Here is a 72,089-nt window from a genome sequence, read left to right on the forward strand (position 1 = left end):
TGCATCGGGATTGATTACAACAGTCACCATGCGCACTTTCCTCCATGGGACTAATGTCTCAAACAGTCTACGCTTTGATCGTTCCCTGGAAGACCAGTAGTAGTTTCCGATGCACATCTGGAGGCATTCTGTAATCAGTGGACTATCAGAGTGTTGGTGAAACACAGCAATTGCATCGGGAATGAATACAACAGTCACCATGTGCACTTACCTCCATGGGAGTAATATCTCAAACTGTAACCGCTTTGATCGTTCCCTGCAAGATCAGTAGTAGTTTTCGATGCACATCTGGAGGCATTCTGTAATCTGTGGACCTTCAAAGTGTTGATGAAACACAGAAAATGCATCAGGATTGAATAGAACAGTCACAATGCGCACTTTCCTCCATAGGAGTAATGTCTCAAACAGTTTACGCTTTGATAGTTTCCTGGAAGACCTGTAGTAGTTTCCGATGCACATCTGGAGGCATTCTGTAATCTGTGGACTATCAGAGTGTCGATGATACACAGAAATTGCATCGGGATTGAATACAACAGTCACCATGCGCACTTTCCTCCATAGGAGTAATGTCTCAAACAGTCTACGTTATGATCGTCCCCTGCAAGACATGTATTAGTTTTCGATGCACATCTGGTGACAATCTGTAATCTGTGGACTATCAGAGAGTTGGTGAAACACAGAAATGGCATCAGGATTGAATACAACAATCACCATGCGCACTTTCGTCCATGGGAGTAATGTCTCAAACAGTCCACGATTTGATCGTTTCCTGGAGGACCAGTAGTAGCTTCGGATGCACATCTGGAGTCATTCTGTAATCTGTGGACTTTCAAAGTGTTGATGAAACACAGAAATTGCATCGGGATTCAATACAACAGTACCCATGCGCACTTTCCTCCATGGAAGTAATGTGTCAAACAGTCTACGCTTTGATCGTACCCTGGAAGACAAGTTGTAGTTTCCGACGCACATCTGGTGTCATTCTGTAATCTGTGGACTATCAGAGTGTTGATGAAACACAGTAATTGCATCGGAATTGAATACAACAGACACCATGCGCACTTTCGTCCATGGGAGTAATGTCTCAAACGGTCTACGCTTTGATCGTTCCCTGCAAGACCAGTAGTAGTTTCCGATGCACATCCTGAGGCATTCTGGAATCTGTGTACCTTTAAAGTGTTGATGAAACACAGAAATTGCCTCGGGATTGAATACAACAGTCACCATGCGCACTTCCCTCCATGGGAGTAATGTCTCAAACAGTTTACGATTTTTGTCGTTCCCTGGAGGGCCAGTATAGTTTTCGATGCACATATGGGGCATTCTGTAATCAGTGGACTATCACAGTGTAGATGAAACACAGAAATTGCATCGGGGTTGAATACAACAGTCGCCATGCGCACTTTCCTCCATGGGAGTAATGTCTCAAACAGTCTACACTTTGATCTTTCCGTGCAAGACCAGTAGTAGTTTCCGATGCATATCTGGAGGCATACTGTAATCTGTGGACGTTTAAAGTGCTGATGAAACACAGAATTGGCCTCGGGATTGAATACAACAGTCACCATGCGCACTATCCTCCATGTGAGTTATGTCTCAAACAGTCTACGCTTTAATCGTTCCACGCAAGACCAGTAGTAGTTTCCGATGCACATCTGGAGGCATTCTGTAATCTGTGGACCTTCAAAGTGTTGATGAAACACAGAAATTGCCGCGGGGTTAAATACAACAGTCACCATGCGCACTGTCCTCCATGGGAGTAATGTCTCAACCAGTCTACGATTTGATCGTTTCCTGGAGGACCAGTAGTAGTTTCCGATGCACATCTGGAGGCATTCTGTAATCTGTGGACCTTCATAATGTTGATGAGACACAGAAATTGCATCGGGATTGAATACAACAGTCATCATTCGCACTTTCCTCCATGGGAGTAATGTCTCAAACTGTCTACACTTTGATCGTTCCCTGGAAGACAAGTAGTAGTTACCGACGCACATCTGGTGTCATTGTATAATCTGTGGATTATCAGAGTGTTGATAAACACAGAAATTGCATCGGGATTGAATACAACAGTCACCATGCGCACTTTCCTCCATGTGAGTAATGTCTCAAATAGTCTACACTTTGATCGTTCCCTGCAAGACCAGTAGTAGTTTCCGAAGCACATCTGGAGGCATTCTGTATTCTGTGGACTGTCAGAGTGTTGTTGAAACACATTAATTGCATCGTGATTGAATACAACAGTCACCATGCGCATTTTCCTCCATGGGAGTAATGTCTCAAACAGTCAACGCTTTGATCTTTCCCTAGAAGACCAGTAGTAGTTTCCGATGCACATCTGGAGGCATTCTGTTGTCTGTAAACTATCAGAGTGTTGTTCAATCACAGAAATTGCATCGGGATTGAATACAACAGACACCATGCGCACTTTCCTCCATGGGAGTAATGTCTCAAACAGTCTACGGTTTGATCGTTTCCTGGCAGACCAGTAGTAGATTCCGATGCACATATGTGGGCATTCTGTAATGTGTGGACTATCAGAGTGTTGTTGAAACACAGAAATTGCATCGGGTTTGAATACAACAGTCACCATGCGCACTTTAATCAATGGGAGTAATGTCTCAAACTGTCTACGCTTTGATCGTTTCCTGGAAGGCCAGTAGTAGTTTCCGATGCACATCTGGAGGCATTCTGTAATCTGTGGACCTTCAAAGTGTTGATGGAACACAAAAATTGCATCGGGATTGAATACAACATTCACCATGCGCACTTTCCTATACGGGAGTAATGTCACAAACAGTCTACGTTTTGATCGTTCCCTGCAAGACATGTATTAGTTTCCGATGCACATCTGGTGGCATTCTGTAATGTGTGGTCTATCAGAGTGGTGATGAAACAGAAAAATTGCATCGGGATTCAATACAACAGTCATCATGCGCACTTTCCTCCATGGGAGTAATGTCTCAAACACTCTACGCTTTGATCGTCCTGGAAGACCAGTAGTAGTTTCCGATGCACATCTGGAGGCATTCTGTAATCTTTGGACCTTCAAAGTGTTGATGAAACACAGAAATTGCATCGGGATTCAATACAACAGTCACCATGCGCACTTTCCTCCATGGGAGTAATGTCTCTAACAGTCTTCACTTTGATCGTTCCCTGCAAGACCTGTAGTAGTTTCCGATGCTCATCTGGAGGCATTCTTTAATCTGTGGACCTTCAAAGTGTTGATGAAACACAGGAATTGCCGCGGGATTCAATACAACAGTCACCATGCGCACTTTCCTCCATGGGAGTAATGTCTCTAACAGTCTTCACTTTGATCGTTCCCTGCAAGACCAGTAGTAGTTTCCGATGCTCATTTGGAGGCATTCTGTAATCTGTGGACCTTCAAAGTGTTGATGAAACACAGAAATTGCATTGGGAGTGAATACAACAGTCACCATGCGCACTTTCCTCCATGGGAGTAAAGTCTCAAACAGTTTACGCTTTGATCGTTCCCTGGAAGACCTGTAGTTGTTTCCGATGAATATCTGGTGGCATTCTGTAATGTGTGGTCTATCAGAGTGTTGATGAAACAGAAAAATTGCATCGGGATTCAATACAACAGTCACCATGCGCACTTTCCTCCTTGGGAGTAATGTCTCAAACAGTCTACGTTTTGATCGTGACCTGGAAGACTAGTTGTAGTTTCCGATGCACATCTGGAGGAATTCGGTAATCTGTGGAACTTTGAAGTGTTGAAGAAACACAGAAATTGCCTCGGGATTGAATACAACAGTCACCATGCGCACTTTCCTCCATGGGAGTAATGTCTCAAACAGTCTACGCTTTGATCGTGTCCTGGAAGACCAGTTGTAGTTTCCGATGCACATCTGGAGGCATTCTGTAATCTGTGGACTATCTGAGTGTTGTTGAAACACAGAAATTGCATCGGGATTGAATACAACAGTCACCATGCGCACTTTCCTCCATGGGAGTAATGTCTCAAACTGTAACCGCTTTCATCGTTCCCTGGAAGACCAGTAGTAGATTCCGATGCACATCTGTGGACATTCTGTAATGTGTGGACTATCAGATTGTTGATGAAACACAGAAATTGCATCAGGATTGAATACAACAGTCACCATGCGCACTTTCCTCCATGGGAGTAATGTCTCAAACAGTTTACGCTTTGATCGTTCCCTAGAAGACCTGTAGTAGTTTCCGATGCACATCTGAATGCATTCTGTAATCAGTGTACTATCAGAGTGTCGATGAAACACAGAAATTGCATCGGGATTGAATACAACAGTCACCATGCGCACTTTCCTCCATGGGAGTAATGTCTCAAACAGTCTACGTTTTGATCGTTCCCTGCAAGACATGTATTAGTTTCCCATGCACATCTGGTGTCATTCTGTAATCTGTGGACTATCAGAGTGTTGATGAAACACAGAAATTGCATCGGGATTGAATACAACAGCCACCATGCGCACTTTTCTCCATGGGAGTCATGTCTCAAACAGTCTACGCTTTGATCGTTCCCTGGAAGACCAGTAGTAGTTTCCGATGCACATCAGGGGGCATTCTGTAATGTGTGGACTATCAGAGTGTTGATGAAACACAGAAATTGCATCGGGGTTCAATACAACAGTACCCATGCGCACTTTCCTCCATGGTAGTAATGTGCGAAACAGTCTACGCTTTGATCGTTCCCTGGAAGACATGTAGTAGTTTCAGACGCACATCTGGTGTCATTCTGTAATCTGTGGACTATTAGAGTGTTGATGAAACACAGTAATTGCATCGGGATTGAATACAACAGACACCATGCGCACTTTCCTCCATGGGAGTAATGTCTCAAACAGTCTACGCTTTGATCGTTCTCTGCAAGACCAGTAGTAGTTTCCGATGCACATCTGGAGGCATTCTGTAATCTGTGGACCTACAAAGAGTTGATGAAACACAGAAATTGCCTCGGGATAGAATACAACAGTCACCATGCGCATTTTCCTCCATGGGAGTAATGTCTCAAGCAGTCAACGCTTTGATCGTTCCCTAGAAGACCAGTAGTAGTTTCCGATGCACATCTGGAGGCATTCTGTTATCTGTAAACTACCAGAGTGTTGTTCAAACACAGAAATTGCATCGGGATTGAATACAACAGTCACCATGCGCACTTTCCTCCATGGGAGTAATGTCTCAAACAGTCTACGGTTTGATCGTTTCCTGGAAGACCAGTAGTAGATTCCGATGCACATCTGTGGGCATTCTGTAATGTGTGGACTATCAGAGTGTTGTTGAAACACAGAAATTGCATCGGGTTTGAATACAACAGTCACCATGCGCACTTTAATCAATGGGAGTAATGTCTCAAACTGTCTACGCTTTGATCGTTTCCTGGAAGGCCAGTAGTAGTTTCCGATGCACATCTGGAGGCATTCTGTAATCTGTGGACCTTCAAAGTGTTGATGGAACACAGAAATTGCATCGGGATTGAATACATCATTCACCATGCGCACTTTCCTATACGGGAGTAATGTCACAAACAGTCTACGTTTTGATCGTTCCCTGCAAGACATGTATTAGTTTCCGATGCACATCTGGTGGCATTCTGTAATGTGTGGTCTATCAGAGTGTTGATGAAACAGAAAAATTGCATCGGGATTCAATACAACAGTCATCATGCGCACTTTCCTCCATGGGAGTAATGTCTCAAACACTCTACGCTTTGTTCGTCCTGGAAGTCCAGTAGTAGTTTCCGATGCACATCTGGAGGCATTCTGTAATCTTTGGACCTTCAAAGTGTTGATGAAACACAGAAATTGCATCGGGATTCAATATAACAGTCACCATGCGCACTTTCCTCCATGGGAGTAATGTCTCTAACAGTCTTCACTTTGATCGTTCCCTGCAAGACCTGTAGTAGTTTTCGATGCTCATCTGGAGGCATTCTTTAATCTGTGGACCTTCAAAGTGTTGATGAAACACAGGAATTGCCACGGGATTCAATACAACAGTCACCATGCGCACTTTCCTCCATGGGAGTAATGTCTCTAACAGTCTTCACTTTGATCGTTCCCTGCAAGACCAGTAGTAGTTTCCGATGCTCATCTGGAGGCATTCTGTAATCTGTGGACCTTCAAAGTGTTGATGAAACACAGAAATTGCATCGGGAGTGAATACAACAGTCACCATGCGCACTTTCCTCCATGGGAGTAATGTCTCAAACAGTTTACGCTTTGATCGTTCCCTGGAAGACCTGTAGTTGTTTCCGATGAATATCTGGTGGCATTCTGTAATGTGTGGTCTATCAGAGTGTTGATGAAACAGAAAAATTGCATCGGGATTCAATACAACAGTCAAAATGCGCACTTTCCTCCTTGGGAGTAATGTCTCAAACAGTCTACGTTTTGATCGTGACCTGGAAGACTAGTTGTAGTTTCCGGTGCACATCAGGGGGCATTCTGTAATGTGTGGACTATCAGAGTGTTGACGAAACACAGAAATTGCATCGGGATTCAATACAACAGTACCCATTCGCACTTTCCTCCATGGAAGTAATGTGCGAAACAGTCTACGCTTTGATCGTTCCCTGGAAGACATGTAGTAGTTTCCGACGCACATCTGGTGTCATTCTGTAATCTGTGGACTATCAGAGTGTTGATGAAACACAGTAATTGCATCGGGATTGAATACAACAGACACCATGCGCACTTTCCTCCATGGGAGTAATGTCTCAAACAGTCTACGCTTTGATCGTTCTCTGCAAGACCAGTAGTAGTTTCCGATGCACATCTGGAGGCATACTGTAATCTGTGGACCTACAAAGAGTTGATGAAACACAGAAATTGCCTCGGGATAGAATACATCAGTCACCATGCGCATTTTCCTCCATGGGAGTAATGTCTCAAACAGTCAACGCTTTGATCGTTCCCTAGAAGACCAGTAGTAGTTTCCGATGCACATCTGGAGGCATTCTGTTATCTGTAAACTACCAGAGTGTTGTTCAAACACAGAAATTGCATCGAGATTGAATACAACAGTCACCATGCGCACTTTCCTCCATGGGAGAAACGTCTCAAACAGTTTACGTTTTGATCGATCCAGGGAAGACCAGTAGTAGTTTCCGATGCACATCTGGGGCATTCTGTAATGTGTGGAGTATCAGAATGTTGATGATAAACAGAAATTGCATAGGGATTGAATACAACAGTCACCATGCGAACTTTCCTGCATGGGAGTAATGTCTCAAACAATCTACGGTTTGATCGTTTCCTGGAAGACCAGTTGTAGATTCCGATTCACATCTGTGGGCATTCTGTAATGTGTTTACTATCAGAGTGTTGTTGAAACACAGAAATTGCATCGGGTTTGAATACAACAGTCACCATGCGCACTTTCCTCAATGGGAGTAATGTCTCAAACTGTCTACGCTTTGATCGTTTCCTGGAAGGCCAGTAGTAGTGTCCGATGCACATCTGGAGGCATTCTGTAATCTGTGGACCTTCAAAGTGTTGATGGAACACAGAAATTGCATCGGGATTGAATACAACATTCACCATGCGCACATTCCTACATGAGAGTAATGTCACAAACAGTCTACGTTTTGATCGTTCCCTGCAAGACATGTATTAGTTTCCGATGCACATCTGGTGTCATTCTGTAATCTGTGGACTATCAGAGTGTTGATGAAACACAGAAATTGCATCGGGATTGAGTACAACAGTCACCATGCGCACTTTCCTCCATGGGAGTAATGTCTCAAACAGTTTACGCTTTGATCGTTCCCTGCAAGACCAGTAGTAGTTTCCGATGCTTATCGGGAGGCATTCTTTAATCTGTGGACCTTCAAAGTGTTGATGAAACACAGGAATTGCCGCGGGAATGAATACAACAGTCACTTTGCGCAGTTTCCTCCGTGGGACTAATGTCTCTAACAGTCTACGCTTTGATCGATACCTGCAAGACCAGTAGTAGATTCCGATGCTCATCTGGAGGCATTCTGTAGTCTGTGGACTATCCGAGTGTCGATGAAACACAGAAATTGCATCTGGATTGAATACAACAGTCACCATGTGCACTTTCCTCCATGGGAGTAATGTCTCAAACAGTCTACGTTTTGATCGTTCCCTGCAAGACATGTATTAGTTTCCCATGCACATCTGGTGTCATTCTGTAATCTGTGGACTATCAGAGTGTTGTTGAAACACAGAAATTGCATCGGGATTGAATATAACAGCCACCATGCGCACTTTCCTCCATGGGAGTCATGTCTCAAACAGTCTACGCTTTGATCGTTCTCTGGAAGACCAGTAGTAGTTTCCGATGCACATCAGGGGCATTCTGTAATGTGTGGACTATCAGAGTGTTGATGAAACACAGAAATTGCATCGGGATTCAATACAACAGTACCCATGCGCACTTTCCTCCATGGGAGAAATGTCACAAACAGTTTACGATTTTATCGATCCCTGGAAGACCAGTATAGTTTCCGATGCACATATGGGGCATTCTGTAATTTGTGGACTATCTCAGTGTTGATGAAACACAGAAATTGCATCGGTGTTGAATACAACAGTCACCATGCGCACTTTCCTCCATGGGTGTAATGTCTCAAACAGTCTACGCTTTGATCGTTCCTTGCAAGACCAGTAGTAGTTTTCGATGCACATCTGGAGGCATACTGTAATCTGTGGACCTTTAAAGTGCTGATGAAACACAGAATTGGCCTCGGGATTGAATACAACAGTCACCATGCGCACTATCCTCCATGGGAGTAATGTCTCAAACAGTCTACGCATTGATCGTTCCCTGCAAGACCAGTAGTAGATTCCGATGCACATCTGGAGGCATTCTGTAATCTGTGGACCTTCAAAGTGTTGATGAAACACAGAAATTGCCGCGGGGTTGAATACAACAGTCACCATGCGCACTTTCCTCCATGGGAGTAGTATCTCAAACAGTTTACGCTTTTATCGTTCCCTGGAAGACCAGTAGTAGCTTCCGATGCACATCTGGGGGCATTCTGTAATGTGTGGACAATCAGAGTGTTGATGAAACACAGAAATTGCATCAGGATTTATACAACAGTCACCATGCGCACTTTCCTCCATGGGAGAAACGTCTCAAACAGTTTACGTTTTGATCGTTCCAGGGAAGACCAGTAGTAGTTTCCGATGCACATCTGGGGAATTCTGTAATGTGTGGAGTATCAGAATGTTGATGAAACACAGAAATTGCATAGGGATTGAATACAACAGACACCATGCGCACTTACCTCCATGGGAGTAATGTCTCAAACAGTCCACGGTTTGGTCGTTCCGGGCAAGACCTGTAGCAGTTTCCGATGCACATCTGGAGGCATTCAGTAATCTGTGGACCTTCAAAGTGTTGATGAAACTCAGAAATTGCCTCGGGACTCAATACAACAGTCACCATGCGCACTTTCCTCCATGGGAGTAATGTCTCAAACAATCTACGGTTTGATCGTTTCCTGGAAGACCAGTAGTAGATTCCGATGCACATCTGTGGGCATTCTGTAATGTGTTTACTATCAGAGTGTTGTTGAAACACAGAAATTGCATCGGGTTTGAATACAACAGTCACCATGCGCACTTTCCTCAATGGGAGTAATGTCTCAAACTGTCTACGCTTTGATCGTTTCCTGGAAGGCCAGTAGTAGTTTCCGATGCACATCTGGAGGCATTCTGTAATCTGTGGACCTTCAAAGTGTTGATGGAACACAGAAATTGCATCGGGATTGAATACAACATTCACCATGCGCACTTTCCTACATGAGAGTAATGTCACAAACAGTCTACGTTTTGATCGTTCCCTGCAAGACATGTATTAGTTTCCGATGCACATCTGGTGTCATTCTGTAATCTGTGGACTATCAGAGTGTTGATGAAACACAGAAATTGCATCGCGATTGAGTACAACAGTCACCATGCGCACTTTCCTCCATGGGAGTAATGTCTCAAACAGTTTACGCTTTGATCGTTCCCTGCAAGACCAGTAGTAGTTTCCGATGCTTATCTGGAGGCATCCTTTAATCTGTGGACCTACAAAGTGTTGATGAAACACAGGAATTGCCGCGGGAATGAATACAACAGTCACTTTGCGCAATTTCCTCCATGGGACTAATGTCTCTAAAAGTCTACGCTTTGATCGATACCTGCAAGGCCAGTAGTAGTTTCCGATGCTCATCTGGAGGCATTCTGTAATCTGTGGACTATCCGAGTGTCGATGAAACACAGAAATTGCATCTGGATTGAATACAACAGTCACCATGTGCACTTTCCTCCATGGGAGTAATGTCTCAAACAGTCTACGTTTTGATCGTTCCCTGCAAGACATGTATTAGTTTCCCATGCACATCTGGTGTCATTCTGTAATCTGTGGACTATCAGAGTGTTGATGAAACACAGAAATTGCATCGGGATTGAATACAACAGCCACCATGCGCACTTTCCTCCATGGGAGTCATGTCTCAAACAGTCTACGCTTTGATCGTTCTCTGGAAGACCAGTAGTAGTTTCCGATGCACATCAGGGGCATTCTGTAATGTGTGGACTATTAGAGTGTTGATGAAACACAGAAATTGCATCGGGATTCAATACAACAGTACCCATGCGCACTTTCCTCCATGGGAGAAATGTCACAAACAGTTTACGATTTTATCGATCCCTGGAAGACCAGTATAGTTTCCGATGCACATATGGGGCATTCTGTAATTTGTGGACTATCTCAGTGTTGATGAAACAAAGAAATTGCATGCGCACTTTCTTCCATGGGTGTAATGTCTCAAACAGTCTACGCTTTGATCGTTCCTTGCAAGACCAGTAGTAGTTTCCGATGCACATCTGGAGGCATACTGTAATCTGTGGACCTTTAAAGTGCTGATGAAACACAGAATTGGCCTCGGGATTGAGTACAACAGTCACCATGCGCACTATCCTCCATGGGAGTAATGTCTCAAACAGTCTACGCTTTGATCGTTCCCTGCAAGACCAGTAGTAGATTCCGATGCACATCTGGAGGCATTCTGTAATCTGTGGACCTTCAAAGTGTTGATGAAACACAGAAATTGCCGCGGGGTTGAATACAACAGTCACCATGCGCACTTTCCTCCATGGGAGTAGTATCTCAAACAGTTTAAGCTTTGATCGTTCCCTGGAAGACCAGTAGTAGTTTCCGATGCACATCTGGAGGCATTCTGTAATCTGTTTACAATCAGAGTGTTGATGAAACACAGAAGTTGCATCGGGATTGAATACAATAGTCACAATGCGCACTTTCCTCCATGGGAGTAATGTCTCAAACAGTCTACGCTTTGATCGTTCCTTGCAGGACCAGTAGTAGTTTTCGATGCACATCTGGAGGCATACTGTAATCTGTGGACCTTCAAAGTGTTGATGAAACACAGAAATTGCCGAGGGGTTGAATACAACAGTCACCATGCGCACTTTCCTCCATGGGAGTAGTATCTCAAACAGTTTACGATTTTATCGTTCCCTGGAAGACCAGTAGTAGTTTCCGATGCACATCTGGGAACATTCTGTAATGTGTGGACAATCAGAGTGTTGATGAAACACAGAAATTGCATCAGGATTTATACAACAGTCACCATGCGCACTTTCCTCCATGGGGGAAACGTCTCAAACAGTTTACGTTTTGATCGTTCCAGGGAAGACCTGTAGTAGTTTCCGATGCACATCTGGGGCATTCTGTAATGTGTGGAGTATCAGAATGTTGATGAAACACAGAAATTGCATAGGGATTGAATACAACAGACACCATGCGCACTTACCTCCATGGGAGTAATGTCTCAAACAGTCCACGGTTTGATCGTTCCGGGCAAGACCTGTAGCAGTTTCCGATGCACATCGGGAGGCATTCAGTAATCTGTGGACCTTCAAAGTGTTGATGAAACTCAGAAATTGCCTCGGGACTCAATACAACAGTCACCATGCGCACTTTCCTCCATGGGAGTAATGTCTCAAACAATCTACGGTTTGATCGTTTCCTGGAAGACCAGTAGTAGATTCCGATGCACATCTGTGGGCATTCTGTAATGTGTTTACTATCAGAGTGTTGTTGAAACACAGAAATTGCATCGGGTTTGAATACAACAGTCACCATGCGCACTTTCCTCAAAGGGAGTAATGTCTCAAACTGTCTACGCTTTGATCGTTTCCTGGAAGGCCAGTAGTAGTTTCCGATGCACATCTGGAGGCATTCTGTAATCTGTGGACCTTCAAAGTGTTGATGGAACACAGAAATTGCATCGGGATTGAATACAACATTCACCATGCGCACTTTCCTACATGGGAGTAATGTCACAAACAGTCTACGTTTTGATCGTTCCCTGCAAGACATGTATTAGTTTCCGATGCACATCTGGTGTCATTCTGTAATCTGTGGACTATCAGAGTGTTGATGAAACACAGAAATTGCATCGCGATTGAGTACAACAGTCACCATGCGCACTTTCCTCCATGGGAGTAATGTCTCAAACAGTTTACGCTTTGATCGTTCCCTGCAAGACCAGTAGTAGTTTCCGATGCTTATCTGGAGGCATCCTTTAATCTGTGGACCTACAAAGTGTTGATGAAACACAGGAATTGCTGCGGGAATGAATACAACAGTCACTTTGCGCAATTTCCTCCATGGGACTAATGTCTCTAAAAGTCTACGCTTTGATCGATACCTGCAAGACCAGTAGTAGTTTCCGATGCTCATCTGGAGGCATTCTGTAATCTGTGGACTATCCGAGTGTCGATGAAACACAGAAATTGCATCTGGATTGAATACAACAGTCACCATGTGCACTTTCCTCCATGGGAGTAATGTCTCAAACAGTCTACGTTTTGATCGTTCCCTGCAAGACATGTATTAGTTTCCCATGCACATCTGGTGTCATTCTGTAATCTGTGGACTATCAGAGTGTTGATGAAACACAGAAATTGCATCGGGATTGAATACAACAGCCACCATGCGCACTTTCCTCCATGGGAGTCATGTCTCAAACAGTCTACGCTTTGATCGTTCTCTGGAAGACCAGTAGTAGTTTCCGATGCACATCAGTGGCATTCTGTAATGTGTGGACTATCAGAGTGTTGATGAAACACAGAAATTGCATCGGGATTCAATACAACAGTACCCATGCGCACTTTCCTCCATGGGAGAAATGTCACAAACAGTTTACGATTTTATCGATCCCTGGAAGACCAGTATAGTTTCCGATGCACATATGGGGCATTCTGTAATTTGTGGACTATCTCAGTGTTGATGAAACAAAGAAATTGCATCGGGGTTGAATACAACAGTCACCATGCGCACTTTCCTCCATGGGTGTAATGTCTCCAACAGTCTACGCTTTGATCGTTCCTTGCAAGACCAGTAGTAGTTTCCGATGCACATCTGGAGGCATACTGTAATCTGTGGACCTTTAAAGTGCTGATGAAACACAGAATTGGCCTCGGGATTGAATACAACAGTCACCATGCGCACTATCCTCCATGGGAGTAATGTCTCAAACAGTCTACGCTTTGATCGTTCCCTGCAAGACCAGTAGTAGATTCCGATGTACATCTGGAGGCATTCTGTAATCTGTGGACCTTCAAAGTGTTGATGAAACACAGAAATTGCCGCGGGGTTGAATACAACAGTCACCATGCGCACTTTCCTCCATGGGAGTAGTATCTCAAACAGTTTACGCTTTGATCGTTCCCTGAAAGACCAGTAGTATTTTCCGATGCACATCTGGAGGCATTCTGTAATCTGTTTACAATCAGAGTGTTGATGAAACACAGAAGTTGCATCGGGATTGAATACAATAGTCACAATGCGCACTTTCCTCCATGGGACTAATGTCTCAAACAGTTTACGCTTTGATCGTTCCCTGGAAGACAAGTAGTAGTTTCCGATGCACATCTGGAGGCGTTCTGTAATCTGTGGACCTTCAAAGAGTTGATGAAACACAGAAATTGCATCGGGATTGAATACAACAGTCACCATGCGCACTTTCCTCCATGGGAGTAATGTCACAAACAGTCTACGCTTTGATCGTTCCCTGCAAGACCAGTAGTAGTTTCCGATGCTCATCCGGAGGCATTCTTTAATCAGTGGACCTTCAAAGTGTTGATGAAACACAGGAATTGCCGCGGGAATGAATACAACAGTCACTTTGCGCACTTTCCTCCATGGGACTAATGTCTCTAACATTCTACGCTTTGATCGATACCTGCAAGACCAGTAGTAGTTTCCGATGCTCATCTGGAGGCATTCTGTGATCTGTGGACTATCAGAGTGTCGATGAAACACAGAAAGTGCATTGGGATTGAATACAACAGTCACCATGTTCACTTTCCTCCATGGGAGTAACGTCTCAAACAGTCTACGTTTTGATCGTTCCCTGCAAGACATGTATTAGTTTCCCATGCACATCTGGTGTCATTCTGTAATGTGTGGACTATCAGAGTGTTGATGAAACACAGAAATTGCATCAGGATTGAATACAACAGTCACCATGCGCACTTTTCTCCATGGGAGTAATATGACAAACAGTCTACGCTTTGATCGTTCCCTGGAAGACCAGTAGTAGTTTCCGATGCACATCTGGAGGCATTCTGTAATCTGTGGACTATCAGAGTGTTGATGAAACACAGAAATTGCATCGGGATTAAATACAACAGTCACCAGGCGCACTTTCCTCCATGGGAGTAATGTCTCAAACAGTCTACGCCTTGATCGTTCCCAGCAAGGCCAGTAGTAGTTTCCGATGCACATCTGGAGGCATTCTGTAATCTGTGGACATTCAAAGTGTTGATGAAACACAGAAATTGCATCGGGATTGAATACAACAGTCACCATGCGCACTTTCCTCCATGGGAGTAATGTCTCAAACAGTCTACGCTCTGATCGTTTCCTGGAGGCACAGTAGTAGCTTCCGATGCACATCTGGAGGCATTCTGTAATCTGTGGACTTTCAAAGTGTTGTTAAAACACAGAAATTGCATAGGGATTGAATACAACAGTCACCATGCGCACTTTCCTCCATGGGAGTAATGTCACAAACAGTCTACGCTTAGATCGTTCCCTGGAACCCAAGTAGTAGTTTCCGATTCACATCTGGTGTCATTCTGTAATGTGTGGACTATCAGAGTGTTGATGAAGCACAGAGATTGCATTGGTATTGAATACAACAGTCTCCATGCGCACTTTCCTCCATGGGAGTAATGTCTCAAACAATCTACGCTTTGATCGTTCCCTGCAAGACCAGTAGTAGTTTCCGATGCACATCTGGAGGCATTCTGTAATCTGCGGACCTTCAAAGTGTTGATGAAACACAGAAATTGCCGCGGGATTGAATACAACAGTCACCATGCGCACTTTCCTCCATGGGAGTAATGTCTCAATCAGTCTACGATTTGATCGTTTCCTGGAGGACCAGTAGTAGTTTCCGATGCACATCTGTGGGCATTCTGTAATCTGTGGACTATCAGAGTGTTGATGAAACACAGAAATTGCATCGCGATAGAATACATCAGTCACCATGCGCACTTTCCTCCATGGGAGTAACGTCCCAAACAGTCTACGCTTTGATCGTTTCCTGGAAGACCAGTAGTAGTTTCCGATGCAAATCTGGTGACATTCTGTAATGTGTAGACTAACAGAGTGTTGATGAAACACAGAAATTGCATCAGGATTGAATACAGCAGTCACCATGCGCACTTTCTTCCATGGGAGTAATGTCTAAAACAGTTTACGCTTTGATCGTTACCTGGAAGACCAGTAGAAGTTTCCGATGCACATCTGTGGGCATTCTGTATTGTGTGGACTATAAGAGTGTTGATGAAACACAGAAATTGCATCGGGATTGAATACAACAGTCACCATGCGCACTTTTCTCCATGGGTTTAATGTCTCAAACAGTCTACGTTTTGATCGTTCCCGGCAGGACCAGTAGAAGTATCCGATGCACATCTGAAGGCATTCTGTAATCTGTGGACCTTCAAATTGTTGATGAAACACAGAAATTGCATCGGGATTGAATACAACAGTCACCATGCACACTTTCCCCCATGGGAGTAACGTCTCAAACAGTTTACTCTTTGATCGTTCAATGGAAGACCAGTAGTAGTTTCCGATGCACATCTGGAGGCATACTGTAATCTGTGGACTATCAGGATGTTGTTGAAACACAGAAATTGCATCGGGATTGAATACAACAGTCACCATGCGCACTTTCCTCCATGGGAGTAATGTCTCAAACTGTAAACGCTTTGATCGTTTGCTGGAAGGCCAGTAGTAGTTTCCGATGCACATCTGGAGGCATTCTGTAATCTGTGGACCTTCAAAGTGTTAATGAAACACAGAAATTGCATCGGGATTGAATACAACAGTTACCATGCGCACTTTCCTACATGGGAGTAATGTCACAAACAGTCTACGCTTTGATCGTTCCATGGAAGACCAGTTGTAGTTTCCGATGCACATCTCTAGTCATTCTGTAATCTGTGGACTATCAGAGTGTTGATGAAACACAGAAATTGCATCGTAATTAAATACAACAGTCACCATGCGCACATTCCTCCATATGAGTAATGTCTCAAACAGTTTACGCTTTCATCGTTCCCTGGAAGACCAGTAGTAGTTTCCGATGCACATCTGGGGACATTCTGTAATGTGTGGACTATCAGAGTGTTGATGATACACAGAAATTGCATCAGGATTGAATAGAACAGTCACCATGCGCACTTTCCTCCATGGGAGTAATGTCTCAAACAGTTTTCGCTTTGATCGTTCCCTGGAAGACTTGTAGTAGTTTCCGATGCACATCTGGAGGCATTCTGTAATCTGTGGACTATCAGAGTGTTGATGAAACACAGAAATTGCATCGGGATTCAATACAACAGACACCATGCGCACTTTCCTCCATGGGAGTAATGTCTCAAACAGTCTACGCTTTGATCGTTCCCTGCAAGACCAGTAGTAGTTTCCGATGCACATCTGGAGGCATTCTGGAATCTGTGGACCTTTAAAGTGTTGATGAAACACAGAAATTGCCTCGGGATTGAATACAACAGTCACCACGCGCACTTTCCTTCATGGGAGTAATGTCTCAAACAGTCCACGCTTTGATTGTTCCCTGCAGACCAGTAGTAGTTTCCGATGCACATCTGTTGGCATTCTGTAATCTGGGGACTATCATAGTGTTGATGAAACACAGAAATAGCATCGGGATTGAATACAACAGTCACCATGCGCACTTTCCTCCAAGGGAGTAATACCTCAAACAGTTTACGCTTTGATCGTTCCCTGGAAGACCAGTAGTAGTTTCCGCTGCACATCTGGGGGAATTCTGTAATGTGTGGACTATCAGAGTGTTGATGAAACACAGAAATTGCATCAGTATTGATTACAACAGCCACCATGCGCACTTTGCTGCATGGGAGTAATGTCTCAAACAGTTTTTGCTTTGATCGTTCCCTGGAAGACCAGTAGTAGTTTCCGATGCACATCTGGAGGCAATCTGTAATCTGTGGACTATCAGACTGTTGATGAAACACAGAAATTGCATCAGGATTGAATACAACAGTCACCATGCGCACTTTCCTCCATGGGAGTAATGTCTCAAACAGTCTACGCTTTGATCGTTTCCTGGAGGACCAGTAGTAGCTTCCGATGCACATCTGGAGGCATTCTGTAAACTTGTGGACTTTCAAAGTGTTGATAAAACACAGAAATTGCATCGGGATTGAATACAACAGTCACCATGCGCAATTTCCTCCATGGGAGTAATGTCTCAAACAGTCTACGCTTTGATCGTTCCCTGGAACCCAAGAAGTAGATTCCGATGCACATCTGGTGTCATTCTGTAATGTGTGGTCTATCAGAGTGTTGATGAAACATCGAAATTACATCAGAATTGAATACAACAGTCACCATGCACACTTTCCTCCATGGGAGTAATGTTTCAAACAGTTTACACTTTGATCGTTCCCAGGAAGACCAGTAGTAGTTTCCGATGCACATCCGGGCGCATTCTGTAATGTGTGGACTATCAGAGTGTTGATGAAGCACAGAAATTGCATTGGGATTGAATACAACAGTCACCATGCGCACTTTCCTCCATGGAAGTAATGTCTCACACAATCTACGCTTTGATCGTTCCCTGGAACCCAAGTAGTAGTTTCCGATGCACATCTGGAGGCATTCTGTAATCTGTGGACCTTAAAAGTGTTGATGAAACACAGAAATTGCCGCGGGATTGAATACAACAGTCACCATGCGCACTTTCCTCCATGGGAGTAATGTCTCAATCAGTCTACGATTTGATCGTTTCCTGGAGGACCAGTAGTAGTTTCCGATGCACATCCGGAGGCATTCTGTAATCTGTGGACCTTCAAAGTGTTGATGAAACACCGAAATTGCATCGGGATTGAATACAACAGTCATCATTCGCACTTTCCTCCATGGGAGTAATGTCTCAAACAGTCTACGCTTTGATCATTCCGGGCAAGACCAGTAGTAGTTTCCGATGCACATTTGGAGGCATTCTGTAATCTGTGGACCTTCAAAGTGTTGATGAAACACAGAAATTGCCGCGGGATTGAATACAACAGTCACCATGCGCACTTTCCTCCATGGGAGTAATGTCTCAATCAGTCTACGATTTGATCGTTTCCTGGAGGACCAGTAGTAGTTTCCGATGCACATCCGGAGGCATTCTGTAATCTGTGGACCTTGAAAGTGTTGATGAAACACAGTAATTGCATCGAGATTGAATACAACAGTCATCATTCGCACTTTCCTCCATGGGACTAATGTCTCAAACAGTGTACGCTTTGATCGTTCCGGGCAAGACCAGTAGTAGTTTCCGATGCACATCTGGGGGCATTCTGTAATGTGTGGACTATCAGAGTGTTGATGAAACACAGAAATTGCATCAGGATTGAATACAACAGTCACCATGCGCACTTCCCTCCATGGGAGTAATGTCTCATTCAGTCTACGCTTTGATCGTTCCCTGGAAGACCAGTAGTAGTTTCCGATGCACATCTGGAGGCATTCTGTAATCTGTGGAAAATCAGAGTGTTGATGAAACACAGAAATTGCATCGGGATTGAATACAACAGTCACAATGCGCACTTTCCTCCATGGGAGTAATGTCTCAAACAGTTTACGCTTTGATCGTTCCCTGGAAGACCTGTAGTAGTTTCCGATGCACATCTGTTGGCATTCTGTAATCTGTGGACTATCAGAGTGTTGATGAAACACAGAAATAGCATCGGGATTGAATACAACAGTCACCATGCGCACTTTCCTCCAAGGGAGTAATACCTCAAACAGTTTACGCTTTGATCGTTCCCTGGAACACCAGTAGTAGTTTCCGCTGCACATCTGGGGGCATTCTGTAATCTGTGGACCTTCAAAGTGTTGATGAAACACAGAAATTGCATCGGGATTCAATACAACAGTCACCATGCGCACTTTCCTCCATGTGAGTAATTTCTCAAACAGTCTACGCTTTGATCGTTCCCTGGAAGACCAGTAGTAGTTTCCGATGCACATCTGGAGGCATTCTGTAATCTGTGGAAAATCAGAGTGTTGATGAAACACAGAAATTGCATCGGGATTGAATACAACAGTCACCATGCGCACTTTCCTCCATGGGAGTAATGTCTCAAACAGTCTACGCTTTGATCGTTCCCTGCAAGATCAGTAGTAGTTTCCCATGCACATCTGGATGTATTCTGTAGTCTGTGGACCTTCAAAGTGTTGATGAAACACAGAAATTGCATCGGGATTGAATACAACAGTCACCATGCGCACATTCCTCCATGGGAGTAATGTCTCAAAAAGTCTACGATTTGATCGTTCCACGCAAGGCCAGTAGTAGTTTCCGATGCACATCTGGGGGCATTCTGTAATCTGTGGACTATCAGATTGTTGATGAAACACAGAAATTGCATCGGGATTGAATACAACAGTCACCATGCGTTCTTTCCTCCATGGGAGTAGTGTCTCAAACAGTTTACGCTTTGATCGCTCCCTGGAAGACCAGTAGTAGTTTCCGATGCACATCTGGGGGCATTCTGTAATGTGTGGACTATCAGAGTGTTGATGAAACACAAAAATTGCATCAGGATTGAATGCAACAGTCACCATGCGCACTTTCCTCCATGGGAGTAATGTTTCAAACAGTTTACACTTTGATCGTTCCCAGGAAGACCAGTAGTAGTTTCCGATGCACATCTGTGGGCATTCTGTAATCTGGGGACTATCAGAGTGTTGATGAAACACAGAAATAGCATCGGGATTGAATACAACAGTCACCATGCGCACTTTCCTCCAAGGGAGTAATACCTCAAACAGTTTACGCTTTGATCGTTCCCTGGAACACCAGTAGTAGTTTCCGCTGCACATCTGGGGGAATTCTGTAATGTGTAAACTATGAGAGTGTTGATGAAACACAGAAATTGCATCAGTATTGATTACAACAGCCACCATGCGCACTTTGCTGCATGGCAGTAACGTCTCAAACAGTTTACGCTTTGATCGTTCCCTGGAAGACCAGTAGTAGTTTCCGATGCACATCTGTAGGCAATCTGTAATCTGTGGACTATCAGAGTGTTGATGAAACACAGAAATTGCATCAGGATTGAATACAACAGTCACCATGCGCACTTTCCTCCATGGGAGTAATGTCTCAAACAGTCTACGCTTTGATCGTTTCCTGGAGGACCAGTAGTAGCTTCCGATGCACATCTGGAGGTATTCTGTAAACTTGTGGACTTTCAAAGTGTTGATAAAACACAGAAATTGCATCGGGATTGAATACAACAGTCACCATGCGCAATTTCCTCCATGGGAGTAATGTCTCAAACAGTCTACGCTTTGATCGTTCCCTGGAACCCAAGAAGTAGATTCCGATGCACATCTGGTGTCATTCTGTAATGTGTGGACTATCAGAGTGTTGATGAAGCACAGAAATTGCATTGGGATTGAATACAACAGTCACCATGCGCACTTTCCTCCATGGAAGTAATGTCTCAATCAATCTACTCTTTGATCGTTCCCTGGAACCCAAGTAGTAGTTTCCGATGCACATCTGGAGGCATTCTGTAATCTGTGGACCTTCAAAGTGTTGATGAAACACAAAAATTGCGCGGGATTGAATACAACAGTCACCATGCGCACTTTCCTCCATGGGAGTAATGTCTCAATCAGTCTACGATTTGATCGTTTCCTGGAGGACCTGTAGTAGTTTCCGATGCACATCTGTTGGCATTCTGTAATCTGTGGACTATCAGAGTGTTGATGAAACACAGAAATTGCATCAGGATTTGTACAACAGGCACCATGGGCACTTTCCTCCATGGATGTAACGTCTCAAACAGTTTACGCTATGATCGTTCCCTCTAAAATAAGTGGTAGTTTCCGATGCACATCTGGGGGCATTCTGTAGTGTGTGGACTATTAGAGTGTTGATGAAACACAGAAATTGCATCGGGATTGAATACAACAGTCACCATGTGCACTTTCCTCCATGAGAGTAATGTCTCTAACAGTCTACGGTTTGAACGTTCCCTGAAAGACCAGTAGTAGTTGCCGATGCACATCTGTAGGCATTCTGTAATCTGTGGACTATCAGAGTGTTGATGAAACACAGAAATTGCATCGGGATTGAATACAACAGTCACCATGCGGACTTTCCTCCATGGGAGTAATGTCTCAAACAGTCTACTCTTTGATCGTTCCCTGCAAGATCAGTAGTAGTTTCCGATGCACATCTGGATGTATTCTGTACTCAGTGGACCTTCAAAGTGTTGATGAAAAACAGAAATTGCATCGGGATTGAATACAACAGTCACCATGCGCACTTTCCTCCATGGGAGTAATGTCTCAAAAAGTCTACGATTTGATCGTCCCACGCAAGGCCAGTAGTAGTTTCCGATGCACATCTGGGGGCATTCTGTAATCTGTGGACTATGAGATTGTTGATGAAACACAGAAATTGCATCGGGATTGAATACAACAGTCACCATGCGTTCTTTCCTCCATGGGAGTAGTGTCTCAAACAGTTTACGCTTTGATCGCTCCCTGGAAGACCAGTAGTAGTTTCCGATGCACATCTGGGGGCATTCTGTAATGTGTGGACTATCAGAGTGTTGATGAAACACAGAAATTGCATCAGGATTTAATACAATAGTCACCATGCGCACTTCCCTCCATGGGAGTAATGTTTCATTCAGTCTACGCTTTGATCGTTCCCTGGAAGACCAGTAGTAGTTTCCGATGCACATCTGGAGGCATTCTGTAATCTGTGGAAAATCAGAGTGTTGATGAAACACAGAAATTGCATCGGGATTGAATACAACAGTCACAATGCGCACTTTCCTCCATGGGAGTAATGTCTCAAACAGTTTACGCTTTGATCGTTCCCTGGAAGACCTGTAGTAGTTTCCGACGCACATCTGTTGGCATTCTGTAATCTGTGGACTATCAGAGTGTTGATGAAACACAGAAATTGCATCAGGATTTATACAACAGTCACCATGGGCACTTTCCTCCATGGAAGTAACGTCTCAAACAGTTTACGCTATGATCGTTCCCTCTAATAAAAGTGGTAGTTTCCGATGCACATCTGGAGGCATACTGTAATCTGTGGACCTTTAAAGTGCTGATGAAACACAGAATTGGCCTCGGGATTGAATAAAACAGTCACCATGCGCACTATCCTCCATGGGAGTAATGTCTCAAACAGTCTACGCTTTGATCGCTCCCTGCAAACCAGTAGTAGATTCCGATGCACATCTGGAGGCATTCTGGAATCTGTGGACCTTTAAAGTGTTGATGAAACACAGAAATTGCCTCGGGATTGAATACAACAGTCACCATGCTCACTTTCCTCCATGGGAGTAATGTCTCAAACAGTCCACGCTTTGATTGTTCCCTTGAAGACCAGTAGTAGTTCCCGATGCACATCTGTGGGCATTCTGTAATCTGGGGACTATCAGAGTGTTGATGAAACACAGAAATAGCTTCGGGATTGAATACAACAGTCACCATGCGCACTTTCCTCCAAGGGAGTAATACCTCAAACAGTTTACGCTTTGATCGTTCCCTGGAACACCAGTAGTAGTTTCCGCTGCACATCTGGGGGAATTCTGTAATGTGTAAACTATGAGAGTGTTGATGAAACACAGAAATTGCATCAGTATTGATTACAACAGCCACCATGCGCACTTTGCTGCATGGCAGTAACGTCTCAAACAGTTTACGCTTTGATCGTTCCCTGGAAGACCAGTAGTAGTTTCCGATGCACATCTGTAGGCAATCTGTAATCTGTGGACTATCAGAGTGTTGATGAAACACAGGAATTGCATCAGGATTGAATACAACAGTCACCATGCGCACTTTCCTCCATGGGAGTAATGTCTCAAACAGTCTACGCTTTGATCATTTCCTGGAGGACCAGTAGTAGCTTCCGATGCACATCTGGAGGTATTCTGTAAACTTGTGGACTTTCAAAGTGTTGATAAAACACAGAAATTGCATCGGGATTGAATACAACAGTCACCATGCGCAATTTCCTCCATGGGAGTAATGTCTCAAACAGTCTACGCTTTGATCGTTCCCTGGAACCCAAGAAGTAGATTCCGATGCACATCTGGTGTCATTCTGTAATGTGTGGACTATCAGAGTGTTGATGAAACACAGAAATTGCATCAGGATTTATACAACAGTCACCATGGGCACTTTCCTCCATGGAAGTAACGTCTCAAACAGTTTACGCTATGATCGTTCCCTCTAATAAAAGTGGTAGTTTCCGATGCACATCTGGAGGCATACTGTAATCTGTGGACCTTTAAAGTGTTGATGAAACACAGAATTGGCCTCGGGATTGAATAAAACAGTCACCATGCGCACTATCCTCCATGGGAGTAATGTCTCAAACAGTCTACGCTTTGATCGCTCCCTGCAAACCAGTAGTAGATTCCGATGCACATCTGGAGGCATTCTGTAATCTGTGGACCTTCAAAGTGTTGATGAAACACAGAAATTGCATCGGGATTGAATACAACAGTCACCATGCGCACTTTCCTGCATGGGAGTAATGTCTCAAACAGTCCACGCTTTGATTGTTCCCTGGAAGACCAGTAGTAGTTTCCGATGCACATCTGTGGGCATTCTGTAATCTGGGGACTATAAGAGTGTTGATGAAACACAGAAATAGCATCGGGATTGAATACAACAGTCACCATGCGCACTTTCCTCCAAGGGAGTAATACCTCAAACAGTTTACGCTTTGATCGTTCCCTGGAAGACCAGTAGTAGTTTCCGCTGCACATCTTTGGGAATTCTGTAATGTGTGGACTATCAGAGTGTTGATGAAACACAGAAATTGCATCAGTATTGATTACAACAGCCACCATGCGCACTTTGCTGCATGGGAGTAATGTCTCAAACAGTTTACGCTTTGATCGTTCCCTGGAAGACCAGTAGTAGTTTCCGATGCACATCTGGAGGCAATCTGTAATCTGTGGACTATCAGAGTGTTGATGAAACACAGAAATTGCATCAGGATTGAATACAACAGTCACCATGCGCACTTTCCTCCATGGGAGTAATGTCTCAAACAGTCTACGCATTGATCGTTTCCTTGAGGACCAGTAGTAGCTTCCGATGCACATCTGGAGGCATTCTGTAAACTTGTGGACTTTCAAAGTGTTGATAAAAGACAGAAATTGCATCGGGATTGAATACAACAGTCACCATGCGCACTTTCCTCCATGGGAGTAATGTCTCAAACAGTCTACGCTTTGATCGTTCCCAGGAAGACCAGTAGTAGTTTCCGATGCACAACCGGGCGCATTCTGTAATGTGTGGACTATCAGAGTGTTGATGAAGCACAGAAATTGCATTGGGATTGAATACAACAGTCACCATGCGCACTTTCCTCCATGGGAGTAATGTCTCAAACAATCTACGCTTTGATCGTTCCCTAGAACCCAAGTAGTAGTTTCCGATGCACATCTGGAAGCATTCTGTAATCTGTGGACCTTCAAAGTGTTGATGAAACACAGAAATTGCCGCGGGATTGAATACAACAGTCACCATGCGCACTTTCCTCCATGGGAGTAATGTCTCAATCAGTCTACGATTTGATCGTTTCCTGGAGGACCAGTAGTAGTTTCCGATGCACATCCGGAGGCATTCTGTAATCTGTCTACCTTCAAAATGTTGATGAAACACAGTAATTGCATCGGGATTGAATACAACAGTCATCATTCGCACTTTCCTCCATGGGAGTAATGTCTCAAACTGTCTACGCTTTGATCGTTCCGGGCAAGACCAGTAGTAGTTTCCGATGCACATCTGGGGGCATTCTGTAATGTGTGGACTATCAGAGTGTTGATTAAACACAGAAATTGCATTAGGATTGAATGCAACAGTCACCATGCGCACTTCCCTCCATGGGAGTAATGTCTCATTCAGTCTACGCTTTGATCGCTCCCTGGAAGACCAGTAGTAGTCTCCGATGCACATCTGGAGGCATTCTGTAATCTGTGGAAAATCAGAGTGTTGATGAAACACAGAAATTGCATCGGGATTGAATACAACAGTCACAATGCGCACTTTCCTCCATGGGATTAATGTCTCAAACAGTTTACGCTTTGACCGTTCCCTGGAAGACCTGTAGTAGCTTCTGATGCACATCTGTTGGCATTCTGTAATCTGTGGACTATCAGAGTGTTGATGAAACACAGAAATTGCATCAGGATTTATACAACAGTCACCATGGGCACTTTCCTCCATGGAAGTAACGTCTCAAACAGTTTACGCTATGATCGTTCCCTCTAATAAAAGTGGTAGTTTCCGATGCACATCTGGGGGCAATCTGTAGTGTGTGGACTATCAGAGTGTTGATGAAACACAGAAATTGCATCGGGATTGAATACAACTGTCACCATGTGCACTTTCCTCCATGAGAGTAATGTCTCTAACAGTCTACGGTTTGAACGTTCCCTGCAAGACCAGTAGTAGTTGCCGATGCACATCTGTAGGCATTCTTTAATCTGTGGACCTTCAAAGTGTTGATGAAACACATGATTTGCCTCGGGATTGAATACAACAGTCACCATGCGCACTTTCCTCCATGTGAGTAAATTCTGAAACAGTCTACGCTTTGATCGTTCCCTGGAAGACCAGTAGTAGTTTCCGATGTACATCTGTAGTCATTCTGTAGTCTGTGGACTATCAGAGTGTTGATGAAACACAGAAATTGCATCAGGATTGAATACAACAGTCACCACGCGCACTTTCCTCCATGGGAGTATCGTCTCAAACAGTCTACGCTTTGATCGTTCCCTGCAAGATTAGTAGTAACTTCCGATGCACATATGTAGCCATTCTGTAATCTGTGGACAGTCAGAGTGTTGATGAAACAAAGAAATTGCATCCGGATTGAATACAACAGTCACAATGCGCACTTTACTCCATGGGAGTAATGTCTCAAACAGTTTACGCTTGGATCGTTCCCTGGAAGACCAATAGTAGTTTCCGATGCACATCTGGAGACAATCTGTAATCTGCGGACTATCAGAGTGTTGATGAAACACAGACATTGCATCGGGATTGAATACAACAGTCACCATGCGCACTTTCCTCCATGGGAGTAATGTCTCAAACAGTCTACGCTTTGATCGTTCCCTGCAAGATCAGTAGTAGTTTCCGATGCACATCTGGATGTATTCTGTAGTCTGTGGACATTCAAAGTATTGATGAAACACAGAAATTGCATCGGGATTGAATACAACAGTCACCATGCGCACTTTCCTCCATGGGAGTAATGTCTCAAAAAGTCTACGCTTTGATCGTTCCACGCAAGGCCAGTAGTAGTTTCCGATGCACATCTGGATGCATTCTGTAATCTGTGGACCTTCAAAGTGTTGATGAAACATAGATATTGCATCGGGATTGAATACAACAGTCACCATGCGCACTTTCCTCCATGGGAGTAATGTCTCAAACAGTCTACGCTTTGATCGTTCCCTGGAAGACCAGTAGTAGTTTCCGATGCACATCTGGAGGCATTCTGTAATCTGTGGATTATCGGAGTGTTGTTGAAACACAGAAATTGCATCGGGATTGAATACAACAGTCACCATGCGCATTTTCCTCCATGGGAGTAATGTCTGAAAGAGTCTACGCATTGATCGTTCCCTTGAAGACCAGTAGTAGTTTCCGATGCACATCTGGACTCATTCTGTAATCTGTAAACTATCAGAGTGTTGTTTAAACACAGAAATTTCATCGGGTTTGAATACAACAGTCACCATGCGCACTTTCCTCCATGGGATATAATGTCTCAAACAGTTTACGCTTTGATCGTTCCCTGGAAGTCCAGTAGTAGTTTCCGATGCTCATCTGGTGGCATTCTGTAATGTGTGGACTATCAGAGTGTTGATGAAACACAGAAATTGCATCGGGATTGAATACAACAGTCACCATGCGCACTTTCCTCCATGGGAGTAATGTCTCAAACAGTCTACGCTTTGATCGTTCCCTGCAACACCAGTAGTAGTTTCCGATGCACATCTGGAGGCAATCTGTAATCTATGGGCTCTCAGAGTGTTGATGAAGCACAGAAATTGCATCGGGATTGAATACAACAGTCACCATGCGCACTTTCCTCCGTGGGAGTAATGTCTCAAACTGTTTACGGTTTGATCGTTTCCTGGATTACCAGTAGTAGTTTCCGATGCACATCTGGTGGCATTCTGTAATCTGTGGTCTATAAGAGTGTTGAAGAAACACAGAAATTGCATCTTGATTGAATACAACAGTCAACATGCGCACTTTCCTAAATGGGAGTAATGTCACAAACAGTCTACGCTTTAATCGTTCCCTTTAAGACCATTAGTAGTTTCCGATGCACATCTTCTGACATTTTGTAATGTGTGGACTATCAGAGTGTTGATGACACACAGAGTTTCCATCAGGATTGAATACAACTGTCACCATGCGCACTTTCCTCCATGGGAGTAATGTCTCAAACAGTTTACTCTTTGATCGTTCCCTGGAAGACCAGTAGTAGTTTCCGATGCACATCTGGAGGCATTCTGTAATGTGTGGACTATCAGAGCCTTGATGAAACACAGAAATTGCATCGGGATTGAATACAACAGTCACTAAGCGGCCTTTCCTCCATGGGAGTAATGTCTCAAACAGTCTACGTTTTGATCGTTCCCTGCAGGACCAGTAGTAGTTTCCAAAGAACATCTGGAGGCATTCTGTAATCTGTGGACCTTCAAAGTGTTGATGAAACACAGAAATTGCATCGGGATTGAATACAACAGTCACCGTGTGAACTTTCCTCCGTGAAAGTAATGTCTCAAACAGTCTACGCTTTGATCGTTCCCTGGTAGACCTGTAGTAGTTTCTGATGCGCATCTGGAGTCATTCTGTAATCTGTGGACTATCGGAGTGTTGATGAAACAGAGAAATTGCATCCTGATTGAATACAACAGTCACCATGTGCACTTTCCTCCATGCGAGTAATGACTCAAACAGTTTACGCTTTGATCGTTCCCTGCAAGACCAGTAGTAGCTTCCGATGCATATCTGTTGGCATTCTGTAATGTGTGGACTATCAGAGTGTTGATGAAACACAGAAATTGCATTACGATTTATACAACAGTCACCATGGGCACTTTCCTCGATGGGAGTAACGTCTCAAACAGTTTACGCTTTGATCGTTCCCTCTAATACCAATGGTAGTTTCCGATATACATCTGGGGGCATTCCGTAATGTGTGGACTAACAGAGTGTTTATAAAACACAGAAATTGCATCAGGATTGAATACAACAGTCACCATGCGCACTTTCCTCCATGGGAGTAATGTCTCAAACAGTTTACGCTTTGATCGTTCCCTCGAAGACCAGTAGTAGTTTCCGATGCACATCTGGAGGAATTCTGTAATCTGTCTACTATCAGAGTGTTGATGAAACACAGAAATTGCATCAGGATTGAATACAACAGTCACCATGGGCACTTTCCTCCATGGAAGTAACGTCTGAAACAGATTACGCTATGATCGTTCCCTCAAATAATAGTGGTAGTTTCCGATGCACATCTGCGGGCATTCTGTAGTGTGTGGACTATCAGAGTGTTGATGAAACACAGAAATTGCATCGGGATTGAATACAACAGTCACCATGTGCACTTTCCTCCATGAGAGTAATGTCTCTAACAGTCTACGGTTTGAACGTTCCCTGCAACACCAGTAGTAGTTGCCGATGCACATCTGTAGGCATTCTGTAATCTGTGGACCTTCAAAGTGTTGATGAAACACATGATTTGCCTCGGGATTGAATACAACAGACACCATGCGCACTTTCCTCCATGTGAGTAATTTCTCAAAAAGTCTACGCTTTGATCGTTCCCTGGAAGACCAGTAGTAGTTTCCGATGCACATCTGTAGTCATTCTGTAGTCTGTGGACTATCAGAGTGTTGATGAAACACAGAAATTGCATCGGGATTAAATACGACAGTTACCATGCGCACTTTAATCCATGGGAGTAAGGTCACAAACAATCTACGGTTTGAACGTTCCCTGGAAGACCAGTAGTAGTTTCCGATGCATATCTGTAGTCATTCTGTAGTCTGTGGACTATCAGAGTGTTAATGAAACACAGAAATTGCATCGGGATTGCATACAACAGTCACCATGCGCACTTTCCTCCATGGGAGTAATGTCTCAAACTGTCTACGCTTTGATCGTTCACTGCAAGATCAGTAGTAGTTTCCGATGCACATCTGGATCTATTCTGTAGTCTGTGGACATTCAAAGTTTTGATGAAACACAGAAATTGCATCGGGATTGAATACAACAGTCACCATGGGCACTTTCCTCCATGGGAGTAATGTCTCAAACAGTCTACGCTTTGATCGTTCCACGCAAAGGCAGTAGTAGTTTCCGATGCACAACTGGATGCATTCTGTAATCTGTGGACCTTCAAAGTGTTGATGAAACACAGAAATTGCATCGGGATTGAATACAACAGTCACCATGAGCACTTTCCTCCATGGGAGTAATGTCTCAAACAGTCTACGCTTTGATCGTTCCCTGGGAGTCCAGTAGTAGTTTCCGATGCACATCTGGAGGCATTCTGTAATCTGTGGACTATCGGAGTGTTGTTGAAACACAGAAATTGCATCGGGATTGAATACAACAGTCACCATGCGCATTTTCCTCCATGGGAGTAATGTCTCAAACAGTCTACGTTTTGATCGTTCCCTGCAAGACCAGTAGTAGTTTCCAAAGCACATCTGGAGCCATTCTGTAATCTGTGGACCTTCAAAGTGTTGATGAAACACAGAAATTACATCGGGATTGAATACAACAGTCACCATGTGAACTTTCCTCCGTGGGAGAAATGCCTCTAACAGTCTACGCTTTGATCGTTCCCTGGTAGACCTGTAGTAGTTTCTGATGCGCATCTTGAGTCATTCTGTAATCTGTGGACTATCGGAGTGTTGATGAAACAGAGAAATTGCATCGGGATTGAATACAACAGTCACCATGTGCACTTTCCTCCATGCGAGTAATGTCTCAAACAGTTTACGCTTTGATCGTTCCCTGCAAGACCAGTAGTAGCTTCCGATGCATATCTGTTGGCATTCTGTAATGTGTGGACTATCAGAGTGTTGATGAAACACAGAAATGGCATCACGATTTATACAACAGTCACCATGGGCACTTTCCTCCATGGGAGTAACGTCTCAAACAGTTTACGCTTTGATCGTTCCCTCTAATACCAGTGGTAGTTTCCGATGCACATCTGGGGGCATTCTGTAGTGTGTGGACTATCAGAGTGTTGATGAAACACAGAAAATGCATCGGGATTGAATACAACAGTCACCATGTGCACTTTCCTCCATGGGAGTAATGTCTCTAACAGTCTACGGTTTGATCGTTCCCTGCAAGACCAGTAGTAGTTGCCGATGCACATCTGTAGACATTCTGTAATCTGTGGACCTTCGAAGTGTTGATGAAACACAGGATTTGCCGCGGGGTTGAATACAACAGTCACCATGCGCACTTTCCTCCATGGGAGTAATGTCTCAAACAGTCTACGCTTTGATCGTTCCCAGGAAGACCAGTAGTAGTTTTCGATGCACATCTGTAGTCATTCTGTAGTCTGTGGACTATCAGAGTGTTGATGAAACACAGAAATTGCATCGTGATTGAATACAAAAGTCACCATGCGCACTTTCCTCCATGGGAGTAATGTCTCAAACTGTTTACGATTTGATCGTTCCCTGCAAGACCAGTAGTAGTTTCCGATGCACATCTGGGGGCATTCTGTAATCTGTGGACTATCAGAGTGTTAATGAAACACAGAAATTGCATCAGGATTGAATACAACAGTCACCATGCGCACTTTCCTCCATGGGAGTAACGTCTCAAACAGTTTACGCTTGGATCGTTCCCTGGAAGAGCAGTAGTAGTTTCCGATGCACATCTGGGGACATTCCGTAATGTGTGGACTAACAGAGTGTTTATGAAACACAGAAATTGCATCAGGATTGAATACAACAGTCACCATGCGCACTTTCCTCCATGGGAGTATTGTCTCAAACAGTTTACGCTTTGATCGTTCCCTCGAAGTCCAGTAGTAGTTTCCGATGCACATCTGAAGGCATTCTGTAATCTGTCTACTATCAGAGTGTTGATGAAGCACAGAAATTGCATCAGGATTGAATACAACAGTCACCATGGGCACTTTCCTCCATGGAAGAAACGTCTGAAAGAGTTTACGCTATGATCGTTCCCTCTAATAAAAGTGGTAGTTTCCGATGCACATCTGGGGGCATTCTGTAGTCTGTGGACTATCAGAGTGTTGATGAAACACAGAAATTGCATCGGGATTAAATACAACAGTTACCATGCGCACTTTAATCCATGGGAGTAAGGTCACAAACAGTCTACGGTTTGAACGTTCCCTGGAAGACCAGTAGTAGTTTCCGATGCATATCTGTAGTCATTCTGTAGTCTGTGGACTATCAGAGTGTTGATGAAACACAGAAATTGCATCGGGATTGCATACAACAGTCACCATGCGCACTTTCCTCCATGGGAGTAATGTCTCAAACAGTCTACGCTTTAATCGTTCCCTGCAAGATCAGTAGTAGTTTCCGATGCACATCTGGATCTATTCTGTAGTCCGTGGACATTGAAAGTGTTGATGAAACACAGAAATTGCATCGGGATTGAATACAACAGTCACCATGCGCACTTTCCTCCATGGGAGTAATGTCTCAAACAGTCTACGCTTTGATCGTTCCACGCAAAGCCAGTAGTAGTTTCCGATGCACAACTGGATGCATTCTGTAATCTGTGGACCTTCAAAGTGTTGATGAAACACAGAAATTGCATCGGGATTGAATACAACAGTCACCATGAGCACTTTCCTCCATGGGAGTAATGTCTCAAACAGTCTACGCTTTGATCGTTCCCTGGAAGTCCAGTAGTAGTTTCCGATGCACATCTGGAGGCATTCTGTAATCTGTGGACTATCGGAGTGTTGTTGAAACACAGAAATTGCATCGGGATTGAATACAACAGTCACCATGCGCATTTTCCTCCATGGGAGTAATGTCTCAAACAGTCTACGTTTTGATCGTTCCCTGCAAGACCAGTAGTAGTTTCCAAAGCACATCTGGAGGCATTCTGTAATTTGTGGACCTTCAAAGTGTTGATGAAACACAGAAATTGCATCGGGATTGAATACAACAGTCACCATGTGAACTTTCCTCCGTGGGAGTAATGTCTCAAACAGTCTACGCTTTGATCGTTCCCTGGTAGACCTGTAGTAGTTTCTGATGCGCATCTTGAGTCATTCTGTAATCTGTGGACTATCGGAGTGTTGATGAAACAGAGAAATTGCATCGGGATTGAATACAACAGTCACCATGTGCACTTTCGTCCATGCGAGTAATGTCTCAAACAGTTTACGCTTTGATCGTTCCCTGCAAGACCAGTAGTAGCTTCCGATGCATATCTGTTGGCATTCTGTAATGTGTGGACTATCAGAGTGTTGATGAAACACAGAAATTGCATCACGATTTATACAACAGTCACCATGGGCACTTTCCTCCATGGGAGTAACGTCTCAAACAGTTTACGCTTTGATCGTTCCCTCTAATACCAGTGGTAGTTTCCGATGCACATCTGGGGGCATTCTGTAGTGTGTGGACTATCAGAGTGTTGATGAAACACAGAAATTGCATCGGGATTGAATACAACAGTCACCATGTGCACTTTCCTCCATGGGAGTAATGTCTCTAACAGTCTACGGTTTGATCGTTCCCTGCAAGACCAGTAGTAGTTGCCGATGCACATCTGTAGGCATACTGTAATCTGTGGACCTTCGAAGTGTTGATGAAACACAGGATTTGCCGCGGGGTTGAATACAACAGTCACCATGCGCACTTTCCTCCATGGGAGTAATGTCTCAAACAGTCTACGCTTTGATCGTTCCCTGGAAGACCAGTAGTAGTTTTCGATGCACATCTGTAGTCATTCTGTAGTCTGTGGACTATCAGAGTGTTGATGAAACACAGAAATTGCATCGTGATTGAATACAAAAGTCACCATGCGCACTTTCCTCCACGGGAGTAATGTCTCAAACTGTTTACGATTTGATCGTTCCCTGCAAGACCAGTAGTAGTTTCCGATGCACATCTGGGGGCATTCTGTAATCTGTGGACTATCAGAGTGTTAATGAAACACAGAAATTGCATCAGGATTGAATACAACAGTCACCATGCGCACTTTCCTCCATGGGAGTAACGTCTCAAACAGTTTACGCTTGGATCGTTCCCTGGAAGAGCAGTAGTAGTTTCCGATGCACATCTGGGGACATTCCGTAATGTGTGGACTAACAGAGTGTTTATGAAACACAGAAATTGCATCAGGATTGAATACAACAGTCACCATGCGCACTTTCCTCCATGGGAGTAATGTCTCAAACAGTTTACGCTTAGATCGTTCCCTCGAAGTCCAGTAGTAGTTTCCGATGCACATCTGAAGGCATTCTGTAATCTGTCTACTATCAGAGTGTTGATGAAGCACAGAAATTGCATCAGGATTGAATACAACAGTCACCATGGGCACTTTCCTCCATGGAAGAAACGTCTGAAACAGTTTACGCTATGATCGTTCCCTCTAATAAAAGTGGTAGTTTCCGATGCACATCTGGGGGCATTCTGTAGTCTGTGGACTATCAGAGTGTTGATGAAACACAGAAATTGCATCGGGATTAAATACAACAGTTACCATGCGCACTTTAATCCATGGGAGTAAGGTCACAAACAGTCTACGGTTTGAACGTTCCCTGGAAGACCAGTAGTAGTTTCCGATGCATATCTGTAGTCATTCTGTAGTCTGTGGACTATCAGAGTGTTGATGAAACACAGAAATTGCATCGGGATTGCATACAACAGTCACCATGCGCACTTTCCTCCATGGGAGTAATGTCTCAAACAGTCTACGCTTTGATCGTTCCCTGCAAGATCAGTAGTAGTTTCCGATGCACATCTGGATCTATTCTGTAGTCCGTGGACATTGAAAGTGTTGATGAAACACAGAAATTGCATCGGGATTGAATACAACAGTCACCATGCGCACTTTCCTCCATGGGAGTAATGTCTCAAACAGTCTACGCTTTGATCGTTCCACGCAAAGCCAGTAGTAGTTTCCGATGCACAACTGGATGCATTCTGTAATCTGTGGACCTTCAAAGTGTTGATGAAACACAGAAATTGCATCGGGATTGAATACAACAGTCACCATGAGCACTTTCCTCCATGGGAGTAATGTCTCAAACAGTCTACGCTTTGATCGTTCCCTGGAAGTCCAGTAGTAGTTTCCGATGCACATCTGGAGGCATTCTGTAATCTGTGGACTATCGGAGTGTTGTTGAAACACAGAAATTGCATCGGGATTGAATACAACAGTCACCATGCGCATTTTCCTCCATGGGAGTAATGTCTCAAACAGTCTACGTTTTGATCGTTCCCTGCAAGACCAGTAGTAGTTTCCAAAGCACATCTGGAGGCATTCTGTAATTTGTGGACCTTCAAAGTGTTGATGAAACACAGAAATTGCATCGGGATTGAATACAACAGTCACCATGTGAACTTTCCTCCGTGGGAGTAATGTCTCAAACAGTCTACGCTTTGATCGTTCCCTGGTAGACCTGTAGTAGTTTCTGATGCGCATCTTGAGTCATTCTGTAGTCTGTGGACTATCGGAGTGTTGATGAAACAGAGAAATTGCATCGGGATTGAATACAACAGTCACCATGTGCACTTTCGTCCATGCGAGTAATGTCTCAAACAGTTTACGCTTTGATCGTTCCCTGCAAGACCAGTAGTAGCTTCCGATGCATATCTGTTGGCATTCTGTAATGTGTGGACTATCAGAGTGTTGATGAAACACAGAAATTGCATCACGATTTATACAACAGTCACCATGGGCACTTTCCTCCATGGGAGTAACGTCTCAAACAGTTTACGCTTTGATCGTTCCCTCTAATACCAGTGGTAGTTTCCGATGCACATCTGGGGGCATTCTGTAGTGTGTGGACTATCAGAGTGTTGATGAAACACAGAAATTGCATCGGGATTGAATACAACAATCACCATGTGCACTTTCCTCCATGGGAGTAATGTCTCTAACAGTCTACGGTTTGATCGTTCCCTGCAAGACCAGTAGTAGTTGCCGATGCACATCTGTAGGCATTCTGTAATCCGTGGACCTTCGAAGTGTTGATGAAACACAGGATTTGCCGCGGGGTTGAATACAACAGTCACCATGCGCACTTTCCTCCATGGGAGTAATGTCTCAAACAGTCTACGCTTTGATCGTTCCCTGGAAGACCAGTAGTAGTTTTCGATGCACATCTGTAGTCATTCTGTAGTCTGTGGACTATCAGAGTGTTGATGAAACACAGAAATTGCATCGTGATTGAATACAAAAGTCACCATGCGCACTTTCCTCCATGGGAGTAATGTCTCAAACTGTTTACGATTTGATCGTTCCCTGCAAGACCAGTAGTAGTTTCCGATGCACATCTGGGGGCATTCTGTAATCTGTGGACTATCAGAGTGTTAATGAAACACAGAAATTGCATCAGGATTGAGTACAACAGTCACCATGCGCACTTTCCTCCATGGGAATATCGTCTCAAACAGTCAACGCTTTGATCGTTCCCTGCAAGACCAGTAGTAGTTTCCGATGCACATATGGAGGCATTCTGTAATCTGTGGACAATCAGAGTGTTGATAAAACACAGAAATTGCATCCGGATTGAATACAACAGTCACAATGCGCACTTTCCTTCATGGCAGTAATGTCTCAAACAGTTTACGCTTGGATCGTTCCCTGGAAGACCAGTAGTAGTTTCCGATGCACATCTGGGGACATTCCGTAATGTGTGGACTAACAGAGTGTTTATGAAACACAGAAATTGCATCAGGATTGAATACAACAGTCACCATGCGCACTTTCCTCCATGGGAGTAATGTCTCAAACAGTTTACGCTTTGATCGTTCCCTCGAAGTCCAGTAGTAGTTTCCGATGCACATCTGGAGGCATTCTGTAATCTGTCTACTATCAGAGTGTTGATGAAGCACAGAAATTGCATCAGGATTGAATACAACAGTCACCATGGGCACTTTCCTCCATGGAAGTAACGTCTGAAACAGTTTACGCTATGATCGTTCCCTCTAATAAAAGTGGTAGTTTCCGATGCACATCTGGGGGCATTCTGTAGTGTGTGGACTATCAGAGTGTTGATGAAACACAGAAATTGCATCGGGATTGAATACAACAGTCACCATGTGCACTTTCCTCCATGAGAGTAATGTCTTTAACTGTCTACGGTTTGAAAGTTCCCTGCAAGACCAGTAGTAGTTGCCGATGCACATCTGTAGGCATTCTGTAATCTGTGGACCTTCAAAGTGTTGATGAAACACATGATTTGCCTCGGGATTGAATACAACAGACACGATGCGCACTTTCCTCCATGTGAGTAATTTCTCAAATTGTCTACGCTTTGATCGTTCCCTGGAAGACCAGTAGTATTTTCCGATGCACATCTGTAGTCATTCTGTAGTCTGTGGACTATCAGAGTGTTGATGAAACACAGAAATTGCATCGGGATTAAATACAACAGTCACCATGCGCACTTTCCTCCATGGGAGTATCGTCTCAAACAGTCTACGCTTTGATCGTTCCTGCAAGACCAGTAGTAGTTTCCGATGCACATCTGGAGGCATTCTGTAATCTGTCTACTATCAGAGTGTTGATGAAGCACAGAAATTGCATCAGGATTGAATACAACAGTCACCATGGGCACTTTCCTCCATGGAAGTAACGTCTGAAACAGTTTACGCTATGATCGTTCCCTCTAATAAAAGTGGTAGTTTCCGATGCACATCTGGGGGCATTCTGTAGTGTGTGGACTATCAGAGTGTTGATGAAACACAGAAATTGCATCGGGATTGAATACAACAATCACCATGTGCACTTTCCTCCATGGGAGTAATGTCTCAAACAGTTTACGCTTGGATCGTTCCCTGGAAGACCAATAGTAGTTTCCGATGCTTATCTGGAGACAATCTGTAATCTGTGGACTATCGGAGTGTTGTTGAAACAGAGAAATTGCATCGGGATTGAATACAACAGTCACCATGCGCACTTTCCTCCATGGGAGTAATGTCTCAAACAGTTTACGCTTTGATCGTTCCCTGGAAGACCAGTAGTAGTTTCCGATGCTCATCTGGTGGCATTCTGTAATGTGTGGACTATCAGAGTGTTGATGAAACACAGAAATTGCATCGGGATTGAATACAACAGTCACCATGCGCACTTTCCTCCATGAGAGTAATGTCTCAAACAGTCTACGCTTTGATCGTTCCACGCAAAGCCAGTAGTAGTTTCCGATGCACAACTGGATGCATTCTGTAATCTGTGGACCTTCAAAGTGTTGATGAAACACAGAAATTGCATCGGGATTGAATACAACAGTCACCATGAGCACTTTCCTCCATGGGAGTAATGTCTCAAACAGTCTACGCTTTGATCGTTCCCTGGAAGTCCAGTAGTAGTTTCCGATGCACATCTGGAGGCATTCTGTAATCTGTGGACTATCGGAGTGTTGTTGAAACACAGAAATTGCATCGGGATTGAATACAACAGTCACCATGCGCATTTTCCTCCATGGGAGTAATGTCTCAAACAGTCTACGTTTTGATCGTTCCCTGCAAGAACAGTAGTAGTTTCCAAAGCACATCTGGAGGCATTCTGTAATCTGTGGACCTTCAAAGTGTTGATGAAACACAGAAATTGCATCGGGATTGAATACAACGGTCACCATGTGAACTTTCCTCCGTGGGAGTAATGTCTCAAACAGTCTACGCTTTGATCGTTCCCTGGTAGACCTGTAGTAGTTTCTGATGCGCATCTTTAGTCATTCTGTAATCTGTGGACTATCGGAGTGTTGATGAAACAGAGAAATTGCATCGGGATTGAATACAACAGTCACCATGTGCACTTTCCTCCATGCGAGTAATGTCTCAAACAGTTTACGCTTTGATCGTTCTCTGCAAGACCAGTAGTAGCTTCCGATGCATATCTGTTGGCATTCTGTAATGTGTGGACTATCAGGGTGTTGATGAAACACAGAAATTGCATCACGATTTATACAACAGTCACCATGGGCACTTTCCTCCATGGGAGTAACGTCTCAAACAGTTTACGCTTTGATCGTTCCCTCTAATACCAGTGGTAGTTTCCGATGCACATCTGGGGGCATTCTGTAGTGTGTGGACTATCAGAGTGTTGATGAAACACAGAAATTGCATCGGGATTGAATACAACAGTCACCATGTGCACTTTCCTCCATGGGAGTAATGTCTCTAACAGTCTACGGTTTGATCGTTCCATGCAAAACCAGTAGTAGTTGCCGATGCACATCTGTAGGCATTCTGTAATCTGTGGACCTTCGAAGTGTTGATGAAACACAGGATTTGCCGCGGGGTTGAATACAACAGTCACCATGCGCACTTTCCTCCATGGGAGTAATGTCTCAAACAGTCTACGGTTTGATCGTTCCCTGGAAGACCAGTAGTAGTTTTCGATGCACATCTGTAGTCATTCTGTAGTCTGTGGACTATCAGAGTGTTGATGAAACACAGAAATTGCATCGTGATTGAATACAAAAGTCACCATGCGCACTTTCCTCCATGGGAGTAATGTCTCAAACTGTTTACGATTTGATCGTTCCCTGCAAGACCAGTAGTAGTTTCCGATGCACATCTGGGGGCATTCTGTAATCTGTGGACTATCAGAGTGTTAATGAAACACAGAAATTGCATCAGGATTGAATACAACAGTCACCATGCGCACTTTCCTCCATGAGAGTAACGTCTCAAACAGTCAACGCTTTGATCGTTCCCTGCAAGACCAGTAGTAGTTTCCGATGCACATATGGAGGCATTCTGTAATCTGTGGACAATCAGAGTGTTGATAAAACACAGAAATTGCATCCGGATTGAATACAACAGTCACAATGCGCACTTTCCTCCATGGCAGTAATGTCTCAAACAGTTTACGCTTGGATCGTTCCCTGGAAGACCAGTAGTAGTTTCCGATGCACAGCTGGGGACATTCCGTAATGTGTGGACTAACAGAGTGTTTATGAAACACAGAAATTGCATCAGGATTGAATACAACAGTCACCATGCGCACTTTCCTCCATGGGAGTAATGTCTCAAACAGTTTACGCTTTGATCGTTCCCTCGAAGACCAGTAGTAGTTTCCGATGCACATCTGGAGGCATTCTGTAATCTGTCTACTATCAGAGTGTTGATGAAGCACAGAAATTGCATCAGGATTGAATACAACAGTCACCATGGGCACTTTCCTCCATGGAAGTAACGTCTGAAACAGTTTACGCTATGATCGTTCCCTCTAATAAAAGTGGTAGTTTCCGATAGACATCTGGGGGCATTCTGTAGTGTGTGGACTATCAGAGTGTTGATGAAACACAGAAATTGCATCGGGATTGAATACAACAGTCACCATGTGCACTTTCCTCCATGAGAGTAATGTCTCTAACAGTCTACGGTTTGAACGTTCCCTGCAAGACCAGTAGTAATTTCCGATGCACATATGTAGGCATTCTGTAATCTGTGGACAATCAGAGTGTTGATGAAACAAAGAAATGGCATCCGGATTGAATACAACAGTCACAATGCCCACTTCCCTCCATGGGAGTAATGTCTCAAACAGTTTACGCTTGGATCGTTCCCTGGAAGACCAATAGTAGTTTCCGATGCTTATCTGGAGACAATCTGTAATCTGTGGACTATCGGAGTGTTGTTGAAACAGAGAAATTGCATCGGGATTGAATACAACAGTCACCATGCGCACTTTCCTCCATGAGAGTAATGTCTCAAACAGTCTACGCTTTGATCGTTCCACGCAAAGCCAGTAGTAGTTTCCGATGCACAACTGGATGCATTCTGTAATCTGTGGACCTTCAAAGTGTTGATGAAACACAGAAATTGCATCGGGATTGAATACAACAGTCACCATGCGCACTTTCCTCCATGGGAGTAATGTCTCAAACAGTCTACGCTTTGATCGTTCCCTGGAAGACCAGTAGTAGTTTTCGATGCACATCTGTAGTCATTCTGTAGTCTGTGGACTATCAGAGTGTTGATGAAACACAGAAATTGCATCGTGATTGAATACAAAAGTCACCATGCGCACTTTCCTCCATGGGAGTAATGTCTCAAACTGTTTACGATTTGATCGTTCCCTGCAAGACCAGTAGTAGTTTCCGATGCACATCTGGGGGCATTCTGTAATCTGTGGACTATCAGAGTGTTAATGAAACACAGAAATTGCATCAGGATTGAATACAACAGTCACCATGCGCACTTTCCTCCATGGGAGTAACGTCTCAAACAGTTTACGCTTGGATCGTTCCCTGGAAGAGCAGTAGTAGTTTCCGATGCACATCTGGGGACATTCCGTAATGTGTGGACTAACAGAGTGTTTATGAAACACAGAAATTGCATCAGGATTGAATACAACAGTCACCATGCGCACTTTCCTCCATGGGAGTAATGTCTCAAACAGTTTACGCTTTGATCGTTCCCTCGAAGTCCAGTAGTAGTTTCCGATGCACATCTGAAGGCATTCTGTAATCTGTCTACTATCAGAGTGTTGATGAAGCACAGAAATTGCATCAGGATTGAATACAACAGTCACCATGGGCACTTTCCTCCATGGAAGAAACGTCTGAAACAGTTTACGCTATGATCGTTCCCTCTAATAAAAGTGGTAGTTTCCGATGCACATCTGGGGGCATTCTGTAGTCTGTGGACTATCAGAGTGTTGATGAAACACAGAAATTGCATCGGGATTAAATACAACAGTTACCATGCGCACTTTAATCCATGGGAGTAAGGTCACAAACAGTCTACGGTTTGAACGTTCCCTGGAAGACCAGTAGTAGTTTCCGATGCATATCTGTAGTCATTCTGTAGTCTGTGGACTATCAGAGTGTTGATGAAACACAGAAATTGCATCGGGATTGCATACAACAGTCACCATGCGCACTTTCCTCCATGGGAGTAATGTCTCAAACAGTCTACGCTTTGATCGTTCCCTGCAAGATCAGTAGTAGTTTCCGATGCACATCTGGATCTATTCTGTAGTCCGTGGACATCCAAAGTGTTGATGAAACACAGAAATTGCATCGGGATTGAATACAACAGTCACCATGCGCACTTTCCTCCATGGGAGTAATGTCTCAAACAGTCTACGCTTTGATCGTTCCACGCAAAGCCAGTAGTAGTTTCCGATGCACAACTGGATGCATTCTGTAATCTGTGGACCTTCAAAGTGTTGATGAAACACAGAAATTGCATCGGGATTGAATACAACAGTCACCATGAGCACTTTCCTCCATGGGAGTAATGTCTCAAACAGTCTACGCTTTGATCGTTCCCTGGAAGTCCAGTAGTAGTTTCCGATGCACATCTGGAGGCATTCTGTAATCTGTGGACTATCGGAGTGTTGTTGAAACACAGAAATTGCATCGGGATTGAATACAACAGTCACCATGCGCATTTTCCTCCATGGGAGTAATGTCTCAAACAGTCTACGTTTTGATCGTTCCCTGCAAGACCAGTAGTAGTTTCCAAAGCACATCTGGAGGCATTCTGTAATTTGTGGACCTTCAAAGTGTTGATGAAACACAGAAATTGCATCGGGATTGAATACAACAGTCACCATGTGAACTTTCCTCCGTGGGAGTAATGTCTCAAACAGTCTACGCTTTGATCGTTCCCTGGTAGACCTGTAGTAGTTTCTGATGCGCATCTTGAGTCATTCTGTAGTCTGTGGACTATCGGAGTGTTGATGAAACAGAGAAATTGCATCGGGATTGAATACAACAGTCACCATGTGCACTTTCGTCCATGCGAGTAATGTCTCAAACAGTTTACGCTTTGATCGTTCCCTGCAAGACCAGTAGTAGCTTCCGATGCATATCTGTTGGCATTCTGTAATGTGTGGACTATCAGAGTGTTGATGAAACACAGAAATTGCATCACGATTTATACAACAGTCACCATGGGCACTTTCCTCCATGGGAGTAACGTCTCAAACAGTTTACGCTTTGATCGTTCCCTCTAATACCAGTGGTAGTTTCCGATGCACATCTGGGGGCATTCTGTAGTGTGTGGACTATCAGAGTGTTGATGAAACACAGAAATTGCATCGGGATTGAATACAACAATCACCATGTGCACTTTCCTCCATGGGAGTAATGTCTCTAACAGTCTACGGTTTGATCGTTCCCTGCAAGACCAGTAGTAGTTGCCGATGCACATCTGTAGGCATTCTGTAATCCGTGGACCTTAGAAGTGTTGATGAAACACAGGATTTGCCGCGGGGTTGAATACAACAGTCACCATGCGCACTTTCCTCCATGGGAGTAATGTCTCAAACAGTCTACGCTTTGATCGTTCCCTGGAAGACCAGTAGTAGTTTTCGATGCACATCTGTAGTCATTCTGTAGTCTGTGGACTATCAGAGTGTTGATGAAACACAGAAATTGCATCGTGATTGAATACAAAAGTCACCATGCGCACTTTCCTCCATGGGAGTAATGTCTCAAACTGTTTACGATTTGATCGTTCCCTGCAAGACCAGTAGTAGTTTCCGATGCACATCTGGGGGCATTCTGTAATCTGTGGACTATCAGAGTGTTAATGAAACACAGAAATTGCATCAGGATTGAGTACAACAGTCACCATGCGCACTTTCCTCCATGGGAATATCGTCTCAAACAGTCAACGCTTTGATCGTTCCCTGCAAGACCAGTAGTAGTTTCCGATGCACATATGGAGGCATTCTGTAATCTGTGGACAATCAGAGTGTTGATAAAACACAGAAATTGCATCCGGATTGAATACAACAGTCACAATGCGCACTTTCCTCCATGGCAGTAATGTCTCAAACAGTTTACGCTTGGATCGTTCCCTGGAAGACCAGTAGTAGTTTCCGATGCACATCTGGGGACATTCCGTAATGTGTGGACTAACAGAGTGTTTATGAAACACAGAAATTGCATCAGGATTGAATACAACAGTCACCATGCGCACTTTCCTCCATGGGAGTAATGTCTCAAACAGTTTACGCTTTGATCGTTCCCTCGAAGTCCAGTAGTAGTTTCCGATGCACATCTGGAGGCATTCTGTAATCTGTCTACTATCAGAGTGTTGATGAAGCACAGAAATTGCATCAGGATTGAATACAACAGTCACCATGGGCACTTTCCTCCATGGAAGTAACGTCTGAAACAGTTTACGCTATGATCGTTCCCTCTAATAAAAGTGGTAGTTTCCGATGCACATCTGGGGGCATTCTGTAGTGTGTGGACTATCAGAGTGTTGATGAAACACAGAAATTGCATCGGGATTGAATACAACAGTCACCATGTGCACTTTCCTCCATGAGAGTAATGTCTTTAACAGTCTACGGTTTGAAAGTTCCCTGCAAGACCAGTAGTAGTTGCCGATGCACATCTGTAGGCATTCTGTAATCTGTGGACCTTCAAAGTGTTGATGAAACACATGATTTGCCTCGGGATTGAATACAACAGACACGATGCGCACTTTCCTCCATGTGAGTAATTTCTCAAATTGTCTACGATTTGATCGTTCCCTGGAAGACCAGTAGTATTTTCCGATGCACATCTGTAGTCATTCTGTAGTCTGTGGACTATCAGAGTGTTGATGAAACACAGAAATTGCATCGGGATTAAATACAACAGTCACCATGCGCACTTTCCTCCATGGGAGTATCGTCTCAAACAGTCTACGCTTTGATCGTTCCTGCAAGACCAGTAGTAGTTTCCGATGCACATCTGGAGGCATTCTGTAATCTGTCTACTATCAGAGTGTTGATGAAGCACAGAAATTGCATCAGGATTGAATACAACAGTCACCATGGGCACTTTCCTCCATGGAAGTAACGTCTGAAACAGTTTACGCTATGATCGTTCCCTCTAATAAAAGTGGTAGTTTCCGATGCACATCTGGGGGCATTCTGTAGTGTGTGGACTATCAGAGTGTTGATGAAACACAGAAATTGCATCGGGATTGAATACAACAATCACCATGTGCACTTTCCTCCATGGGAGTAATGTCTCAAACAGTTTACGCTTGGATCGTTCCCTGGAAGACCAATAGTAGTTTCCGATGCTTATCTGGAGACAATCTGTAATCTGTGGACTATCGGAGTGTTGTTGAAACAGAGAAATTGCATCGGGATTGAATACAACAGTCACCATGCGCACTTTCCTCCATGGGAGTAATGTCTCAAACAGTTTACGCTTTGATCGTTCCCTGGAAGACCAGTAGTAGTTTCCGATGCTCATCTGGTGGCATTCTGTAATGTGTGGACTATCAGAGTGTTGATGAAACACAGAAATTGCATCGGGATTGAATACAACAGTCACCATGCGCACTTTCCTCCATGAGAGTAATGTCTCAAACAGTCTACGCTTTGATCGTTCCACGCAAAGCCAGTAGTAGTTTCCGATGCACAACTGGATGCATTCTGTAATCTGTGGACCTTCAAAGTGTTGATGAAACACAGAAATTGCATCGGGATTGAATACAACAGTCACCATGAGCACTTTCCTCCATGGGAGTAATGTCTCAAACAGTCTACGCTTTGATCGTTCCCTGGAAGTCCAGTAGTAGTTTCCGATGCACATCTGGAGGCATTCTGTAATCTGTGGACTATCGGAGTGTTGTTGAAACACAGAAATTGCATCGGGATTGAATACAACAGTCACCATGCGCATTTTCCTCCATGGGAGTAATGTCTCAAACAGTCTACGTTTTGATCGTTCCCTGCAAGAACAGTAGTAGTTTCCAAAGCACATCTGGAGGCATTCTGTAATCTGTGGACCTTCAAAGTGTTGATGAAACACAGAAATTGCATCGGGATTGAATACAACAGTCACCATGTGAACTTTCCTCCGTGGGAGTAATGTCTCAAACAGTCTACGCTTTGATCGTTCCCTGGTAGACCTGTAGTAGTTTCTGATGCGCATCTTTAGTCATTCTGTAATCTGTGGACTATCGGAGTGTTGATGAAACAGAGAAATTGCATCGGGATTGAATACAACAGTCACCATGTGCACTTTCCTCCATGCGAGTAATGTCTCAAACAGTTTACGCTTTGATCGTTCTCTGCAAGACCAGTAGTAGCTTCCGATGCATATCTGTTGGCATTCTGTAATGTGTGGACTATCAGGGTGTTGATGAAACACAGAAATTGCATCACGATTTATACAACAGTCACCATGGGCACTTTCCTCCATGGGAGTAACGTCTCAAACAGTTTACGCTTTGATCGTTCCCTCTAATACCAGTGGTAGTTTCCGATGCACATCTGGGGGCATTCTGTAGTGTGTGTACTATCAGAGTGTTGATGAAACACAGAAATTGCATCGGGATTGAATACAACAGTCACCATGTGCACTTTCCTCCATGGGAGTAATGTCTCTAACAGTCTACGGTTTGATCGTTCCATGCAAAACCAGTAGTAGTTGCCGATGCACATCTGTAGGCATTCTGTAATCTGTGGACCTTCGAAGTGTTGATGAAACACAGGATTTGCCGCGGGGTTGAATACAACAGTCACCATGCGCACTTTCCTCCATGGGAGTAATGTCTCAAACAGTCTACGGTTTGATCGTTCCCTGGAAGACCAGTAGTAGTTTTCGATGCACATCTGTAGTCATTCTGTAGTCTGTGGACTATCAGAGTGTTGATGAAACACAGAAATTGCATCGTGATTGAATACAAAAGTCACCATGCGCACTTTCCTCCATGGGAGTAATGTCTCAAACTGTTTACGATTTGATCGTTCCCTGCAAGACCAGTAGTAGTTTCCGATGCACATCTGGGGGCATTCTGTAATCTGTGGACTATCAGAGTGTTAATGAAACACAGAAATTGCATCAGGATTGAATACAACAGTCACCATGCGCACTTTCCTCCATGAGAGTAACGTCTCAAACAGTCAACGCTTTGATCGTTCCCTGCAAGACCAGTAGTAGTTTCCGATGCACATATGGAGGCATTCTGTAATCTGTGGACAATCAGAGTGTTGATAAAACACAGAAATTGCATCCGGATTGAATACAACAGTCACAATGCGCACTTTCCTCCATGGCAGTAATGTCTCAAACAGTTTACGCTTGGATCGTTCCCTGGAAGACCAGTAGTAGTTTCCGATGCACAGCTGGGGACATTCCGTAATGTGTGGACTAACAGAGTGTTTATGAAACACAGAAATTGCATCAGGACTGAATACAACAGTCACCATGCGCACTTTCCTCCATGGGAGTAATGTCTCAAACAGTTTACGCTTTGATCGTTCCCTCGAAGACCAGTAGTAGTTTCCGATGCACATCTGGAGGCATTCTGTAATCTGTCTACTATCAGAGTGTTGATGAAGCACAGAAATTGCATCAGGATTGAATACAACAGTCACCATGGGCACTTTCCTCCATGGAAGTAACGTCTGAAACAGTTTACGCTATGATCGTTCCCTCTAATAAAAGTGGTAGTTTCCGATAGACATCTGGGGGCATTCTGTAGTGTGTGGACTATCAGAGTGTTGATGAAACACAGAAATTGCATCGGGATTGAATACAACAGTCACCATGTGCACTTTCCTCCATGAGAGTAATGTCTCTAACAGTCTACGGTTTGAACGTTCCCTGCAAGACCAGTAGTAATTTCCGATGCACATATGTAGGCATTCTGTAATCTGTGGACAATCAGAGTGTTGATGAAACAAAGAAATGGCATCCGGATTGAATACAACAGTCACAATGCCCACTTCCCTCCATGGGAGTAATGTCTCAAACAGTTTACGCTTGGATCGTTCCCTGGAAGACCAATAGTAGTTTCCGATGCTTATCTGGAGACAATCTGTAATCTGTGGACTATCGGAGTGTTGTTGAAACAGAGAAATTGCATCGGGATTGAATACAACAGTCACCATGCGCACTTTCCTCCATGAGAGTAATGTCTCAAACAGTCTACGCTTTGATCGTTCCACGCAAAGCCAGTAGTAGTTTCCGATGCACAACTGGATGCATTCTGTAATCTGTGGACCTTCAAAGTGTTGATGAAACACAGAAATTGCATCGGGATTGAATACAACAGTCACCATGAGCACTTTCCTCCATGGGAGTAATGTCTCAAACAGTCTACGCTTTGATCGTTCCCTGGAAGCCCAGTAGTAGTTTCCGATGCACATCTGGAGGCATTCTGTAATCTGTGGACTATCGGAGTGTTGTTGAAACACAGAAATTGCATCGGGATTGAATACAACAGTCACCATGCGCATTTTCCTCCATGGGAGTAATGTCTCTAACAGTCTACGTTTTGATCGTTCCCTGCAAGAACAGTAGTAGTTTCCAAAGCACATCTGGAGGCATTCTGTAATCTGTGGACCTTCAAAGTGTTGATGAAACACAGAAATTGCATCGGGATTGAATACAACAGTCACCATGTGAACTTTCCTCCGTGGGAGTAATGTCTCAAACAGTCTACGCTTTGATCGTTCCCTGGTAGACCTGTAGTAGTTTCAGATGCGCATCTTGAGTCATTCTGTAATCTGTGGACTATCGGAGTGTTGATGAAACAGAGAAATTGCATCGGGATTGAATACAACAGTCACCATGTGCACTTTCCTCCATGCGAGTAATGTCTCAAACAGTTTACGCTTTGATCTTTCCCTGCAAGACCAGTAGTAGCTTCCGATGCATATCTGTTGGCATTCTGTAATGTGTGGACTATCAGGGTGTTGATGAAACACAGAAATTGCATCACGATTTATACAACAGTCACCATGGGCACTTTCCTCCATGGGAGTAACGTCTCAAACAGTTTACGCTTTGATCGTTCCCTCTAATACCAGTGGTAGTTTCCGATGCACATCTGGGGGCATTCTGTAGTGTGTGGACTATCAGAGTGTTGATGAAACACAGAAATTGCATCGGGATTGAATACAACAGTCACCATGTGCACTTTCCTCCATGGGAGTAATGTCTCTAACAGTCTACGGTTTGATCGTTCCCTGCAAGACCAGTAGTAGTTGCCGATGCACATCTGTAGGCATTCTGTAATCTGTGGACCTTCGAAGTGTTGATGAAACACAGGATTTGCCGCGGGGTTGGATACAACAGTCACCATGCGCACTTTCCTCCATGGGAGTAATGTCTCAAACAGTCTACGCTTTGATCGTTCCCTGGAAGACCAGTAGTAGTTTTCGATGCACATCTGTAGTCATTCTGTAGTCTGTGGACTATCAGAGTGTTGATGAAACACAAAAATTGCATCGTGATTGAATACAAAAGTCACCATGCGCACTTTCCTCCATGGGAGTAATGTCTCAAACAGTCTACGCTTTGATCGTTCCCTGGAAGACCAGTAGTAGTTTTCGATGCACATCTGTAGTCATTCTGTAATCTGTGGACTATCAGAGTGTTAATGAAACACAGAAATTGCATCAGGATTGAATACAACAGTCACCATGCGCACTTTCCTCCATGAGAGTAACGTCTCAAACAGTCAACGATTTGATCGTTCCCTGCAAGACCAGTAGTAGTTTCCGATGCACATATGGAGGCATTCTGTAATCTGTGGACAATCAGAGTGTTGATAAAACACAGAAATTGCATCCGGATTGAATACAACAGTCACAATGCGCACTTTCCTCCATGGCAGTAATGTCTCAAACAGTTTACGCTTGGATCGTTCCCTGGAAGACCAGTAGTAGTTTCCGATGCACAGCTGGGGACATTCCGTAATGTGTGGACTAACAGAGTGTTTATGAAACACAGAAATTGCATCAGGACTGAATACAACAGTCACCATGCGCACTTTCCTCCATGGGAGTAATGTCTCAAACAGTTTACGCTTTGATCGTTCCCTCGAAGACCAGTAGTAGTTTCCGATGCACATCTGGAGGCATTCTGTAATCTGTCTACTATCAGAGTGTTGATGAAGCACAGAAATTGCATCAGGATTGAATACAACAGTCACCATGGGCACTTTCCTCCATGGAAGTAACGTCTGAAACAGTTTACGCTATGATCGTTCCCTCTAATAAAAGTGGTAGTTTCCGATAGACATCTGGGGGCATTCTGTAGTGTGTGGACTATCAGAGTGTTGATGAAACACAGAAATTGCATCGGGATTGAATACAACAGTCACCATGTGCACTTTCCTCCATGAGAGTAATGTCTCTAACAGTCTACGGTTTGAACGTTCCCTGCAAGACCAGTAGTAATTTCCGATGCACATATGTAGGCATTCTGTAATCTGTGGACAATCAGAGTGTTGATGAAACAAAGAAATGGCATCCGGATTGAATACAACAGTCACAATGCCCACTTCCCTCCATGGGAGTAATGTCTCAAACAGTTTACGCTTGGATCGTTCCCTGGAAGACCAATAGTAGTTTCCGATGCTTATCTGGAGACAATCTGTAATCTGTGGACTATCGGAGTGTTGTTGAAACAGAGAAATTGCATCGGGATTGAATACAACAGTCACCATGCGCACTTTCCTCCATGAGAGTAATGTCTCAAACAGTCTACGCTTTGATCGTTCCACGCAAAGCCAGTAGTAGTTTCCGATGCACAACTGGATGCATTCTGTAATCTGTGGACCTTCAAAGTGTTGATGAAACACAGAAATTGCATCGGGATTGAATACAACAGTCACCATGAGCACTTTCCTCCATGGGAGTAATGTCTCAAACAGTCTACGCTTTGATCGTTCCCTGGAAGCCCAGTAGTAGTTTCCGATGCACATCTGGAGGCATTCTGTAATCTGTGGACTATCGGAGTGTTGTTGAAACACAGAAATTGCATCGGGATTGAATACAACAGTCACCATGCGCATTTTCCTCCATGGGAGTAATGTCTCTAACAGTCTACGTTTTGATCGTTCCCTGCAAGAACAGTAGTAGTTTCCAAAGCACATCTGGAGGCATTCTGTAATCTGTGGACCTTCAAAGTGTTGATGAAACACAGAAATTGCATCGGGATTGAATACAACAGTCACCATGTGAACTTTCCTCCGTGGGAGTAATGTCTCAAACAGTCTACGCTTTGATCGTTCCCTGGTAGACCTGTAGTAGTTTCAGATGCGCATCTTGAGTCATTCTGTAATCTGTGGACTATCGGAGTGTTGATGAAACAGAGAAATTGCATCGGGATTGAATACAACAGTCACCATGTGCACTTTCCTCCATGCGAGTAATGTCTCAAACAGTTTACGCTTTGATCTTTCCCTGCAAGACCAGTAGTAGCTTCCGATGCATATCTGTTGGCATTCTGTAATGTGTGGACTATCAGGGTGTTGATGAAACACAGAAATTGCATCACGATTTATACAACAGTCACCATGGGCACTTTCCTCCATGGGAGTAACGTCTCAAACAGTTTACGCTTTGATCGTTCCCTCTAATACCAGTGGTAGTTTCCGATGCACATCTGGGGGCATTCTGTAGTGTGTGGACTATCAGAGTGTTGATGAAACACAGAAATTGCATCGGGATTGAATACAACAGTCACCATGTGCACTTTCCTCCATGGGAGTAATGTCTCTAACAGTCTACGGTTTGATCGTTCCCTGCAAGACCAGTAGTAGTTGCCGATGCACATCTGTAGGCATTCTGTAATCTGTGGACCTTCGAAGTGTTGATGAAACACAGGATTTGCCGCGGGGTTGGATACAACAGTCACCATGCGCACTTTCCTCCATGGGAGTAATGTCTCAAACAGTCTACGCTTTGATCGTTCCCTGGAAGACCAGTAGTAGTTTTCGATGCACATCTGTAGTCATTCTGTAGTCTGTGGACTATCAGAGTGTTGATGAAACACAAAAATTGCATCGTGATTGAATACAAAAGTCACCATGCGCACTTTCCTCCATGGGAGTAATGTCTCAAACAGTCTACGCTTTGATCGTTCCCTGGAAGACCAGTAGTAGTTTTCGATGCACATCTGTAGTCATTCTGTAATCTGTGGACTATCAGAGTGTTAATGAAACACAGAAATTGCATCAGGATTGAATACAACAGTCACCATGCGCACTTTCCTCCATGAGAGTAACGTCTCAAACAGTCAACGCTTTGATCGTTCCCTGCAAGACCAGTAGTAGTTTCCGATGCACATATGGAGGCATTCTGTAATCTGTGGACAATCAGAGTGTTGATAAAACACAGAAATTGCATCCGGATTGAATACAACAGTCACAATGCGCACTTTCCTCCATGGCAGTAATGTCTCAAACAGTTTACGCTTGGATCGTTCCCTGGAAGACCAGTAGTAGTTTCCGATGCACAGCTGGGGACATTCCGTAATGTGTGGACTAACAGAGTGTTTATGAAACACAGAAATTGCATCAGGATTGAATACAACAGTCACCATGCGCACTTTCCTCCATGGGAGTAATGTCTCAAACAGTTTACGCTTTGATCGTTCCCTCGAAGACCAGTGGTAGTTTCCGATGAACATCTGGAGGCATTCTGTAATCTGTCTACTATCAGAGTGTTGATGAAGCACAGAAATTGCATCAGGATTGAATACAACAGTCACCCTGGGCACTTTCCTCCATGGAAGTAACGTCTGAAACAGTTTACGCTATGATCGTTCCCTCTAATAAAAGTGGTAGTTTCCGATGCACATCTGGGGGCATTCTGTAGTGTGTGCACTATCAGAGTGTTGATGAAACACAGAAATTGCATCGGGATTGAATACAACAGTCACCATGCGCACTTTCCTCCATGGGAGTATCGTCTCAAACAGTCTACGCTTTGATCATTCCCTGCAAGACCAGTAGTAATTTCCGATGCACATATGTAGGCATTCTGTAATCTGTGGACAATCAGAGTGTTGATGAATCAAAGAAATTGCATCCGGATTGAATACAACAGTCACAATGCCCACTTCCCTCCATGGGAGTAATGTCTCAAACAGTTTACGCTTGGATCGTTCCCTGGAAGACCAATAGTAGTTTCCGATGCTTATCTGGAGACAATCTGTAATCTGTGGACTATCGGAGTGTTGTTGAAACAGAGAAATTGCATCGGGATTGAATACAACAGTCACCATGCGCATTTTCCTCCATGGGAGTAATGTCTGAAAGAGTCTACGCTTTGATCGTTCCCTTGAAGACCAGTAGTAGTTTCCGATGCACATCTGGACTCATTCTGTAATCTGTAAACTATCAATGTTTTGTTCAAACACAGATATTTCATCGGGTTTGAATACAACAGTCACCATGCGCACTTTCCTCCATGGGAGTAATGTCTCAAACAGTTTACGCTTGGATCGTTCCCTGGAAGACCAATAGTAGTTTCCGATGCTTATCTGGAGACAATCTGTAATCTGTGGACTATCAGAGTGTTGATGAAACACAGAAATTGCATCGGGATTGAATACAACAGTCACCATGCGCACTTTCCTCCATGGGAGTAATGTCTCAAACAGTCTACGCATTGATCGTCCCACGCAAGGCCAGTAGTAGTTTCCGATGCACATCTGGATGCATTCTGTAATCTGTGGTCCTTCAAAGTGTTGATGAAACACAGAAATTGCATCGGGATTGAATACAACAGTCACCATGAGCACTTTCCTCCATGGGAGTAATGTCTCAAACAGTCTACGCTTTGATCGTTCCCTGGAAGACCAGTAGTAGTTTCCGATGCACATCTGGAGGCATTCTGTAATCTGTGGACTATCGGAGTGTTGTTGAAACACAGAAATTGCATCGGGATTGAATACAACAGTCACCTTGCGCATTTTCCTCCATGGGAGTAATGTCTGAAAGAGTCTACGCTTTGATCGTTCCCTTGAAGACCAGTAGTAGTTCCCGATGCACATCTGGACTCATTCTGTAATCTGTAAACTATCAGAGTGTTGTTCAAACACAGATATTTCATCGGGTTTGAATACAACAGTCACCATGCACACTTTCCTTTATGGGAGTAATGTCTCAAACAGTTTACGCTTTGATCGTTCCCTGGAAGACCAGTAGTAGTTTCCGATGCTCATCTGGTGGCATTCTGTAATGTGTGAACTATCAGAGTGTTGATGAAACACAGAAATTGCATCGGGATTGAATACATCAGTCACCATGCGCACTTTCCTCCATGGGAGAAATGTCTCAAACAGTCTACGCTTTGATCGTTCCCTGCAAGACCAGTAGTAGTTTCCGATGCACATCTGGAGGCATTCTGTAATCTATGGGCTATCAGAGTGTTGATGAAGCACAGAAATTGCATCGGGATTGAATACAACAGTCAAAATGCGCACTTTCCTCCGTGGGAGTAATGTCTCAAACTGTTTACGGTTTGATCGTTTCCTGGAAGACCAGTAGTAGTTTCCGATGCATATCTGGAGGCATTCTGTAGTCTGTGGACTATCGGAGTGTTGTTGAAACACAGAAATTGCATCGGGATTGAATACAACAGTCACCATGCGCATTTTCCTCCATGGGAGTAATGTCTGAAAGAGTGTACGCTTTGATCGTTCCCTTGAAGACCAGTAGTAGTTTCCGATGCACATCTGGACTCATTCTGTAATCTGTAAACTATCAGAGTGTTGATGAAACACAGAAATTGCATCGGGATTGAATACAACAGTCACCATGCGCACTTTGCTCCATGGGAGTAATGTCTCAAACAGTCTATGCTTTGATCGTTCCCTGCAAGACCAGTAGTAGTTTCCGATGCACATCTGGAGGCATTCTGTAATCTATGGGCTATCAAAGTGTTGATGAAACACAGAAATTGCATCACGATTTATACAACAGTAACCATGGGCACTTTAATCCATGGGAGTAACGTCTCAAACAGTTTACGTTTTGATCGTTCCCTCTAACACCAGTGGTAGTTTCCGATGCACATCTGGGGGCATTCTGTAGTGTGTGGACTATCAGAGTGTTAATGAAACACAGAAATTGCATCGGGATTGAATACAACAGTCACCATGTGCACTTTCCTCCATGGGAGTAATGTCTCTAACAGTCTACGGTTTGATCGTTCCCTGCAAGACCAGTAGTAGTGGCCGATGCACATCTGTAGGCACTCTGTAATCTGTGGACCTTCAAAGTGTTGATGAAACACAGGATTTGCCGCGGGGTTGAATACAACAGTCACAATGCGCACTTTCCTCCATGGCAGTAATGTCTCAAACAGTTTACGCTTGGATCGTTCCCTGGAAGACCAGTAGTAGTTTCCGATGCACATCTGGGGACATTCCGTAATGTGTGGACGAACAGAGTGTTTATGAAACACAGAAATTGCATCAGGATTGAATACAACAGTCACCATGCGCACTTTCCTCCATGGGAGTAATGTCTCAAACAGTTTACGCTTTGATCGTTCCCTCGAAGACCAGTAGTAGTTTCCGATGCACATATGGAGGCATTCTGTAATCTGTGGACAATCAGAGTTTTGATGAAACACAGAAATTGCATCGGGATTGAATACAAAAGTCACCATGCGCACTTTCCTCCATGGGAGTAATGTCACAAACTGTTTACGATTTGATCGTTCCCTGGAAGACAAGTAGTAGTTTCCGATGCACATCTGCGGGCATTCTGTAATCTGTGGACTATCAGAGTGTTAATGAAACACAGAAATTGCATCCGGATTGAATACAACAGTCACAATGCGCACTTTCCTCCATGGCAGTAATGTCTCAAACAGTTTACGATTGGATCGTTCCCTGGTAGACCAGTAGTAGTTTCCGATGCACATCTGGGGACATTCCGTAATTAGTGGACTAACAGAGTGTTTATGAAACACAGAAATTGCATCAGGATTGAATACAACAGTCACCATGCGCACTTTCCTCCATGGGAGTAATGTCTCAAACAGTTTACGCTTTGATCGTTCCCTCGAAGACCAGTAGTAGTTTCCGATGCACATCTGGAGGCATTCTGTAATCTGTCTACTATCAGGGTGTTGATGAAACACAGAAATTGCATCAGGATTGAATACAACAGTCACCATGGGCACTTTCCTCCATGGAAGTATCGTCTGAAACAGTTTACGCTATGATCGTTCCCTCTAACAAAAGTGGTAGTTTCCGATGCACATCTGGGGGCATTCTGTAGTGTGTGGACTATCAGAGTGTTGACGAAACACAGAAATTGCATCGGGATTGAATACAACAGTCACCATGTGCACTTTCCTCCATGAGAGTAATGTCTCTAACAGTCTACGGTTTGAACGTTCCCTGCAAGACCAGTAGTAGTTGCCGATGCACATCTGTAGGCATTCTGTAATCTGTGGACCTTCAAAGTGTTGATGAAACACATGATTTGTCTCAGGATTGAATACAACAGACACCATGCGCACTTTCCTCCATGTGAGTAATTTCTCAAACAGTCTACGGTTTGAACGTTCCCTGGATGACCAGTAGTAGTTTCCGATGCATATCTGTAGTCATTCTGTAGTCTGTGGACTATCAGAGTGTTGATGAAACACAGAAATTGCATCAGGATTGAATACAACAGTCACCATGCGCACTTTCCTCCATGGGAGTATCGTCTCAAACAGTCTACGCTTTGATCGTTCCCTGCAAGAGCAGTAGTATTTCCCGATGCACATATTTAGGCATTCTGTAATCTGTGGACAATCAGAGTGATCATGAAACAAAGAAATTGCATCCGGATTGAATACAACAGTCACAATGCGCACATTCCCCCATGGGAGTAATGTCTCAAACAGTTTACGCTTGGATCGTTCCCTGGAAGACCAATAGTAGTTTCCGATGCTTATCTGGAGACAATCTGTAATCTGTGGACTATCAGAGTGTTGATGAAACACAGAAATTGCATCGGGATTGAATACAACAGTCACCATGCGCACTTTCCTCCATGGGAGTAATGTCTCAAACAGTCTACGCATTGATCGTTCCACGCAAGGCCAGTAGTAGTTTCCGATGCACACCTGGATGCATTCTGTAATCTTTGGTCCTTCAAAGTGTTGATGAAACACAGAAATTGCATCGGGATTGAATACAACAGTCACCATGAGCACTTTCCTCCATGGGAGTAATGTCTCAAACAGTCTACGCTTTGATCGTTCCCTGGAAGACCAGTAGTAGTTTCCGATGCACATCTGGAGGCATTCTGTAATCTGTGGACTATCGGAGTGTTGTTGAAACACAGAAATTGCATCGGGATTGAATACAACAGTCACCATGCGCATTTTCCTCCATGGGAGTAATGTCTGAAAGAGTCTACGCTTTGATCGTTCCCTTGAAGACCAGTAGTAGTTTCCGATGCACATCTGGACTCATTCTGTAATCTGTAAACTATCAGAGTGTTGTTCAAACACAGATATTTCATCGGGTTTGAATACAACAGTCACCATGCGCACTTTCCTTTATGGGAGTAATGTCTCAAACAGTTTACGCTTTGATCGTTCCCTGGAAGACCAGTAGTAGTTTCCGATGCTCATCTGGTGGCATTCTGTAATGTGTGAACTATCAGAGTGTTGATGAAACACAGAAATTGCATCCGGATTGAATACAACAGTCACAATGCGCACTTTCCTCCATGGCAGAAATGTCTCAAACAGTTTACGCTTGGATCGTTCCCTGGTAGACCAGTAGTAGTTTCCGATGCACATCTGGGGACATTCCGTAATTTGTGGACTAACAGAGTGTTTATGAAACACAGAAATTGCATCAGGATTGAATACAACAGTCACCATGCGCACTTTCCTCCATGGGAGTAATGTCTCAAACAGTTTACGCTTTGATCGTTCCCTCGAAGACCAGTAGTAGTTTCCGATGCACATCTGGAGGCATTCTGTAATCTGTCTACTATCAGAGTGTTGATGAAACACAGAAATTGCATCAGGATTGAATACAACAGTCACCATGGGCACTTTCCTCCATGGAAGTATCGTCTGAAACAGTTTACGCTATGATCGTTCCCTCTAATAAAAGTGGTAGTTTCCGATGCTCATCTGGGGGCATTCTGTAGTGTGTGGACTATCAGAGTGTTGATGAAACACAGAAATTGCATCGGGATTGAATACAACAGTCACCATGTGCACTTTCCTCCATGAGAGTAATGTGTCTAACAGTCTACGGTTTGAACGTTCCCTGCAAGACCAGTAGTAGTTGCCGATGCACATCTGTAGGCATTCTGTATTCTGTGGACCTTCAAAGTGTTGATGAAACACATGATTTGTCTCGGGATTGAATACAACAGACACCATGCGCACTTTCCTCCATGTGAGTAATTTCTCAAACGGTCTACGGTTTGAACGTTCCCTGGATGACCAGTAGTAGTTTCCGATGCATATCTGTAGTCATTCTGTGGTCTGTGGACTATCAGAGTGTTGATGAAACACAGAAATTGCATCAGGATTGAATACAAGAGTCACCATGCGTACTTTCCTCCATGGGAGTATCGTCTCAAACAGTCTACGCTTTGATCGTTCCCTGCAAGAGCAGTAGTATTTCCCGATGCACATATGTAGGCATTCTGTAATCTGTGGACAATCAGAGTGTTGATGAAACAAAGAAATTGCATCCGGATTAAATACAAGAGTCACAATGCGCACTTTCCTCCATGGGAGTAATGTCTCAAACAGTTTACGCTTGGATCGTTCCCTGGAAGACCAATAGTAGTTTCCGATGCTTATCTGGAGACAATCTGTAATCTGTGGACTATCAGAGTGTTGATGAAACACAGAAATTGCATCGGGATTGAATACAACAGTCACCATGTGCACTTTCCTCCATGGGAGTAATATCTCAAACAGTCTACGCATTGATCGTCCCACGCAAGGCCAGTAGTAGTTTCCGATGCACATCTGGTTGCATTCTGTAATCTGTGGTCCTTCAAAGTGTTGATGAAACACAGAAATTGCATCGGGATTGAATACAACAGTCACCATGAGCACTTTCCTCCATGGGAGTAATGTCTCAAACAGTCTACGCTTTGATCGTTCCCTGGAAGACCAGTAGTAGTTTCCGATGCACATCTGGAGGCATTCTGTAATCTGTGGACTATCGGAGTGTTGTTGAAACACAGAAATTGCATCGGGATTGAATACAACAGTCACCATGCGCATTTTCCTCCATGGGAGTAATGTCTGAAAGGGTCTACGCTTTGATCGTTCCCTTGAAGACCAGTAGTAGTTTCCGATGCACATCTGGACTCATTCTGTAATCTGTAAACTATCAGAGTGTTGTTCAAACACAGATATTTCATCGGGTTTGAATACAACAGTCACCATGCACACTTTCCTTTATGGGAGTAATGTCTCAAACAGTTTACGCTTTGATCGTTCCCTGGAAGACCAATAGTAGTTTCCGATGCTTATCTGGAGACAATCTGTAATCTGTGGACTATCAGAGTGTTGATGAAACACAGAAATTGCATCGGGATTGAATACAACAGTCACCATGCGCACTTTCCTCCATGGGAGTAATGTCTCAAACAGTCTACGCTTTGATCGTTCCCTGCAAGACCAGTAGTAGTTTCCGATGCACATCTGGAGGCATTCTGTAATCTATGGGCTATTAGAGTGTTGATGAAGCACAGAAATTGCATCGGGATAGAATACAACAGTCACCATGCGCACTTTCCTCCGTGGGAGTAATGTCTCAAACTGTTTACGGTTTGATCGTTACCTGGAAGACCAGTAGTAGTTTCCGATGCATATCTGGAGGCATTCTGTAGTCTGTGGACTATCGGAGTGTTGTTGAAACACAGAAATTGCATCAGGATTGAATACAACAGTCACCATGCGCATTTTCCTCCATGGGAGTAATGTCTGAAAGAGTGTACGCTTTGATCGTTCCCTTGAAGACCAGTAGTTGTTTCCGATGCACATCTGGACTCATTCTGTAATCTGTAAACTATCAGAGTGTTGATGAAACACAGAAATTGCTTTGGGATTGAATACAACAGTCACCATGCGCACTTTCCTCCATGGGAGTAATGTCTCAAACAGTCTACGCTTTGATCGTTCCCTGCAAGACCAGTAGTAGTTTCCGATGCACATCTGGAGGCATTCTGTAATCTATGGGCTATCAAAGTGTTGATGAAACACAGAAATTGCATCCTGATTGAATACAACAGTCACCATGTGCACTTTCCTCAATGCGAGTAATGTCTCAAACAGTCTACGCTTTGATCGTTCCCTGGAAGACCAGTAGTAGTTTTCGATGCATATCTGTTGGCATTCTGTAATGTGTGGACTATCAGAGTGTTGATGAAACACAGAAATTGCATCACGATTTATACAACAGTCACCATGGGCACTTTAATCCATGGGAGTAACGTCTCAAACAGTTTACGCTTTGATCGTTCAGTCTAACACCAGTGGTAGTTTCCGATGCACATCTGTGGGCATTCTGTAGTGTGTGGACTATCAGAGTGTTAATGAAACACAGAAATTGCATCGGGATTGAATACAACAGTCACCATGTGCACTTTCCTCCATGGGAGTAATGTCTCTAACAGTCTACGGTTTGATCGTTCCCTGCAAGACCAGTAGTAGTTGCCGATGCACATCTGTAGGCATTCTGTAATCTGTGGACCTTCAAAGTGTTGATGAAACACAGGATTTGCCGCGGGGTTGAATACAACAGTCACCATGCGCACTTTCCTCCATGGGAGTAATGTCTCAAACAGTCTACGCTTTGATCGTTCCCTGGAAGACCAGTAGTAGTTTTCGATGCACATCTATAGTCATTCTGTAGTCTGTGGAATATCAGAGTGTTGATGAAACACAGAAATTGCATCGGGATTGAATACAAAAGTCACAATGCGCACTTTCCTCCATGGGAGTAATGTCTCAAACTGTTTACGATTTGATCGTTCCCTGGAAGACAAGTAGTAGTTTCCGATGCACATCTGGGGGCATTCTGTAATCTGTGGACTATCAGAGTGTTAATTAAACACAGAAATTGCATCAGGATTGAATACAACAGTCACCATGCGCACTTTCCTCCATGGGAGTAACGTCTCAAACAGTCAACGCTTTGATCGTTCCCTGCAAGACCAGTAGTAGTTTCCGATGCACATATGGAGGCATTCTGTAATCTGTGGACAATCAGAGTGTTGATGAAACACAGAAATTGCATCCGGATTGAATACAACAGTCACAATGCGCACTTTCCTCCATGGCAGTAAAGTCTCAAACAGTTTACGCTTGGATCGTTCCCTGGAAGACCAGTAGTAGTTTCCGATGCACATCTGGGGACATTCCGTAATGTGTGGACGAACAGAGTGTTTATGAAACACAGAAATTGCATCAGGATTGAATACAACAGTCACCATGCGCACTTTCCTCCATGGGAGTAATGTCTCAAACAGTTTACGCTTTGATCGTTCCCTCGAAGACCAGTAGTAGTTTCCGATGCACATATGGAGGCATTCTGTAATCTGTGGACAATCAGAGTTTTGATGAAACACAGAAATTGCATCGGGATTGAATACAAAAGTCACCATGCGCACTTTCCTCCATGGGAGTAATGTCACAAACTGTTTACGATTTGATCGTTCCCTGGAAGACAAGTAGTAGTTTCCGATGCACATCTGGGAGCATTCTGTAATCTGTGGACTATCAGAGTGTTAATGAAACGTAGAAATTGCATCCGGATTGAATACAACAGTCACAATGCGCACTTTCCTCCATGGCAGTAATGTCTCAAACAGTTTACGATTGGATCGTTCCCTGGTAGACCAGTAGTAGTTTCCGATGCACATCTGGGGACATTCCGTAATTTGTGGACTAACAGAGTGTTTATGAAACACAGAAATTGCATCAGGATTGAATACAACAGTCACCATGCGCACTTTCCTCCATGGGAGTAATGTCTCAAACAGTTTACGCTTTGATCGTTCCCTCGAAGACCAGTAGTAGTTTCCGATGCACATCTGGAGGCATTCTGTAATCTGTCTACTATCAGAGTGTTGATGAAACACAGAAATTGCATCAGGATTGAATACAACAGTCACCATGGGCACTTTCATCCATGGAAGTATCGTCTGAAACAGTTTACGCTATGATCGTTCCCTCTAATAAAAGTGGTAGTTTCCGATGCACATCTGGGGGCATTCCGTAGTGTGTGGACTATCAGAGTGTTGATGAAACACAGAAATTGCATCGGGATTGAATACAACAGTCACCATGTGAACTTTCCTCCATGAGAGTAATGTCTCTAAGAGTCTACGGTTTGAACGTTCCCTGCAAGACCAGTAGTAGTTGCCGATGCACATCTGTAGGCATTCTGTAATCTGTGGACCTTCAAAGTGTTGATGAAACACATGATTTGTCTCAGGATTGAATACAACAGACACCATGCGCACTTTCCTCCATGTGAGTAATTTCACAAACAGTCTACGGTTTGAACGTTCCCTGGATAACCAGTAGTAGTTTCCGATGCATATCTGTAGTCATTCTGTAGTCTGTGGACTATCAGAGTGTTGATGAAACACAGAAATTGCATCGGGATTGAATACAACAGTCACCATGCGCACTTTCCTCCATGGGAGTATCGTCTCAAACAGTCTACGCTTTGATCGTTCCCTGCAAGAGCAGTAGTATTTCCCGATGCACATATGTAGGCATTCTGTAATCTGTGGACAATCAGAGTGTTGATGAAACAAAGAAATTGCATCCGGATGGAATACAACAGTCACAATGCGCACTTTCCTCCATGGGAGTAATGTCTCAAACAGTTTACGCTTGGATCGTTCCCTGGAAGACCAATAGTAGTTTCCGATGCTTATCTGGAGACAATCTGTAATCTGTGGACTATCAGAGTGTTGATGAAACACAGAAATTGCATCGGGATTGAATACAACAGTCACCATGCGCACTTTCCTCCATGGGAGTAATGTCTCAAACAGTCTACGCATTGATCGTTCCACGCAAGGCCAGTAGTAGTTTCCGATGCACACCTGGATGCATTCTGTAATCTGTGGTCCTTCAAAGTGTTGATGAAACACAGAAATTGCATCGGGATTGAATACAACAGTCACCATGAGCACTTTCCTCCATGGGAGTAATGTCTCAAACAGTCTACGCTTTGATCGTTCCCTGGAAGACCAGTAGTAGTTTCCGATGCACATCTGGAGGCATTCTGTAATTTGTGGACTATCGGAGTGTTGTTGAAACACAGAAATTGCATCGGGATTGAATACAACAGTCACCATGCGCATTTTCCTCCATAGGAGTAATGTCTGAAAGAGTCTACGCTTTGATCGTTCCCTTGAAGACCAGTAGTAGTTTCCGATGCACATCTGGACTCATTCTGTAACCTGTAAACTATCAGAGTGTTGTTCAAACACAGATATTTCATCGGGTTTGAATACAACAGTCACCATGCGCACTTTCCTTCATGGGAGTAATGCCTCAAACAGTTTACGCTTTGATCGTTCCCTGGAAGACAAGTAGTAGTTTCCGATGCTCATCTGGTGGCATTCTGTAATGTGTGAACTATCAGAGTGTTGATGAAACACAGAAATTGCATCGGGATTGAATACAACAGTCACCATGCGCACTTTCCTCCATGGGAGTAATGTCTCAAACAGTCTACGCTTTGATCGTTCCCTGCAAGACCAGTAGAAGTTTCCGATGCACATCTGGAGGCATTCTGTAATCTATGCGCTATCAGAGTGTTGATGAAGCACAGAAATTGCATCGGGATTGAATACAACCGTCACCATTCGCACTTTCCTCCGTGGGAGTAATGTCTCAAACTGTTTACGGTTTGATCGTTTCCTGGCAGACCAGTAGTAGTTTCCGATGCATATCTGGAGGCATTCTGTAGTCTGTGGACTATCGGAGTGTTGTTGAAACACAGAAATTGCATCGGGATTGAATACAACAGTCACCATGCGCATTTTCCTCCATGGGAGTAATGTCTGAAAGAGTCTACGCTTTGATCGTTCCCTTGAAGACCAGTAGTAGTTTCCGATGCACATCTGGACTCATTCTGTAATCTGTAAACTATCAGAGTGTTGTTCAAACACAGAAATTTCATCGGGTTTGAATACAACAGTCACCATGCGCACTTTCCTCCATGGGAGTAATGTCTCAAACAGTCTACGCTTTGATCGTTCCCTGCAAGACCAGTAGTAGTTTCCGATGCACATCTGGAGGCATTCTGTAATCTATGGGCTACCAAAGTGTTGATGAAACACAGAAATTGCATCCTGATTGAATACAACAGTCACCATGTGCACTTTCCTCAATGCGAGTAATGTCTCAAACAGTCTACGCTTTGATCGTTCCCTGGAAGACCAGTAGTAGTTTTCGATGCATATCTGTTGGCATTCTGTAATGTGTGGACTATCAGAGTGTTGATGAAACACAGAAATTGCATCACGATTTATACAACAGTCACCATGGGCACTTTAATCCATGGGAGTAACGTCTCAAACAGTTTACGCTTTGATCGTTCCCTCTAACACCAGTGGTAGTTTCCGATGCACATCTGGGGGCATTCTGTAGTGTGTGGACTATCAGAGTGTTAATGAAACACAGAAATTGCATCGGGATTGAATACAACAGTCACCATGTGCACTTTCCTCCATGGGAGTAATGTCTCTAACAGTCTACGGTTTGATCGTTCCCTGCAAGACCAGTAGTAGTTGCCGATGCACATCTGTAGGCATTCTGTAATCTGTGGACCTTCAAAGTGTTGATGAAACACAGGATTTGCCGCGGGGTTGAATACAACAGTCACCATGCGCACTTTCCTCCATGGAAGTAATGTCTCAAACAGTCTACGCTTTGACCGTTCCCTGGAAGACCAGTAGTAGTTTTCGATGCACATCTGTAGTCATTCTGTAGTCTGTGGAATATCAGAGTGTTGATGAAACACAGAAATTGCATCGGTATTGAATACAAAAGTCACAATGCGCACTTTCCTCCATGGGAGTAATGTCTCAAACTGTTTACGATTTGATCGTTCCCTGGAAGACAAGTAGTAGTTTCCGATGCACATCTGGGGGCATTCTGTAATCTGTGGACTATCAGAGCGTTAATTAAACACAGAAATTGCATCAGGATTGAATACAACAGTCACCATGCGCACTTTCCTCCATGGGAGTAATGTCTCAAACAGTTTACGCTTGGATCGTTCCCTGGAAGACCAGTAGTAGTTTCCGATGCACATCTGGGGACATTCCGTAATGTGTGGACGAACAGAGTGTTTATGAAACACAGAAATTGCATCAGGATTGAATACAACAGTCACCATGCGCACTTTCCTCCATGGGAGTAATGTCTCAAACAGTTTACGCTTTGATCGTTCCCTCGAAGACCAGTAGTAGTTTCCGATGCACATATGGAGTCATTCTGTAATCTGTGGACAATCAGAGTTTTGATGAAACACAAAAATTGCATCGGGATTGAATACAAAAGTCACCATGCGCACTTTCCTCTATGGGAGTAATGTCACAAACTGTTTACGATTTGATCGTTCCCTGGAAGACAAGTAGTAGTTTCCGATGCACATCTGGGAGCATTCTGTAATCTGTGGACTATCAGAGTGTTAAAGAAACGTAGAAATTGCATCCGGATTGAATACAACAGTCACAATGCGCACTTTCCTCCATGGCAGTAATGTCTCAAACAGTTTACGATTGGATCGTTCCCTGGTAGACCAGTAGTAGTTTCCGATGCACATCTGGGGACATTCCGTAATTTGTGGACTAACAGAGTGTTTATGAAACACAGAAATTGCATCAGGATTGAATACAACAGTCACCATGCGCACTTTCCTCCATAGGAGTATCGTCTCAAACAGTCTACGCTTTGATCGTTCCCTGCAAGAGCAGTAGTATTTCCCGATGCACATATGTAGGCATTCTGTAATCTGTGGACAATCAGAGTGTTGATGAAACAAAGAAATTGCATCCGGATTGAATACAACAGTCACAATGCGCACTTTCCTCCATGGGAGTAATGTCTCAAACAGTTTACGCTTGGATCGTTCCCTGGAAGACCAATAGTAGTTTCCGATGCTTATCTGGAGACAATCTGTAATCTGTGGACTATCAGAGTGTTGATGAAACACAGAAATTGCATCGGGATTGAAAACAACAGTCACCATGCGCACTTTCCTCCATGGGAGTAATGTCTCAAACAGTCTACGCATTGATCGTTCCACGCAAGGCCAGTAGTAGTTTCCGATGCACACCTGGATGCATTCTGTAATCTGTGGTCCTTCAAAGTGTTGATGAAACACAGAAATTGCATCGGGATTGAATACAACAGTCACCATGAGCACTTTCCTCCATGGGAGTAATGTCTCAAACAGTCTACGCTTTGATCGTTCCCTGGAAGACCAGTAGTAGTTTCCGATGCACATCTGGAGGCATTCTGTAATCTGTGGACTATCGGAGTGTTGTTGAAACACAGAAATTGCATCGGGATTGAATACAACAGTCACCATGCGCATTTTCCTCCATGGGAGTAATGTCTGAAAGAGTCTACGCTTTGATCGTTCCCTTGAAGACCAGTAGTAGTTTCCGATGCACATCTGGACTCATTCTGTAATCTGTAAACTATCAGAGTGTTGTTCAAACACAGATATTTCATCGGGTTTGAATACAACAGTCACCATGCGCATTTTCCTCCATGGGAGTAATGTCTGAAAGAGTCTACGCTTTGATCGTTCCCTTGAAGACCAGTAGTAGTTTCCGATGCACATCTGGACTCATTCTGTAATCTGTAAACTATCAGAGTGTTGTTCAAACACAGAAATTTCATCGGGTTTGAATACAACAGTCACCATGCGCACTTTCCTCCATGGGAGTAATGTCTCAAACAGTCTACGCTTTGATCGTTCCCTGCAAGGCCAGTAGTAGTTTCCGATGCACATCTGGATGTATTCGGTAGTCTGTGGACCTTCAAAGTGTTGATGAAACACAGAAATTGCATCGGGATTGAAAACAACAGTCACCATGCGCACTTTCCTCCATGGGAGTAATGTCTCAAACAGTCCACGATTTGATCGTTTCCTGGAGGACCAGTAGTAGTTTCCGATGCACATCTGGTGTCATTCTGTAATCAGTGGACTATCAGAGTTTTGATGAAACACAGAAATTGCATCAGGATTGAATACAACAAGCACCATGCGCACTTTCATCCATGGGAGTAACGTCTTAAACAGTCTACGATTTGATCGTTCCCTGCAAGACCAGTAGTAGTTTCCGATGCACATCTGGAGGCATTATGTATTCTGTGGACCTTCTAAGTGTTGATGAAACACAGAAATTGCCTCGGGATTGAATACAACAGTCATCATGCGTATTTTCTTCCATGGGAGCAATGTCTGAAACAGTCTACGCTTTGATCGTTCCCTGGAAGACCAGTAGTAGTTTCCGATGCACATCTGGAGGCATTCCGTAATCTGTAAACTATCAGAGTGTTGTTCAAACACAGAAATTTCATCTTGATTGAATGCAACAGTCACCATGCACACTTTCCTCCATGGGAGTAATGTCTCAAACAGTTTACGCTTGGATCGTTCCCTGGAAGACCAATAGTAGTTTCCGATGCACATCTGGAGACAATCTGTAATCTGTGGACTATCAGAGTGTTGATGAAACACAGAAATGGCATCGGGATTGTATACAACAGTCACCATGCGCACTTTCCTCCATGGGAGTAATGTCTCAAACAGTCTACGCTTTGATCGTTCCCTGCAAGGCCAGTAGTAGTTTCCGATGCACATCTGGATGTATTCGGTAGTCTGTGGACCTTCAAAGTGTTGATGAAACACAGAAATTGCATCGGGATTGAATACAACAGTCACCATGCGCACTTTCCTCCATGGGAGTAATGTCTCAAACAGTCTACGCTTTGATCGTTCCCTGGAAGACCAGTAGTAGTTTCCGATGAACATCTGGAGGCATTCTGTAATCTGTGGACTGTCGGAGAGTTGTTGAAACACAGAAATTGCATCGGGATTGAATACAACAGTCACCATGCGCATTTTCCTCCATGGCAGTAATGTCTGAAAGAGTCTACGCTTTGATCGTTCCCTTGAAGACCAGTAGTAGTTTCCGATGCTCATCTGGACTCATTCTGTAATCTGTAAACTATCAGAGTGTTGTTCAAACACAGAAATTTCATCGGGTTTGAATACAAGAGTCACCATGCGCACACTCCTCCATGGGAGTAATGTCTCAAACAGTTTACGCTTTGATCGTTCCCTGGAAGACCAGTAGTAGTTTCCGATGCTCATCTGGTGGCATTCTGTAAAGTGTGGACTATCAGAGTGTTGATGAAAAACAGAAATAGCATCGGGATTGAATACAACAGTCACCATGCGCACTTTCCTCCATGGGAGTAATGTCTCAAACAGTCTTCGCTTTGATCGTTCCCTGCAAGACCAGTAGTAGTTTCCGATGCACATCTGGAGGCATGCTGTAATCTATGGGCTATCAGAGTGTTGATGAAGCACAGAAATTTCATCGGGATTGAATACAACAGTCACCATGCGCACTTTCCTCCGTGGGAGTAATGTCTCAAACTGTTTACGGTTTGATCGTTCCCTGGTAGACCTGTAGTAGTTTCTGATGCGCATCTGGAGTCATTCTGTAATCTGTGGACTATCGGAGTGTTGATGAAACAGAGAAATTGCATCGGGATTGAATACAACAGTCACCCTGTGCACTTTCCACCATGGGAGTAATGTCACAAACAGTCTACGGTTTGATCGTTCCCTGCAAGTCCAGTAGTAGTTGCCGATGCACATCTGTAGGCATTCTGTAATCTGTGGACCTTCAAAGTGTTGATGAAACACAGGATTAGCCGCGGGGTTGAATACAACAGTCACCGTGTGAACTTTCCTCCGTGAGAGTAATGTGTCAAACAGTCTACGCTTTGATCGTTCCCTGGTAGACCTGTAGTAGTTTCTGATGCGCATCTGGAGTCATTCTGTAATCTATGCACTATCGGAGTGTTGATGAAACAGAGAAATTGCATCGGGATTCAATACAACAGTCACAATGTGCACTTTCCTCCATGGGAGTAATGTCTCTAACAGTCTACGGTTTGATCGTTCCCTGCGAGACCAGTAGTAGTTGCCGATGCACATCTGTAGGCATTCTGTAATCTGTGGACCTTCAAAGTGTTGATGAAACACAGGATTTGCCGCGGGGTTGAATACAACAGTCACCATGCGCACTTTCCTCCATGGGAGTAATGTCTCAAACAGTCTACGCTTTGATAGTTCCCTGGAAGACCAGTAGTAGTTTTCGATGCATATCTGTTGGCATTCTGTAATGTGTGGAATATCAGAGTGTTGATGAAACACAGAAATTGCATCACGATTTTTACAACAGTCACCATGGGCACTTTAATCCATGGGAGTAACGTCTCAAACAGTTTACGCTTTGATCGTTCCCCCTAACACCAGTGGTGGTTTTCGATGCACATCTGGGTGCATTCTGTAGTGTGTGGACTATCAGAGTGTTGATGAAACACAGAAATTGCATCGGGATTGAATACAACAGTCACCATGTGCACTTTCCTGAATGGGAGTAATGTCTCTAACAGTCTACGGTTTGATCGTTCCCTGCAAGACCAGTAGTAGTTGCCGATGCACATCTGTAGGCATTCTGTAATCTGTGGACCTTCAAAGTGTTGATGAAACACAGGATTTGCCGCGGGGTTGAATACAACAGTCACCATGCGCACTTTCCTCCATGGGAGTAATGTCTCAAACAGTCTACGCTTTGATCGTTCCCTGGAAGACCAGTAGTAGTTTTCGATGCACATCTGTAGTCATGCTGTAGTCTGTGGAATATCAGAGTGTTGATGAAACACAGAAATTGCATCGGGATTGAATACAAAAGTCACCATGCGCACTTTCCTCCATGGGAGTAATGTCTCAAACTGTTTACGATTTGATCGTTCCCTGGAAGACAAGTAGTAGTTTCCGATGCACATCTGGGGGCATTCTGTAATCTGTGGACTATCAGAGTGTTAATTAAACACAGAAATTGCATTAGGATTGAATACAACAGTCACCATGCGCACTTTCCTCCATGGGAGTAACGTCTCAAACAGTCAACGCTTTGATCGTTCCCTGCAAGACCAGTAGTAGTTTCCGATGCACATATGGAGGCATTCTGTAATCTGTGGACAATCAGAGTGTTGATGAAACACAGAAATTGCATCCGGATTGAATACAACAGTCACAATGCGCACTTTCCTCCATGGCAGTAATGTCTCAAACAGTTTACGCTTTGATCGTTCCCTGGAAGACCAGTAGTAGTTTCCGATGCACATCTGGGGACATTCCGTAATGTGTGGACTAACAGAGTGTTTATGAAACACAGAAATTGCATCAGGATTGAATACAACAGTCACCATGCGCACTTTCATCCATGGGAGTAACGTCTTAAACAGTCTACGATTTGATCGTTCCCTGCAAGACCAGCAGTAGTTTCCGATGCACATCTGGAGGCATTATGTATTCTGTGGACCTTCTAAGTGTTGATGAAACACAGAAATTGCCTCGGGATTGAATACAACAGTCATCATGCGCATTTTCTTCCATGGGAGCAATGTCTGAAACAGTCTACGCTTTGATCGTTCCCTGGAAGACCAGTAGTAGTTTCCGATGCACATCTGGAGGCATTCCGTAATCTGTAAACTATCAGAGTGTTGTTCAAACACAGAAATTTCATCTTGATTGAATGCAACAGTCACCATGCACACTTTCCTCCATGGGAGTAATGTCTCAAACAGTTTACGCTTGGATCGTTCCCTGGAAGACCAATAGTAGTTTCCGAGGCACATCTGGAGACAATCTGTAATCTGTGGACTATCAGAGTGTTGATGAAACACAGAAATTGCATCGGGATTGTATACAACAGTCACCATGCGCACTTTCCTCCATGGGAGTAATGTCTCAAACAGTCTACGCTTTGATCGTTCCCTGCAAGGCCAGTAGTAGTTTCCGATGCACATCTGGATGTATTCGGTAGTCTGTGGACCTTCAAAGTGTTGATGAAACACAGAAATTGCATCGGGATTGAATACAACAGTCACCATGCGCACTTTCCTCCATGGGAGTAATGTCTCAAACAGTCTACGCTTTGATCGTTCCCTGGAAGACTATTAGTAGTTTCCGATGAACATCTGGAGGCATTCTGTAATCTGTGGACTGTCGGAGAGTTGTTGAAACACAGAAATTGCATCGGGATTGAATACAACAGTCACCATGCGCATTTTTCTCCATGGCAGTAATGTCTGAAAGAGTCTACGCTTTGATCGTTCCCTTGAAGACCAGTAGTAGTTTCCGATGCTCATCTGGACTCATTCTGTAATCTGTAAACTATCAGAGTGTTGTTCAAACACAGAAATTTCATCGGGTTTGAATACAAGAGTCACCATGCGCACACTCCTCCATGGGAGTAATGTCTCAAACAGTTTACGCTTTGATCGTTCCCTGGAAGACCAGTAGTAGTTTCCGATGCTCATCTGGTGGCATTCTGTAAAGTGTGGACTATCAGAGTGTTGATGAAATACAGAAATAGCATCGGGATTGAATACAACAGTCACCATGCGCACTTTCCTCCATGGGAGTAATGTCTCAAACAGTCTTCGCTTTGATCGTTCCCTGCAAGACCAGTAGTACTTTCCGATGCACATCTGGAGGCATGCTGTAATCTATGGGCTATCAGAGTGTTGATGAAGCACAGAAATTTCATCGGGGTTGAATACAACAGTCACCATGCGCACTTTCCTCCGTGGGAGTAATGTCTCAAACTGTTTACGGTTTGATCGTTCCCTGGTAGACCTGTAGTAGTTTCTGATGCGCCTCTGGAGTCATTCTGTAATCTGTGGACTATCGGAGTGTTGATGAAACAGAGAAATTGCATCGGGATTGAATACAACAGTCACCCTGTGCACTTTCCACCATGGGAGTAATGTCACAAACAGTCTACGGTTTGATCGTTCCCTGCAAGTCCAGTAGTAGTTGCCGATGCACATCTGTAGGCATTCTGTAATCTGTGGACCTTCAAAGTGTTGATGAAACACAGGATTAGCCGCGGGGTTGAATACAACAGTCACCGTGTGAACTTTCCTCCGTGAGAGTAATGTGTCAAACAGTCTACGCTTTGATCGTTCCCTGGTAGACCTGTAGTAGTTTCTGATGCGCATCTGGAGTCATTCTGTAATCTATGCACTATCGGAGTGTTGATGAAACAGAGAAATTGCATCGGGATTCAATACAACAGTCACAATGTGCACTTTCCTCCATGGGAGTAATGTCTCTAACAGTCTACGGTTTGATCGTTCCCTGCAAGACCAGTAGTAGTTGCCGATGCACATCTGTAGGCATTCTGTAATCTGTGGACCTTCAAAGTGTTGATGAA

Source organism: Schistocerca gregaria, chromosome 7 (genome assembly GCF_023897955.1).
Source record: "Schistocerca gregaria isolate iqSchGreg1 chromosome 7, iqSchGreg1.2, whole genome shotgun sequence".
In the NCBI taxonomy this organism is placed as follows: Eukaryota; Metazoa; Arthropoda; class Insecta; order Orthoptera; family Acrididae; genus Schistocerca; species Schistocerca gregaria.